This window comes from Mus caroli, unplaced genomic scaffold, assembly GCF_978045245.1.
Source record: "Mus caroli unplaced genomic scaffold, Mus_caroli_1 scaffold_10, whole genome shotgun sequence".
Taxonomy (NCBI): Eukaryota; Metazoa; Chordata; class Mammalia; order Rodentia; family Muridae; genus Mus; species Mus caroli.
The window spans coordinates 100,630,986-100,703,074 of NW_028227265.1; positions in this window are offsets into that span (position 1 = coordinate 100,630,986).

A 72,089-nucleotide genomic window follows, 5' to 3' on the forward strand; every position below is an offset into this window, starting at 1 on the left:
TTGGAATCCTTTCTTATAACTGTTGTCTAGCTTGTTTAGCAGATTAACTGAAGGCCTAACCCAGGAGAACAAATTTGTCACAGACAGCTAAATCACAATCAATCACAGTCATTAGTGTCTGCCAGTCACAGGTGGCCACCTAATCAGACCATGTTCAAATGTAGAACATGCCAAGCCAAGCTCTTTCTGTATAAAACTTGTATCACTGTATCCATAACTAAAATTGGCTTCTGTTTTAAGCATGCTCCCCTACTCTAGGCTTCCAAACACAAACATGGTTGTTTAAAATTTGTAGCAAGTTGGCATTGGAGATATGATATAAGGCTGAAGGCCAGTGAACACCAAGTGACCATCAACAGTACCCTGCCTACCCCAGTGTGCTCACAATCTCTCAGAGAAACTGGGTGAGTCAAATTCCACTTAGATATGAGATCTTTAAGATATTTATGGAGAGGGGTTAAGGTTTATACTAGAGCCAATAATTCATTAGGTTGGACCCAATTACAGGCCATGGGTATCCAAAGGCATCATGAGAAATTGGACTGATTTGGGTAAAGAGAACTGAAGTGTAGCAGGAGGTTTTGTTTCTCCTCTTGATGCTCCCAGCAGATCTCACATGCACACTCCCCCAGGAGCTATTTTTGGATCTGCAAATGAAACACAGACACATATTAGCTTATTTTTAAACTGCCTTGGATACCTCAAAGGTTGAGCATTCCTAAACCTTCCCCTGCTACCCCAGGCCCAATTGGGGAAGTAGCCAGTGGCTACTTACCTGAAATCATACACAGCTGGTTGGCTTTATCTCCTGCCACTTCTGCATACCATCCTTCTACCCTGAGTCATGATAATTCTCCAATTCTTCTCTTCATCCTAGCCTGAGCAACTCTAAGGGTCCCTCCCTGTGCCCCACCATTGACTGTTGGCATCTTTATTGATCTATCAAAAACCAGCTGTGAATAAGGACCTTTACAGTTTAGACACACAGATTTGCAGTTGAATCAAAGCACTAGAAACAATCTCCAAAACTGAAGTTCTGGGGAAGAACCATATCTGAGTTAATTTCTTAGAATAGTTGAATAATTATCACTTTAAAATGGTAGGCAGTTAGAATGTTGCAGATTGACACTCAAGGTTACCTTGGGCTATCTTTAACTGTATCCTTTTACTACACAAGTACCACCCACTTTTGTATGCTCCCCTACACTCTTCTGAATTTAAGGCAAAACTTTTATAGTACATTAGCTTAGTAGACCACTATCTTCCACCAATCTCAAAACTAAGGATATTATGTTTAAAACGTGAATAAGAAAATTTCTTACTTTGGCATTACCAATCTATTCACTATTCCCATCAATGTAATGTGTAAATTTATTGAATTATGGCTCTCATTTTGTTATCTGTCTATAAAAGTTTACGCAAGCTGTGTGGGACAACCCAAGTCTTTTTTTTTTTTTTTTTTTGTGCTCATGGTCACTCATACTTGCCTCAGAATATTTGGCTAATCCTTATGAACTATACAGATAATAGGTAGGTAAATTTACAGAAAGCCAAAGAATCTGGAACTTCTCCATCTCAGACACTGCATTTCTACAGAAATGATTGAACATCAGTAAAAACAGCTTAGAAGAACTTTAGTGACATTAGGCAATAACTAACCTCAACAAAACAACTGCTCATCTGTTAGCAATTTAGGGGAAAATGTATATTTGATGGTGTGTGTGTGTGTGTGTGTGTGTGTGTGTGTACATGAATATGCATGTATATGCTTGTATAACCGCATGCTTGTAGAGAGAGATAGAGTGATCATAAATGTCTCTTAAGCAATAGTATATATTTAAGTGGCTTTTATGTATTTCTAAAACCTTTAAAAAGTTTAGCAAACTAATTATTAAGACAATATGTTTTACATTGACTGATAAATCAGACTGTATTTCTTTAGTCTTCTGCAACCTAAAACAAACAACCTAATATTTTTTTGCTCATGATTTCTCTGGCTTGAATATGAAGAAGCAGGCACTTATAGAATTTCATTTCTCTTACCAATGGGGTCTCTTACTTTAGCTGTCTTTATATCATGGTCAAAAACTTAAACACAGTGCAATTGAGAAAAAAAAAAAAAAAGAATTAGCTCCTAAAAAGGGCTCTTCCCACCCTTCATTATCAGGTTCCACTCAAGACTCAGCAATTTATTTTTTAAAGGAAAAACTTGCAAGTGAAAAGTGAGAAGGTGACTATTTATTTGGGTACTTTTGGTAAAATTAATTTATATTTATTCAGAATATCTCTATTTATAAGACTGTGCCCATGCCCTCAAACCCATGTGACTATAAATGTGTACAGAGAAGAGGCAAACCCACTTGACAAGCCTCAGATATGAGCCTTGTCACATCAGGGCTTCCAACTTACACATTTGTAATGTTATGTAGTCCTTACAACAGAGTCCTGTTCCCTTCAGTTTTAAACTTTCTATTATGTCTTCTCCACCCTGCTTTATCTCTGGAACTACAGCTTTAGGATAAGATACGAAGATATTTGTTGAAAGTATGATAAATCAACTGTCTTTGGTGGAGTTGAACTAACAATGCAAACACTGTACTGGGTCAGGTGGACAGAAGGAATCCCAGCTAGTTCTGGAACATCAGAGGATCTGGAACCACTTTTATTTTTATTTATGTGAATGTACAGAAATGTTTAAAGCCAAATGTAGAGACAAGGAACACCTGAGTGAAAACTCAAATCAATAATTAGATCAATCCAAACAAGGATACGGGTCTTTATTAATTCTACCCACTAGAATAGGGAAAGGGGGAAATGTCCAGCGGCTTAAGATGAGATAACTCAATGTGAAGGATTTGGTTGAAAAATAAATGAGCCTTTCCAGGAACACAGGATAGTTTGTGAGCAGCCCTGTCTCGGTACAGTTGGCTTCAGGCTCTTTTCTGAAATAAAAGTTAATGTTGATTTCTTTCTGTTGGCTCTATGCTATGCTTATGCAGATGGAGAAGTCTAAAAGACTGGCTCTGCATTGTATAGGGTTTTCATGCATGTGCCTTTGGCAGTAATGAAGATGCCATGTTTTAGGGTGGGGTAATTCAAGCATAATTGTTATGAATGAGTAAATAGGAAGAATGTAAATGGCATAAAAGTTTGTTCATGGATAAATCATAGTTCTTAAAAATCCTTTGTCAGTGTTTGGAGATCTACAGTTGTGTTCCACAAAGCAATAGATAATCATGGAAGTTCTGAACAAACTCTAAGTCACGTTACAGAAGAACTAATTGCTGAACATAAGTTTATAGTATACAGACCCTGGCATTTCTTTTTAATACGGTGTGGAGAAGCTAAATATAATTTACTCTGTTAGTAAACACAGAGACAAAAAAACCCTGTACTCCAAGCAAGCATATGTTTCCAGAAATTATAAAATGTATATTCATGAAATCATGGTATATGGCAGACAGCTCAGAATTGCTTATCTCCTGAGTTTTCACTAGAAATCAGATTCTAAGAGCTAAACTCTAATTAAAATGTATTAATTAAAACTTGAAATAAAGTAGTAACAACTCCATATGCAAGACCTGTTCATAGTAAGTGAAGCTACAAATTATGGACGATATATTTCCAAGGGAAATTATAAAGAACATTTTTGTAGTGAAGTTAAATGGCTGTTTATTCTGAATGAAAATGAAGCAAAGTATCACACATATCACAAGAGAGATATGAAAATTGATTTAAACTTGTATAAGAAGAATCTTGTAAAGGAAACATTACATGTGGTCAGGCTGGTTAAAGATTAAATATGAAATATTTATATGTGGTTTTCTAAAAATTGATCACTAATATCAAACTACACTGTAGCAAATCTAGAATTTAGTCTCTTCTGTTAAAACACCAAATTTCTTAGTGTTCACCTGTTCTTAATGAGAATCATTTAGTTTTTCTTCAGCTTATAAAGGGGAAACTGCCCTAGAAAATGAAGACTGTGTACCAGCAAGATGAATCCCTGTGATGTGTGTTCTCTTTTCTGGGTGTTAGCATCTTGCCACTGAGTGACAACTTCATAGCTCTCTATATTCCCCTTTGTTGGCAGACACAAATGGTTCCACTCACCACTTGGAAGCCAATGATATTAAGAAAGAAAATGAAGTATATATATATATATATATATATATATATATATATATATATATATATATGTATATATACTTTATATGCTATATAAATACTATATATACTATATAAAATACTATATATATATGTAGTATATATATAGTATTATAGCCAGTACTTGATGGTTTGTTAGTTTGTTCGTTTGTTTGTTTTCTTTCCTTTAGGTAAAAGGTCAACATTAACCTGGGACACATAAAGGTACTTCTTATAACTCTTTCAACAAGTACATTTCTTTAAGTGAAATACTGTCTTAAATACTATGGTATAATGGGAAGATCAACAGATATTCTAGGATCTGAAAGTGGTGGACAGAGTAGTTAGGAGTTAACATCATAATTGTCACAGTTAAGGTTTTACTGCTGTGAACAGACACCATGATCAAGGCAAGTCTTATAAAGGACAATATTTAATTGGGGCTGGCTTACAGGTTCAGAGGTTCATCCCATTATCATCAAAGTGGGATCATGGCAGCAATCAGACAGGCATGGGGCAGGCCAAGCTGAGAGTTCTAATCTTCATCTGAAGGCTGCTAGGAGAAGACTGGCTTCAAGAAAGCTAGGATGAGTATTTTAAAGTCCAATCCCACAGTGGCACACCTACTCCAACAAGGCCATACCTCCAAATAGTGCCACTCCCCTGGTATAGGCATTCTCAAACCCCTACACTAATCATTTAGGTATTGCTTTTCTTTTGCACTTTGAATGTTGAGGAATGGGAAGTGGGGAGGAATTCCACAAAAGTCAACCCCAACAGCAGGTTCCTCTATTATATTTCTCTGGTTACATGAAGGACTAAGAGCTTAGCTTACCTATGACATATATGGCATATGGTCTCATTTCAATCAAATATTTTAAAGTTTTGAAAAATTTTTGATAAGCTTTCTTAAATCAAATTAAAAATTAAGTCTTTTTTCTTTCTTTCTTTTCTTTTTCTTTGAGATACACCTTTATTATTGGCTTCTCAAACCCATGTTCTTCTTGCTTCTGCCTCCCAAGTTCAGTGACTCTGATATTTATCACCACACAGGTGAAGTCTCTTTTTTTTTTATCTTAAGTGAACTGAGATTTCTAGGAACAATCACAGAAATTTTCATAGATTCATATCTTTATACAACATAGATATTAATAGTTGGTCTTGATATGCTGTTAGAGGGAAGCATTATCAAATAAAAAATCCTAAATCTTCTTTGACTTACAGTTGTATGGATGTGTTATTAAATAGGTGTTCCAGAAGATATGTGAAATTCTTAGAAATCTAATCATACCATTGGAGTAGGTAAGAATTTTTCATAAGAATCTGACTAGTTTCATGAAACATATAAGTGCTATCTGAATAGCAAATGCCAAAAAAACTAACTGAGTGCCAAGGAAAAGCTTTGGCAGGTTTCTGGGCAAAGGCAGGCAGGACTGAAACTGCTGAGATACACAATTTAAATTAGCTCGATAACATGTAGTCAACTCATTCTAACCTATGATGACATTTATAATAAACAGTGTCCTATGCTTCTTAATTAGCATGATGAAATTACCACTTTAAAAAATGTAAGTTTGCTAAAGTGGAGTACGTCTGCTAAAAGTCCTTCATAAGTAATTAATTTGGGTTGACCCATTTCTCTATAGTCCTTTCTGCATCTTTCTGACCCACCATCAATTAAATCATAGTTCTCAGTATTCTCCTTCTATTGATTCATGTCATGTGACTTCCACTATCCACTCTTATTAATTTGTTTCAACGAAGATTGCAAAATCTTCTCTTCATTTCCCTAATCTTTTTACTTCACCAATTGCTTGGCCCATTCTACCTCCATATTCACCTCCTCTACTTTAACTCCACTTACATTTTTTTCCAAGACAACTCAGAAATCTGCCTGCCTCTGCCTCCCGAGTGCTGGGATTAAAGCCACACCTGACTTCCACTTACATTTTGAGGGCTCCCCTCCATAAATGCACTGTTCTATTCCCAAAGCCCTTCCAATGACATGAATCTAGTTTCTTAATATCCATTTATCCTCTAAGTTAAACACACAAAACAAAAGATCCATATATTGAAAAGTATGTGTAGAATTTATCTTTCTAATCCTTAGATGCATCCACTTAGTATAATGGGTTAGGTTCAACCATTCTCCTGTAAATTTCATGGTTTTATTATTTTATATCTGAGTAATATTTCACTGTGTATATGTGTGATAGTTTCATAATCCATTATTCTGTTGATGTATATCTAGATAGATTATATTTCCTAGCTGTTTTTAATAGAGCAACAATGAACATGGATATGGAAGGACTTTTGTTGTAAGATATAAAGTCTGCTAGGTATACACCCAGGAGCGGTATAATTGGATCACAGGGTTGATCTATTTTAAATTGTTTGAGTTCCAAAGTGGCTACACTAGCTTACATTCCCACCAATAGTGTATGAGGCTCCCTTTTCCCCATGCCCACCCCTGCTTTGGTTGACATTTGCATTCCAGATGATGGCTTTTCTGACTAGAGTGACATAGACTCGTAGTGAGTTTTTACTTGAAATCTCCTGATGACTAAGGGTGTTGAGCACTATTTAAGTGTATAAGTCCATGTCTGTTCCTTCTTTTGAGAAATTTTTGTTTTATATTTTTCACTTTTTTTTATTGGGTTGCTTATTTTCTTGGGGATTCTCTTTTATGAATTCTTTGGATATTCTAGACAGTAATTGTTTGTCATAGGTATAACTGGCAAAGATGTTCCTCTTATCCTGAGAAGTTCTTCTATACTAGATGGGCAATTTTCTTCATAATCTAGAGTAGGTCTTGATTGTAGGTCTTCTTTCGTTAGCCACCAGACTCCTGTTTAGAAAGTCTTTACCCATGACTATAAGCTGATGTGCACTACCTACTTTTTCCTTTGCAATTTCAGGGAATCAGGTTGTATGATGAAATGCTTAGAAAAAAATGGAGTTAAATGTTAGTGAATGGTGCAGGTCTAGTTTGATTTTCTGCACATTGAAATTCAGGTTCTCTGTAACATTTATTGTAGACATTGTCCTTTCTCCCATTTATATTTCTGGTGTCTGAGTCAATGAAAGTTGCAGTTGTATGCAGTTATATTTAGTTCCCTAGTCTATTTCATCGATCTACTTGTCTGTACAATGCTGCTTCACTAAGCCAGGGATTATTAAATGAAAATATCAGTGCCAAGCACAGGTCTCATCCTAGCGTAGTTGTGGATTCTCAATGGAACAAACTGATAAGATGAAAATGTATACATCTATTTACTGAATCACTTAATAACAACAGCTAGCTGGGTGGTGGTGGTACACACCTTTAATCCCAGCACTTGGGAGGCAGAGGCAAGCAGATTTCTGAGTTCAAGAAACCAAACCAAACCAAAACAAAACAAAACAAAACCTAGTAGTTACTAAGTAGTTAAGGTGATATACCTCAGGAGTTGGCTGTCTGTCATTGGAGAGGCTGACAGCCCAGTAGGTCCTCAAATCCCCAACCTGGCACAGAAAACCTAGAGGCTCCCTGCAGAACCACTGATCCTTAGTCTACCACAGGAGCATGGAAGTCCTGGTTCTGATATCAACAATGAAAGAAGCAGCATCAGCAACAAGTTAATTAACCCATGACAAGAAGGACAACCAAACAAATAAAGGGAGAAAAATCCTGCTGCTGTTATGCAGTTGTTTATCTGGGATCCTAAAACAGGAGCCATCTGCATGGCACTTCCCACATCATTTAAGGCAATCAGGAAAGTTCTTCAGTTCCCCATTCAACTTAGTCCTAATTTTTAGCAAGAGGATATTAAAACCAATTATATACTTTGAATTGTTGGTCAGAGAAGATCCAAAGACTCCCAAAACAAAACAGGCTATTGCCATTATCCAAGTAAGACACTGCTGTTCAAAATGCCACACACTCTTCTTGTAAGATACAGAGAAATCAGTTGTATTGTATCTAGGAATTTCTCCCTGATAGCTAGCTTTTGTAGTGACAAAGTTTCTACTCAGGCTACTAAAGGAGAAAAAGTACCAATGAGTCTCATCTAGCACTGGTCTTTGCATACTGCTATACTGCCTTGCCGGGTAAGATGTGCCCACTGATGCAACAGTGGAAAGACTATTTTTATAGTAAACAATTGTTCTCAGGTCAAGTATGCTCCACAGGAGGTACTCATGTCTGGTCCTGTAAATATGGTCAAAATTCTGGCTGCAGTAGTCACAGGCATACTGATTTCATACTAAACACTCAAATGATCAAACTGTCATCTAACTAGTTATATGTACAGATTTGTACTGCTGCCAACTTTTGTCAGAGAATTTTTTATTATATTGGAAAGTGGTTAGTGTAGAGATGCTTTGCTGTTCAAAGTGCTAAAGAATAAGCAACAGTCAGCATTCATTTATAGTCAGGAGGGGCATCTATACCACTCAGCCTCTGAAACTTAGGGAGCATTAGGAAAGAGGGGTAAAAGGAGCATAAGAGGAAGAAGATGGGGAGGTTTGCTGTGGAATGCTATCCTCTTACATAGCTGTTGTGCATACAAACTCACAGCAGTACTTACCTACATAAAACCTGCAAAAAGTCTAGCCAGGTATAAAAGCTCAATATGGAGGCAGAAAAGACTCCCTAGATACCACTCCTACTTGAGGAACTATTGACATTTCATGACAGTTTTAGGATAATGCGTGTTTTGGGGGTCACTTTTCTTTATGAGTGTGGCCATTGGAATGTTGTCCTTTCCCCTGTAGATAATCTCATACCCATGTGCATATGGACAATGCTAATTATGATAGATAGATAGATAGATAGATAGATAGATAGATAGATAGATAGATAGATAGATAGATAAACAAATATAAACAACAAAGGAGTACATGAAGTTAAAAGGGAGATATCATCCAGGCATGGTGATGCACTTCTTTTTTTTTTTTTTTTTTTCGAGACAGGGTTTCTCTGTGTAGCCCTGGCTGTCCTGGCACTCACTTTGTAGACCAGGCTGGCCTCGAACTCAGAAATCCACCTGCCTCTGCCTCCCGAGTGCTGGGATTAAAGGCGTGCGCCACCACGCCCGGCTGGTGATGCACTTCTTTAATTGCAGCACTTAGGAGGCACAGGCAAGCTAATCTCTGAATTCTAAGCCAACCTGCTCTACAAAGCAAGTTCCAGGATAGTCAGAAGTACATAGATAAATCCTGCCTCAAACAAACAAACAAACAAACAAACAAACACAATAAAACAAAAGAAGAAAAAGCAGGAGAAAAGGAAGAGGAAGAAGAAGGGAGATTTCATGGGAAGTTTTGGAGGGGAGCTGGAGGGTGAGAAGAAGACTATAAAAATTAAAATAAATTGGGATTTTTAAATAAACAAGGTAAATATTGAAGTATTTTAAAAGATTATATTTTACATGAATATTGACTCCTGGTGTACCTACATAAATGCCTAATCCTTTCTGAGGTCTTAGAACTGAATTTACTGCAGGTTCTGACTTCCACAATTCATCACAGAGAGGACAAAAAGGGTTGACTATGGGAAGTATAGGTATGCTGGGTATTACAAAACTACCAAAATACTTAGCAGTTAAATATTTGGGTTTTCATCCCCATAGTCCAGAGAAGGCAATTAAAATTTCACATGGTATACTTCAGTACCAGAATGTTCCTCTGTCATGTTTATGGAAGGGCTGCATTCAATTTCTGTCCTCGTGGAGATATGAAATATATGAACATGCTATTGCACTAGTATATCTTGCCAGTGCTATAAGAGTATTTCAGCAGGGCTAATACTGCAGCTGTAGGTGAAAGCATATTTAATCATGTTGGTTTTGTTTATTCTCCTGTCTCTGTGTATGGTGTATATAGGTGTTCATTTTGACTGTATACTCAGGTGAATGAAGGTTCTTGTACACAGGGAAGCCACAGACCAATGTCAGATATCTCCCTTGATTGCTCTCCATCTTATTCGTTTGGAACAGTTTCTCACTTAACCCATAACTCATTAATTCTCACAGACTTACTAGCCAATGAACTTCATGGATCGGCTTGTCAGGGACAGAAGATGCGTAGTGTGCTACACCCAGCTATGAATACTATGGCTTCCCCACCTTCATTATTGTTCTTCTGAAAAGGTTGAAAGGCTCACTGCAATTTGAAAAATTAAACTTGGCAAGGGCAATTTAATCAATTTGATTGTTATACCTAACAGCCTCTTCACTGACCTTGACTATGCATAGATGGAAAATTCTCCGTCAACCCTCTGATACACTGATAACTGAATCTATGAAATTAGCAAGAGAAGAGTGTACAGCTAGATTCCATGAGCAGGGACAAAAAGTGAAAGAAAAGTGAATATCTACAGATCCAGTAAACTTTTTCTTATACACCCTTGTAATGGAAGACAGGAAATGAGGTATGATTTCAAGTTAGGAGAGAGTAAGTGATTTGGGGGAAAGATGAATGGGTCCTCAAAGCATAGGCAATAAGCCAGAGTGGTGTCTTCCTCTGGTCTCCTCCCTGTGATCTGAGCTAATCTTTCCTGTTAGATAAAACTCCTAGGGAGATGACTCATGACAACTGAGTTCCTTTGGGAGTAACCTTCTTTCTGCAGCTAACAGGAGTTCAAAGAGAGCCTCTCTGGTTCACACTGTGCTGCGCAAATCTAAGTGTATAGGCCCTCAAATGGACTTGTCTGCTTAGCTATTGCCTCAGCTTTTTGGAGTTTCTGTTCAAGTACACTCCAGTCTTTTAGTAAGGTCCTAAATAATGATCTCTCTAGCATATCACTTCCTCCTGTTTTCAATGTATACGGACAGCCATCATTAAATAAGATGCCCCTCAACAGAGGAATGGATACAGAAAATGTGGTACACAATGGAGTACTACTCAGCTATTAAAAAGAATGAATTTATGAAATACCTAGGCAAATATATGGACCTGGAGGGCATCATCCTGAGTGAGGTAACCCAATCACAAAAGAACTCACATGATTTGTACTCACTGATAAGTGGATATTAGCCCAGAAACTTAGAATACCCAAGATACAAGATACAATTTGCAAAACACATGAAACTCAAGAAGAACAAAGACCAAAGTGTGGACACTTTGCCCCTTCTTAGAATTGGGAACAAAACACCCATGGAAGGAGTTACAGAGACAAAGTTGGGAGCTGAGACGAAAGGATGGACCATCTAGAGACTGCCATATCTGGGGATCCATTCCATAATCAGCTTCCAAACGCTGATACCATTGCATACACTAGCAAGATTTTGCTGAAAGGACCCTGATATAGCTGTCTCTTGTGAGGCTAAGCCGGGGCCTAGCAAACACAGAAGTGGATGCTCACAGTCAGCTATTGGATGGAACACAGGGCCCACAATGTAAGAGCTAGAGAAAGTACCTAAGGAGCTAAAGGTATCTGCAACCCCGTAGGTGGAAAAACAATGTGAACTAACCAGTACCTCTCAGAGCTTGGGTCTCTAGCTGCATATGTATCAGAAGATGGCCTAGTTGGCCATCATTGGAAAGAGAGGCTCCTTGGTCTTGCAAACATTATATGCCTCAGTACAGGGGAATGCCAGGACCAAGAAGTGGGAGTGGGTGGGTAGGGGAGTCAGGGGAGGGTATGGGGGCTTTTGGGATAGCACTGGAAATGTAAATGAAGAAAATACCTAATAAATAAAAAAGTTAAAAAAAGAATATCAAAGCCTCACAGTTTGAAAGGACAAACAAGAACTTGGCACATTGTCTATACTGGCTGTAAAGTGTTGACTTGTTAATCCATCCTGACATGAAGTAAGTTTGTTATGATAGTGACAGAGATTGACAACAGTGTCTAAAGTTTGGGTCAAGTTCAAGCTCAAAAGACCATAGGATAGGTAAAGATTCTTTCCCAATCTGTTGGCCTTTTTGTCTTATTGATGGTATCTTTTGCCTTACAGAAGCTTTGCAATTTTATGAGGTCCCATTTGTCAATTCTCGATCTTACAGCATAAGCCATTGCTGTTCTATTCAGGAATTTTTCCCCTGTGTCCATATCTTCGAGGCTTTACCCCACTTTCTCCTCTATAAGTTTCAGTGTCTCTGGTTTTATGTGGAGTTCCTTGATCCACTTAGGTTTGACCTTAGTACAAGGAGATAGTAATGGATCAATTCACATTCTTCTACACGTAACTGCCAGTTGTGCCAGCACCATTTGTTGAAAATGCCTAGTCAGCCATCAGTGGAAAGAGAGGCCCATTGGTCCTGCAAACTTTATATGCCTCAGTACAGGGGAATGTCAGGGCCAAGAAGTGGGAGTGGATGGGTTGTGGAGTGTGGGGTGGGGGAGGGTAAGGGGGACTTTTGGGATAGCACTGGAAATGTAAATGAAGAAAATACCTAATTTAAAAAAATAAAAAAAAGAACTTTCTAATAAAAAAAAAAGACCACAGGAAGGCAAATGTTGAATAAATCTAAACTTACCTAATCATACATCTGCAATGTCTTTAGGTAATGAAATAAAATGTAGATTAAGATAAAAGCTGCTAGAAGTCTTTTATTTAATTTTTAATATAATATATTTGACCATATTATTTTGCTCAGTCAACTCCTACAAGATCCTCCCCTCTGCACTTTCCTACCCACCCATCTTCATGTTGTTCTCTCCTTTCTCCCTCCCCTTTCCTCCTCTCCAAAAAAAGCATAAATATAATTGGATCTCAGTTAAACACAGCAGTCAGTCACAGGCAGCTGGCCTATCAGTTTACATTTCAGTGCCAAGCCTAACTGATCAAATTGTGTCTGTGCATCACTTCCATTTTCTGTCCAGCAAAGCTCTCTTAGCATCTGCTGCTTTTCAGAGCTGCTTGATACTCTCATCTTTCCTTTATCACTTCGACCTTGTTATGTTTACCTGATCTAATGGTTCACATTTGGCACAGCTATATAACCGTCCATTCTTCCTGATGATTTTGCCACATTGTGGTGCTAAATAGTATAGTTAAATGGGGTAAAGGGAAACGCCACTACAATTCTTAGTTTGTTTTTTCTTACATAAAATATCAGCCTTACAATTAACAACAAAATAATCAAGAAGATAACTGGGAAAGTGATTATTTGAAATAATGAGAATTTTTGGAATTATAGTGCTAAGAGTAACTAATAAAAATAAAGTACTTGTTAAATTATGTATTATTTAAAGATAAATTAGGGAGGATGTATGCCCGTCACTCATAAAGACTAGTGTTTGGAATTACATAAGGGCATAAATAAACCCCACTTTTTAATTCTTTTACATTTTTGGCTATTTATATAAATAAAAAAATACCTGCACCCAATTAGATCATGTCTTTGATTCTATAAAGTTCATGGCAAGAAGCCTGCTTTACCAAAGCTAGGCAAATCAGATCTACCATGTTCCCTGTGGTATGTGCCTTCACATAATTCCCCTCCTAGGCATCTCGAACAACCCAAGTACTGTTCTTTTTTTGGTTTGTTTTGTTCTGAATAACATGTTTATGTTTGAAATTTTATTTGCATCTTCATATTGATTTTATTTTATTTTTATTTATTAGGTATTTTCTTCATTTTTATTTCCAATGCCATCCCAAAAGTCCCCCATACCCTCCCCCGCACTCCTCTACCAACCCACTCCCACTTCTTGGCCCTGGTGTTCCCCTGTACTGAGGCATATAAAGCTTGCAAGACCGAGGGGCCTCTCTTTCCAATGATGGCCGACTAGGCCATCTTCTGATACATATGCAGCTAGAGACACAAAATTTTCTTTTTGAGATATGTAATAGATTTTTGATCATTGATATATTTTATTCCTATTACATGCTGACTTTATCAAACTTCTCACTGTCGGAAGTGGTTCTCTCAGTCACTGATATGCTCTGAGATACAGGTGATGCCAGGCGATGCCAGGGCATCAGTAATCTCTCGATACAGAGTGAGAAAACGAAGAGGCCTAACAATGAGGCACATAAGAAAATATGACACTATAATGATCAGTATTTCACTTTTTCTAATTATAAAAGTCTTCAGTATCCCTGTGAAAGAAAACAGGATTTGAACTATAAATGTTCATATTCCAACTTTGGATGTTGTTTCATAAATAGGTCTGTGATGGGACAAAGGCAAATTAATGAATTCACCAGGTGATTCTGAGTCACAGTACTATATTGTATGGACTTTAAAAAAAATTATTAGGTATTTTCCTCATTTATATTTCCAATGCTATCACAAAGTCCCACATATCCACCCCCAGTCCCCTACACACCCACTCCCACTTCTTGGCCCTGGCGTTTCCCTGTACTGAGGCATATAAAGTTTGCAGGACCAATGGGCCTCTCTTTCCACTGATGGCCGACTAGGCCATCTTCTGATACATATGCAGCTAGAGTCAAGAGCTCCGGGGTACTGGTTAGTTCATATTTCTGTTCCACCTATAGGGTTGCAGATCCCTTAAGCTCCTTGGATACTTTCTCTAGATCCTCCATTGGGGGCCCTGTGATCCATGCAATAGCTGACTGTGAGCATCCACTTCTGTGTTTGCCAGGCCCCGGCATAGTCTCACAGGAGACAACTATCAGGGTGCTTTCAGGAAAATCTTGTTAGTGTATGCAATGATGTCAGTTTTTGGAGGCTGATTATGGGATGGATCCCTGGATATGGCAGTCTCTAGATGGTCCATCCTTTTGTCTCAGCTCCAATCTTTGACTCTGTAACTCCTTCTATGTGTGTTTTGTTCCAAATTCTAAGAAGGGGCAAAGAGTCCACACTTTGGTCTTCATTCTTCTTGAATTTCATGTGTTTCACAAATTGTATCTTATATCTTGGGTATTCTAAGTTTCTGGGCTAATATCCACTTATCAGTGAGTACATATCATTTGAGTTCCTTTGTGATTGGGTTACCTCACTCAGGATGATGCCCTCCAGGTCCATCCATTAGGCTAGGAATTTCATGAATTCATTCTTTTTAATAGATGAGTAGTACTCCATTGTGTAAATGTACCACATTTTCTGTATCCATTTTTCTGTTGAGGGGCATCTGGGTTCTTTCCAGCTTCTGGCTATTATAAATAAGGCTGCTTTGAACATAGTGGAGCATGTGTCTTCCTTACCAATTGGAACATCTTCTGGATATATGCCCAGGAGAGGTATTGCGGGATCCTCCGGTAGTACCATGTCCAATTCTCTGAGGAACCGCCAGACTGATCTCCAGAGTGGCTGTACAAGCTTGCAATCCCACCAACAATGGAGGAGTGTTCCTCTTTCTCCACATCCTCGCCAGCATCTGCTGTCACCTGAATTTTGATCTTAGCCATTCTGACTGGTGTGAGATGGAATCTCAGGGTTGTTTTGATTTGCATTTCCCTGATGATTAAGGATGCTGGACATTTTTTCAGGTGCTTCTCAGCCATTCGGTATCCCTCAGGGGAGAATTCTTTGTTTCATTCTGAGCCCCACTTTTAATGGGGTTATTTGATTTTCTGGAGTCCACCTTCTTGAGTTCTTTATATATATTGGATATTAGTCTGCTATCTGATTTAGGATAGGTAAAGATCCTTTCCCAATCTGTTGGTGGCCTTTTTGTCTTATTGACGCTGTCTTTTGCCTTATAGAAGCTTTGTAATTTTATGAGGTCCCATTTATCAATTCTCGATCTTACAGCATAAACCATTGCTGTTCCAGTCAGGAATTTTTCCCCTGTGCCCATATCTTTGAGGCTTTTCCCCACTTTCTCCTCTATAAGTTTCAGTGTCTCTGGTTTTATGTGTAGTTCCTTGATCCACTTAGATTTGACCTTAGTACAAGGAGGTAAGAATGGATCAATTCATATTCTTCTACATGACAATCACCAGTTGTGCCTGCAACATTTGTTGAAAATGCTGTCTTTTTTCCACTGGATTGTTTATCTCCCTTGTCAAAGATCAAGTGACCATAGGTGTGTGGGTTCATTTCTGGGTCTTCAATTCTATTCCATTGGTCTACTTGTCTGTTGCTTTACCAGTACCATGCAGTTTTTATCACAATTGCTCTGTAGTACAGCTTCAGGTCAGGCATGGTGATTCCACCAAAGGTTCTTTTATCCTTGAGAAGAGTTTTTGCTATCCTAGGTTCGTTGTTATTCCAGATGAATTTGCAGATTGCTCTTTCTAATTAGTTGAAGAATTGAGTTAGAATTTTGATGGTAATTGCATTGAAGATGTAGATTGCTTTTGGCAAGATAGCCATTTTTACTATATTGATCCTGCCAATCCATGAGCATGGGAGATCTTTCCATCTTCTGAGATCTTCTTTAATTTCTTTCTTTAGAGACTTGAAGTTCTTATCATACAGATATTTCACATCCTTATTTAGAGTCATGCCAAGGTATTTTATATTATTTGTGACTATTGAGAAGGGTGTTGTTTCCCTAATTTCTTTCTCAGCCTGTTTATTCTTTGTGTAGAGAAAGGCCATTGACTTGTTTGAGTTAATTTTATATCCAGCTACTTCTTTGAAGCTGTTTATCAGGTTTAGGAGTCCTCTGGTGGAATTTTTAGGGTCATATATATATATATATATATATATATATATATATATACTATCATATAATCTGCAAAAAGTGATATTTTGACTTCTTCCTTTCCAATTTGTATCCCCTTGATCTCCTTTTGTTTTCTAATTGCTCTGGCTAAGACTTCAAGTACAATGTTGAATAAGTAGGGAGAAAGTGGACAGCCTTGTCTAGTCCCTAATTTTGGTGGGATTGCATCCAGCTTCTCACCATTTACTTTGATGTTGGCTACTGGTTTGCTGTAGATTGCTTTTATCATGTTTAGGTATGGGCCTTGAATTCCTGATCTTTCCAAACCTTTTATCATTAATGGCTGTTGGATTTTGTCAAATGCTTTCTCTGCCTCTAAGGAGATGATCATGTGGTTTTTGTCTTTGAGTTTGTTTATATAATGGATTAAATTGATGGATTTCTGTATATTAAACCATACCTGCATCCCTGGAATGAAACCTGCTTGGTCAGGATGGATGATTGTTTTAATGTGTTCTTGGATTCAGTTAGCAAGAATTTTATTGAGTATTTTTGCATCGATATTCATAAGGGAAATTGGTCTGAAGTTCTCTATCTTTGTTGGATCTTTCTGTGGTTTAGGTATCAGAGTAATTGTGGCTTCATAGAATGAGTTGGGTAGAATACATTCTACTTCTATTTTGTGGAATAATTTGTGCAGAACTGGAATTAGATCTTCTTTGAAGGTCTGATAGAACTCTGCACTAAACCCATCTGGTCCTGGGCATTTTATTGGTTGGGAGACTATTAATGACTGCTTCTATTTCTTTAAGGGATATGGGACTATGTAGATCGTTAATTTGATCCTGATTTCACTTTGGTAACTGGTATCTGTCTAGAAATGTGTCCATTTCATCCAGGTTTTCCAGTTTTGTTGAGTATAGCCTTTTGTAGAAGGATCTGATGGTGTTTTGGATTTCTTCAGGATCTGTTGTTATGTTTCCCTTTTTCCCTTTTCATTTCTGATTTTGTTAATTAGGATGCTGTCCCTGTGCCCTCTAGTGAGTCTGGCTAAGGGTTTATCTATCTTGTTGATTTTCTTAAAAAAAAACAGCTCCTCCTTTGGTTGATTTTTTGAATAGTTCTTCTTGTTTCCACTTGGTTGATTTAGTACTTTAGTTTGATTATTTCCTGGTGTCTACTCCTCTTGGGTGAATTTGCTTCCTTTTTTCTAGAGTTTTAAGTGTGTTGTCAAGGTGCTAGTGTGTGCTCTCTTTAGTTTTTTTTTTTTTTTTTTTTTTTTTTTTTTTTTTTTTTTTTTTTTTTTTTTTTTTTGGAGGCACTCAGAGCTATGAGTTTCCTTCTTAGAAATGCTTTCATTGTGTCCCATAAGTTTGGGTATGTTGTGCTTCATTTTCATTAAACTCCAAAAAGTCCTTAATTTCTTTCTTTATTCCTTCCTTGACTGAGGTATCATTGAGAAGAGTGTTGTTCAGTTTCCACGTGAATGTTGACTTTCCATTATTTATGTTGTTATTGAAGATCAGCCTTAGTCCATGGTGATCTGATAGGATGCACGGGACAATTTCAATATTTTTGTATCTGTTGAGGCCTGTTTTGTGACCAATTATGTGGTCAATTTTGGAGAAGGTACCATGAGGTGCTGAGAAAAAGGTATATTCTTTTGTTTTAGGACAAAATGTTCTGTAGATATCTGTTAACTCCATTTGTTTCATAACTTCTGTTAGTTTCACTGTGTCACTGTTTAGTTTCTGTTTCCACGATGTCCATTGATGAAAGTTCTGTGTTGAAGTCTCCCACTATTGTGTGAGGTGCAATGTGTGCTTTGAGCTTTACTAAAGTTTCTTTAGTGAATGTGGCTGCAGTTGTATTTGGAGCATAGATATTCAGAATTGAGAGTTCCTCTTGGAGGATTTTATGTTTGATGAGTATGTCCCTCCTTGTCTTTTATGATAACTTTGGGTTGGAAGTTGATTTTATTTGATATTAGAATGGCTACTCCAGTTTGTTTCTTCAGTCCATTTGCTTGGAAAATTGTTTTCAAGCCTTTCACTCTGAGGAGTGTCTGTCTTTTTCCCTGAGGTGGGTTTCCTGTAAGCAGCAAAATGTTGGGTCCTCTTTGTGTAGCCAGTCTGTTAGTCTATGTCTTTTTATTGGGGAATTGAGTCCCATGATATTAAGAGATATTAAGGAAAAGTAAGTTTTGCTTCCTATTATTTTTGTTGTTAGAGTTGGCATTCTGTTCTTGTGTCTGTCTTCTTTTTGGTTTGTTGAAGGATTACTTTCTTGCTTTTTCTAGGGCGTGGTTTCCGTCCTTGTATTGGTATTTTTCTGTTATTAACCTTTGAAGGGCTGGATTCATGGAAAGATAATGTGTGAATTTGGTTTTGTCATGCAATACTTTAGTTTCTCTATCTATGGTAATTGAGAGTTTGGCTGGGTATAGGAGCCTGGGCTGGCATTTGTGTTCCCTTAGTGTCTGTATAACATCTGTCCAGGATCTTCTGGCTTTCATAGTCTCTGGTGAAAAGTCTGGTGTAATTCTCATAGGCCTGCCTTTATATGGTACTTGACCATTTTCCCTTACTGCTTTTAATATTCTATCTTTATTTAGTGCATTTGTTGTTCTGATTATTATGTGTCAGGAGGAATGTCCTTTCTAGTCCAGTCTATTTGGAGTTCTGTAGTCTTCTTGTATGTTCATGGGCATCTCTTTCTTTAGGTTTGGGAAGTTTTCTTCTATTATTTTGTTGAAAATATTTGCTGGCCCTTTAAGTTTAAAATCTTCATGCTCATTTACTCCTATTATCCATAGGTTTTGTCTTCTCATTGTATCCTGGATTTCCTGGATGTTTTGAGTTAGGATCTTTTTGCATTTTGCATTTTCTTTGATTGTTGTGCCAATGTTCTCTATGCAATCTTCTGCACCTGAGTTTCTCTCTTCCATCTCTTGTATTCTGTTGCTGATGCTTGCATCTATGTTTCCAGATTTCTTTCCTAGGGTTTCTAACTCCAGCATTTCCTCACTTTGGTTTTTTTTTTTTTTTTTTTTTTTTTTTATTGTGTCTACTTCCCTTTTCTGTCTAGTATGGGTTTGTTCATTTCCATTACCTGTTTGGATGTTTTTCTTTAAGGACTTCTACCTGTTTGGTTGTGTTTTCATGTTTTTCTTTAAGGACTTGTAACTCTTTAGCAGTGTTCTCCTGTATTTCTTTAAGTGAGTTATTAATGTCCTTCTTGATGTCCTCTACCATCATCATGAGATATGCTTTTAAATCCGGGTCTAGTTTTTCGGGTGTGTTGGGGTGCCAAGGACTGGGTGGGTTGGGAGTGCTGTGTTCTGATGATGGTGAGTGGTCTTGGTTTCTGTTAGTAAGATTCTTATGTTTGCCTTTTGCCATCTGGTAATCTCTGGAGTTAGTTGTTATAGTTGTCTCTGATCAGATCTTGTTCCTCCGGTGATTCTGTTAGCCTCTATCAGCAGACCTGGGAGACTAGATCTCTCCTGAGTTTCAGTGGTCAGAGTACTCTCTGCAGGCAAGCTCTCCTCTTGCAGGGAAGGTGCCCAGATATCTGGCGCTAGAACCTGACTCCTGGCAGAAGTTGTGTTCCACTCACCAGAGGTCCTAAGATCCCGTGGAGAGTCCTCTAGGGACCTTGGGGGTGTCCGCAGACTCCACACCCAAGGTGCCCCAGTGCTGGTGCCGACAAAAGGGACTTGTGACCTTCGTCGGGTCGGGTTTTCTGCTTCCCTAATTAATGCTGTCTCAGGTCCCTCACAATTGGATTGGAGCAGAAGTTGTGTTCCACTCACCAGACGTCCTAAGATCCCATGGAGAGTCCTCTGGGGACCTTGGGGGGGTGTCCTAAGACTCCACAACCAAGGTGCCTCAGTGCTGGCACCGACCGGAAGGGACCTTGTATGGACTTTTAATAATACATTAAATAGTATGTACTTTCTTATTAAAGGTATTGTAGTAAATAAATAGAGCGAAAATGCATCTCAGTATAAAAGCTATCTAAGTAGTGTAGCCATCATCATATTAAATGAGAGCAAAGACCCAAAGCAGTTCTACTAAAACCAGGAACAAGGTATGAGTACCACTTTTTCTGATCTTAGTCATGATAGTGCTTGAAGTTTTAGCTAGTGCTATAACACCAAAAACATATAAAATGATTCAAATGGGAAAGGAAGAGGTCTGAGCATCCTCATGTGCAGGTGATTTGATTCTATGTAAGTGACATTAAAGAATGTACCAGGATTCTCTTTGAACTGAAGAATGTTTTTAACAAAATAGCAGTGTGCAAAAGTCAATAAGCAAAGGTCAAAAGCCTTTCTATATACCCATCACATAGTATATTGTGTCTATTCATTTCAGACTGGACACAGACACTCAAACAGGATTCTCATCCATGGAGCTTGATGAACCAATGAGTTTACTGGAGCTACTTAAACAACTCAAAGCCAAAAAGTCTCGCCCACAGCATGGATAAGGTATTATGAAAACTGCACATGAAGACTCCTTCCTCTCCCTTCCCAGTTAACATTTTGCTTCTTGTGCATTCCACTGCCAACTTTGACAATGCTTAGATGAGCAGAGTAATAGCAGGAATCTCAGGGGATTGTCTCATGTCTACATCATCACTCTTTCCAGTTGATATTGTTAAAGCATTATTGTCATCACCACAGATCTAGCTGTAAGCTATTTTGCTTTTTATTTCACTGTCCATGGCCTTAGGCCAAGGACTTCTATAGGTTAACACAACAGTTCTGCTTTGGGATATCATACCATGTCATGCCACAAGGTTAGAGTTCCAGCACAAATTAATCTCCAATCCCTTCTCAGACCTCAACATACTTTTACTGACTCTATATTTGAAGGGCTAGTCTCCAACTTCACTAGCAATCTCCCTACCTGACTTCATACAAGCAGCCTGACTCTGCTCATTCTTATCTTACAAACCTTACAACCCAAACAATCTATTAAAACTTTATGTGAATATACCCCTTAATGTAATTGCCCGCTTCCTTACTCAGGTCAAATTCCATTCTATAGCATTGTAGTAGATATTTCCAATGAAGTAAGCTGTGTTGACCCCAGGAAAATTGTACACATTAATATAAATCAATGAAGTTTATTCATCTTACACATCGCATCATTGTATCTGCACTCCCTTGCTAACATACAATCAGCTGTGTTCTCTACACTCACCCACTTTTATACACATTATATTCTAAGTCTTCTAATAACGCATTCTTCCCAACAACTGTCAACTGTTATGAAACCAAGTTTTCACTAAAAATGGAATCATTTATATGATAGTAAAAATAGTGAAATATCTCACTTTTGATTTTATATTTTCTTTTGTTTTGGGGTTTTGTAGATTTAGAGAGCAATCCCAGGCTTATGTCCAAGCTAAGAACATGCCTTTCTCTACAACTATCAACACAGGCTCCCAGATCTCAGCGGATGATAGAGCAGAAACATATAGTGCCCAGAACATCATTTTATGAGTAGAGAACATTAAAAGAAAGCTGTGTCCTACAGAAACAGAAACGCAAGAAACTATTTGCTGGCACCCATGAGACTAGGGGTAGAACTCAAATAAAATAAATGGGAGCTTTTCTTTAGTTCTCCCCAAATTCTTTTCTGTTAACAACTGTGGTCAGCATTTTATTTTCACCATTCAATCAAAATAACCCTTCTAAAAGCAGCCCACAGTATCCAAGATATGAAAAAGTCAAAAGACCAATACCATTTATTCAAAGTACCAGTTATTTTTGTAAAATTTATTCAGACTTTAATAATTGAGGTTACTTCTTTACTTCACTTTTATGGTTCAGAATATGTTGTCCCTATATATATGCCATAGTCTCATATAGATTAATTTAAACATAATTACAAAGCAGAAGATACAAGATCTCTGACCTCTGCCTCTCTACCATGAATACAGGGATGAATCTTAAAAAGTAGAGAAAAATGTAGGTCCTCACCAGTCTTGGGGCCACTCCCTGCCTCTTGTACTCTATGCAACAAGCATTCCTAATTAGTCCCTGCCTTCCATTAGGGTCCATCCATAGGTACTTATCATCCCATATTTGCTGAAGCCAGAGCTCAAACTTGGTTTCCCCTTTCTTATTGCCTCTGTAATTATTACTCTTTGCCGAGACCCTTTGAGATACTCCACACTGAGTATGTGATACATATGTGATATTTATATTTTCCATAAATATGTGATATATATTTTCTCTCTTGTTAACATAGCTTCTGTCATCCTACTTGTAGGGTTCCAGTCAATGAACCTAAAAGAGTACAGAATCCAGGATTTACATTTCTGGTCAACCCTCACTACCCATCCTTTTCGATAGATTCCTGTTCATTCTGCTAGACCACTCTACTGTGAGTGTTTAAGAAGCAGAATTTGTCCTGTTTCCATATTCTAATCTAAAGAATATATAATATGTATTATATAATCTTTTACGACCATAAAAACAATGTAAAATGAAGATATACACTAGAAACTAAAACATTTCTTTCCGTTATTTAAAAATTCACTACAGTGGGCAGCTAAGTGTGAGACACTGGGAGTAAAATGGGACAGAAAAAAATTTTAATTTACATAAAAGTTTAAAATAAAATATTAGAAAGCTAGTAAAATTAAAAGGTTAGGAGTTAAAATTGAAAAGACGAGCGAAATGAGACTTAAAATAAGAGATAAAGTGCATGAAGCCAGTGAGATAAAAGGTTAAGCACATTAAAGATGAGAAAATATAAAATTGTGATAAGAGGCTAAAGCCCATGCAAGACAAAAAAATTAAATATGCAAAAGAAAAAAGTGGATTATAGATTAAAAATAGAATGAGAATGTTAAAATATAAGGATGGAAGATGTTAAACGGGGAAAGTAAAGAACATTAGGAGAAAATTGTCTTTTTCAAATCAAAGCAAAGCTGGAAAGTGAGTGCAAGGGAACCTGATGGCCATCAGTTGAAAGTGACAGTTTGCTGTGATGCCTGCTGCCTGTCCTGTGTGCCTTAGTGCTGTAAGCATCCTGCTCCTCCAATGCTGGTTTTGTTTTGGAGGGATGGCTTCCTAGTGAGTCTCTATGTGGCAAGCTTCTCCACTGGTAGCTTTTGCCTCATGCATTTAGTGTCAAAGCAGAGTTGAGCTGTGTCCCCACAAGCAGCACCCAATGTGGCTTCTGGAACTCTTAACAGGAAAAAAAACCCTAATATATAGAATCGATATTCATCATGTACATTTGCCTCTGTGTTTGTCTGGAAATCACTCCCCCATTTTAACTTTCATTTGACCTTCCTTTATGCTGAAAGAAGACAAAGAGAAGAGCACCATTCCAGAGGACAGAGGCTCCCAGGCCTCAGAGGCTGTTATCCCTGGGAAGTGTAGATTCTACGAAGATCACTGTGCTGTATAAGAACCTTGTCCTTCTAAAGCTGAGACACATGACACCATGTGTTAACATTCCTGAGACAACAGGCAGAACTCAGCGTGGATAAGTGGGAGGGAGGCTTTCCAAGTTTTACAGCAAAGCTCATGTCTGCCCCCTGTGCAGAAAGACTCTGGGAACTGAATTTGCTTAGCAAGAGGAAAGTCTGTGTGGACCTACTTGCCATTTCAATGTAATTCTTTCCCTATTTTCTGCTTGCCCTGCCATATGCAATCTATCCTACAGCCATTTGCGAAGCCACCTGCTGACCTTCCCACTGCAGGTAAGAAATGAGAAATTTGGAGGGCGACTGCCCTCCCTGGATTTTCATGGCCTTGGCGTAAAAATATTTAGTGCAGGTGCTTTGTGAGCGGTGAACTAGTGAGGAGGGTTCACGAGTGCTATGAGCCACAATATCACCCTTCTGCCGACAAGAGGTTGTTCCAGCCTCAGGGCCACTGTGCACTGTAAATACCAAGGCCATCTTTTTTGCTGGGAAATTATGGTTTCCTGTGGCCTCATTAAAGAATTCCCCTTCTAGGCTTTTTCACATCTTTCAATAGAAATTTCCTACTTGCCCATGAAAGGTACATTTTATAACCAGTGATTAATTTGGAAATCCCTTTGGGTTTGAAAGAACAACCACTGGTAATCGTCAAGTGAGTTTTTCATGTTCAAAGGGTTCGGGGGAGGTGGAATGGACATAGTCATGCAAGCTTCAGTCTCTACCTCTACTAATACCAAATTCCCATAATGTGCTGACTTGAGTTTGTTTGCCCTGGAGATGTTCAAAGAGAAAAGCAGCTGAGCACAGTGGAGAAGGAGAACAAGAGCAACAAGAGGGTGAAATTCTATTGGCAAAACAGAAACCCATGAGGCTTCACTACAGAGTCAAAGCCTTCACAGAATAACAGGCAAGACCTGGTCGTCACAGAAGAATCTTGAACTGCCCTTCTTTTGCTCCTATATGATGGACTTTCTGACCTTTCTGACCTCTCCCTTCTTTTTCTATATATTATTTTTCTCTGGCATCTTTACCTTAACGTAGTAGCCATATATGATCCTTTTGAAATTTTCTGTATTATATATGCATGTATATTATTTATGTATGTAAGTATTTATTTATTTGTAATACAGGGGATACAATTTTAAGCCTCATACATGATAGGCAAACACTACCATACCATTGTTCTCTATGGCTAGTCCTGTTTTTATCCTTATTATTTTAAGATCAAAACACACTAAATTATCCAGGTTATACTTGAGCTTTACCTTCAGCATACAGTAGACATTACCTTGGATTCCTCTTGTCTCCTCCTCCCAAGTGGCTGTGTAATTTGTACGTGCCACATGCCAGAGACTGAATGTAGTTTGAATAGGAATGGCCCCTAGGCTCATGGGTTTTAATGTGTTGCCCATAGGCTGTAGCACTCTAGGCAGTGTGACCTTGTTGGATGCTATATGTCCCTAGGGGGTTTAGGCTTTGAACTCTCATATACTCTACCTATGCTTAATATGGCATAGTTTCCTTCTGATGTCTGTCGATTAAGATGTAGAACTCTAAGCTCCTACTCCAACACCATATCTTCTTGCATGCTGCCATGCTTCTTGTCATGATGATAATAGACCACAACTCAGAAACTGCAAGCCGGCCCACATTAAATGCTCACTTTTATAAGAGTTGTGGTAGTCATGTTCTGTCTTCACAGCAATAGAAACTCTAAATCAGAATTCTGAACCAGGCATGGGTTCAAACCCACGCAGACATATGTTTACTTGATATTTGTTGTGTACCAAACTTAAGGGTGATAGGAAATAATTTAGAATCTTTGGTAGTTCATACATTCTGGACTAACATCATGTAGTAAGCCACTTTGGAAGCCTTCACTTTGTGGACAGTGTCTCATATACCACATGTCTGACCTTTGTGGGACCAAAAATGTAGTCAATGATTCTTGCTCATCACTTAGTCAATTTCTTATCCACCTGATTATTAGTTTGTTTGGTAAGAAAGATTCAACTGGCATTTTTCTCATATCCAATATCAATATATAAATAAGCCCATAACAAAAGAACATGACACAGAAAATAGCTACCATAGGGAAGTATATGTGTGTGTGTGTGTGTGTGTGTGTGTGTGTGTGTGTGTATGTGTACATGTGTCTGTGTGTATCTGTGTGTATGTGTGTATGTCTGTGTGTCTGTGTGTGTATGTGTATGTATGTGTGTATATGTTTGTATGTGTGTCTCTGTGTATGTATGTGTGTGCTTTTGTGTGTATGTGTGTATGTGTATGTGTTTGTGTGTGTATGCTTATGTATGTGTTTGCATGTGTATGTGTGTGTATGTGTGTTTGTGTGTGTGTGTATGTGTGTGTATGTGTGTGTATGTGTGTGTGTGTTTCATGGCATTCACTTTCTATTTTATTTCTGAGAGCTGAGAACTGACTTCAGACTTTACACATGCTCGGTGAATAGTCTAGAGCTAAGTTATACCTCAGTGCCTCCTACATTTATGAAACATAAAACCCATCCTATTACTCAATGTTAGTGGAAAGGTTTGGGTTGCAAACTAGATGTCATCAGAGACTTTGATACCAAAACATTTTGATGGATGTCTGATCCTGAAAGAAGCCTCAGAGCTTATGAAGAACCTCAAGGGAAAGAAATAGAATCATCATCTCAGAAGATATCAGCAGAGAGCATTGAGAGGCAGAAACCCTGCAGGACAAAGGCAAAAAAAGAGTATGCGTGGTCATAATAGTCAGAAGACAGTAGACTACTCTCTCCCGTGTCTTCCCCAACATCTGCTTGTCTTGAGGAGCAATTGGAGAAAGACCCGTCTTGGTGGAAAAATCTAAATTCCACTTGTCGATCAAGAACCCTAACTCCTATGTTCCAAATGAGATGAGACCTAGAGACTAGGGAGAATGTTTCAGGGTCTTTTTAGATATAACAGTTACGTTTCAAAGGATTCTGCTGTACGCATGGCCCTATCTGGCTAAATGTGGAATCTATGTTTGAGAAGGTGAGTCAAAAAGAAGAGTGAGCATGATCATCATCCATAGACTCCTGACCTTGTTCTTCAGGAAGATGCACAGCCCCTACGTTGGTGATGAGAACCTGGTTGTTTGGACTACTAAACCTGCATCATGGAAGCCAATATCACAAGATATGGTCTTTTGTTTTTCTATTTAACTAAGAAAAACCGCTATTTAATCAAACATTTTCACATGTCTAATATTCTTTGTCATCTGCTACCAACCTCAGCAAATCAAGCAGTTAAGAACCCATCAAGTAAGCAAATTAGTTCTAATGAGTCTATCACCTCATTTACACCCTGCTTTGATGCAAAAGTAACTGACGTGTCACCTAAAAATTAAGAAAGGAAAGAGAAAAGTTCATAACCATATTTGATTTTGGTTTTAAAAAAAATGTATTTTCTTATGACATTGGAAATATGGGCTGACCTAATCGAGAGACTCTTGTTCTTTCCTGGTCTTTATTTGAGCTTTATGGGGACAGGTTTTAGATGTTTAATTAGATGAAGGACACAGCATGACATATCTATGTCTTAGTTGGATGCAAAATCTCACCTAATTCTCAATATTGTTCAATAATAAATATTTAACAGGAGGCCATGCAGGGATGGAAAGTACTCAACTCAGAGGAAGATGTAAAACACCAGGACAATTGTGAGCCAAATGACTGCATTTTGCATCTGGAAGCAGCATATTTATAAATGAACTGAGAGAAACACTGGAACCACCACACAAAGAACACTGTGGCTTGGAAATATCCATCTGCAGGCTCATTTTCATGCACACAAATGTGCCATATATATTTTCCCTAGTGGTGAAGTTTCATTTAAACAGGCATAAATGTATTTATTTGAGCACATCTCATCCTCAAAGACATATATGAGATTAAAAGAAAGAGTTTCATTCAATGGAGATCAAACCCTCTAATAGGACTGGGAGCTGGAGACTTGGCTCAGTGATTAAGAGCATTTTTGTTCTTGCAGTATACGTGGGTTTGGTTCTTAGCATCCATGTAGTGACTCCTAGTGATCCATAACTACTGTTCCAGTGATACAACTCCTTCTTGTGAACTCTGAGCATATTCTCCTGGCATATATGCATCCTATCAAAACACACATATGCATAAAATAAACAAATATAGAACGCATTTTTTCAAGTAAAATAAAGTCTGTTCCTGTCACACTCTGACACACGAGAAACATCCTGAAATTTGTCCTGGTAATGGTCAGCTCCATCTACATTGTCACAGGAAATTAACCACTGTCAGGGAACTCATATCCTCTTACTATTCATAATCTACTTAACTGTGGGCGTCATCTGTCTTCATCATGTTACCACAGCTCATTCAGAAATGGGAAGATACAGAACCAGCATTCCATAACATTTTCAGCAATTCTACCTACTGTAGACCAAAATATGAATGTGAAAGTGAGTTAATAAATCGTACCAACCTGGCTGTCTCAGCAGGACCTGAAGGACAAACAATAAGACAGAGATGCTAATGTGTACTTAAGAAAGTTCAACCATTTTACAAACACACATACACTGTGTATACATGTGTGCGCTCATGTGTGTGTTTCATCTAGTGAATTCCTCAAAGCAAGGAAATAACAAACAGGAATTATAAGAGCATCATAAGATGTCCCACCCTCTGTGCTATTCCAATTCCCTCCAGTTTTCTTGTTCATCCCCTTGCCATTTCTCTCTTCACCTTTCTCTATAATAGGAGAAGTCAAATCATGTGTATCAATTATTTTTCTAGTAACAAAGGCAAAAGAGTGCTATTAGGTCTCCTTCTCCCTTTCCCCTACCTCCTTGTTGTTTCTCCCACAAGGGGAATAATTGTCTTATGTTGATGGACTGTGCAAATACGAAGAATGATTAAAATCCCTAGGCTTCACACACTTGTTTTCAGAACAGAAAGACTTCAGCTCATAGTAGAATATCTCTCTTGTATTAAAAAGAGGCACATAATGCACATAACTTTTACCTAATAGGCCTTCTAGAATATTTAAATGTTTGTAAGCTATTATCATTATGCTTTGTAGTGGTCACACCAGTATACTGAGAATCATGAACAACCAATTTATCTATTAAATGACAATAATTTTTGAAGCATCTAAATATAGCAGGAGATTGATAATAATAACAATAATAATAGGAGCTAACATTTTTTAAAAGAACATGACATTGGACATTCTCTGAAACCTCCATCTATAATTGACTTTTTCACATCAAACCAATTTCATGATTCACATTAGTCCTACATGACACAGGAGGAAATGCAGAAATATTCAGTCACTTCCCTTGATACCCACAAACTGAATGCAGTGGGCCTAGCATCTGCTTTGAAACCTGGAGAGCCTTTCACAGAAGCTGTTTCCTTAATGACACGAGGAAATGAAGGAAGAGAAAACAATTCTGGGGAAGCGAGAAATTTATCTAGTGGCTGGGAAAGTCATTGAATCATCAGGAAATAACGGTTTCCTGGATTGGATTACTAGAGAAGCCACAGAGTAACATGAACATCACCCGAGATGGAGCTTCCTCCCATTTACAAACTGTGGATGCAGAGAATATTCTTCTGTTAAAATGGGAAACCCCAGCACCAGGGATGTACAAAAGAAAGAGGAGTGCGTGAAGCAAAGAACCTACTTATGGTAGAGTAGAGCTCAAAAAGAAGAGATTGTGACCCCAAGCTGAAAGTCAACTCCATAGGCAGTCTAAAAAAGCAATACAAAATTAAGACTTGGTACTGAGAAGATTCTAGAATACAAAATAGAATAACATATCTGTGTAATATGACATCTTCCATTAAGAATTTGTACATGGACTACAGCATTTGAAAAGGTGAGATGGAAGCGATGGTTCCAGGTATCTTCATAATTACGGCTGAGAATATACCGTAACTATTCCCCAGTGTCTCTATTCTGTAGCACCTCTACTATTCATTCTCAATAAAATTTAGAATAATGATATTCTATAAACCAGTTCATTGCAACCCAATAGTGTCCACTTTGGTCTCCATTCATATGTTCCTGGGTTTTCTAAAAGTCTACTAAGTAAATGGACCTTGGATCCTTTCTGCTCTGTGTCACTTGCCCTGAATTCTTTGCTCTAAAATACCCACAGCACTCATGCCTTCTCCTCTTTATTGTCTGTGCTCCAGTATCTCTAATTTTGATAGCACCCTGCCTCTGCTTCATTTTTTGCTGTGCATAACCATATCACTCCCTGGTATGTTATTCCACTTTCTTCCCAATTGAATACAAACTCCATAATTAGGCAATAGTGAGCTCTACATTGTTGTAGCTCAAACAGATTAGCAATAGACACACAATCAGCACTCTGTCTTAACTGAAGAATGAGCAAACACATCTCAAATTGCTGGGATATTTGAACAGGGGAACAAAAACAACGGAACAGATGGAAGAGACTGAGAGTTCTGGGACTTTTTTCAGCCCTTAAAAAAACAGTGTTTGTTTGCTGTTTAACCTGCACATAAGTTTATCATCAACAAAAATGAATATTTAAATATCAGGGAAATTCACATAAAAATTTAATGCCCAAGCTTCCTTTTGGAAACTTAAAAATATTGGCATCCATTGGGTGCTTATTCCCATGCTTCAACAATTGTCTGAATGTGAGTATCAGCTGTCTGCCCCAGCCAGCCCTGCCATCTCCAGCTGGCACACTCACCCACCGCATCCTTCCAAACTTCAGGGCCAAGTGTCAGTTGCCATGTATCATTGTTATTACATTGTTGTATAAATTAAGGCAGAGAACTCTTCCTCTGTAGTCACTGCTCTGAAAACAAAGACTTGGTGCCACATGATGGAAGAGCAACAAAGGAGAATGTAGTTCTTTGTATAAGAAAAAATGAGCTGTTCATCTGAAATGCCAACATAGGGCCCTTGCATTACATATGTTACCTACCTGGCCCCCTAAATCATTTTAATTTGCCACACGTATATGCCACCCAACCTGAGCAAGGGTGAGTTTAGTCAGGCTGATCACAGGAAGACTGAATCATAGTGGTTTTAATGCAAACATTATGGCTATATCCTTGTGTCTATTATTTTTCTTTGAATTCAATTTTTTAAAAAAAATATTGTCTCCTTTAGTTTTCTGGAAAAAAAAACTTCATAAAGGTCTATGCCTTTCTACACTTTTTTGTAAATTATTATGAAACACTGTGCCAACAAGGTAGGAAAAGCACCCATGACTGTGAGACTTAAGGTTAACTTTGAGACCAACTAAAAAAGAAAATCCATGGACTTCCCTGGACCACTACAAAAATTGTGCAAAGTCTGTTCTACAACCAAAGAAATCAGTTATCTATGGTAGACAGAGAAATGACCACCATTTTAGAGGACTCCCCTCTGCCTTTGTTTAATAATAATTGATAATAAAAACAACCCTTATACACTCCTAATTCTACTTTCCCTTTGTCAACTATCCACCTTTACTGTGGCTTTTCTGTGTCTTCCTCAAGTCTACGTTTGAGACACAGAAGAAGCTAGAGTTAGGCATCAGTTCACAAAAGACCTCTAAGACTTCCTTCAGTCATGGCTAGGGCAAAGCTAAAACATTTACCTTTTATTAGCCGTAGCAAAGCTTTGAAACCCACCTATGCAATGATGATAGTTAGTGTTCTATTTAACAGGTAGGAGTATTGAGACACCAATAGAAAAAAAATACGTCATCAGTACTAGTAAATAGTAGAACCAGATAATGCAAGGATAGTTTAGCTCCATACTGCATACATTTATCCATCTCTTTGAATTGCCATCCATGCAATATTACACCAGTATTCTGGATTCACACCTATGGATGTGGGTGGTGGTCAAGTATTGGATGGATGGTCTGGAGATAGGTCAAATATAGTAAAAATATGAGCCACAACATTGCACCAATTCACTGAATTCCAATGGCCCCTTTCTCATCTCTGAATGTGGCAAGCAAAATTTCATCAGACACAGAGAAAAACTGTCTGGAAGATGAAGTGTATTTTGGAAAAACACATTGAACTAAGGAGAAACTAAGATTTGTTATTCTCTTGTTGAGAGCAATACAATGAATCAGATGTGCTGGAACAAAGATGGCAGCCTCATTTTGTAAAATTTAGGCATTAAAAAAATTCAGAAGAGCAAAATCAGGTTTACGCAACCACAAACTGAAATAGAAAGGTTTTGTAGGACTGCAGAAAATGTCAATATGTACCAAGTGGTAACTCTTTCTGAGCAGGCATAATGTGCCTTTAAGCCCAGGCACTCACAGTACACATCTTGGTAGATCTCAGTATGAACTGCCAGATAATATAATTCTGAAAGTTAATGGAACGATGAAGGAAAATGGTGTGAGTACAAAAATAGTCTAGCAAAGCTCCAGTCACCTCATTGGTCATCAAAATAATAATAATAATAATAATAATAATAATAGTAATAATAATAGTAATAATAATAATAAGTATTAATTGGGAGAACCAGTTAGCTTGGCCTTTAAATAGAATTAAAACATGATTCTGAAAGCTTTACAGCATAAACATATTTTTCTGACTCAAAACACTCATAAGCAAGATAGTACAGAAGCAAAATTGCAGCTGTTCCTTCCTGGCTCCCTTCAGTATTATTGCTACTCTGACTAAGTGCTTCTGCTCACAACCATAATTGTATGATGGCCTGTGCTATGAAGTAAGTGCATCCTGTTTTGGAAGTCTTGGCTCAGTAATACGTCAAGGTAATAAGTGTTATTTCCATTTGATTGATCACCAGCAAGTCCCAGATTTAGGATTAGTCATATGATTTAGATTCAGCAGTGTATTTCATGAAATAAATATTTATTGAAACACCTAAAGGAGATTTCCAGCTATACAACAAGATGCACATGATCCTCAGAACACAGTGAAAACAGCTAGAGAGGCTCATGAGCATATTTGAGAATGCAATGCTTTTACCATAGAAAGAATAATGACATGAAAGTGATTTAGCAAAATAACATTTATTATTTTCCAACTGTTTGACAGGAAGACTGTGTGCAAGAGTGCTAATGGGTGATATGGTGGCTTAGCTAAGACCCTTCCTTGCAAATAACAGACTACATCAAAACTGGCTTAGTGATAAAGGAAATTGATCAGAACTCTTCTTAGGTGCTATACAAAATGCAAGGAAATTATTAATAATCAACCTGCAGGCTTTGGAAGCTCTCAGTTTTCACATTCGTTAACCAGTTGGTACTTTGAATCAGACTCAAATACTGAAGAAATCAAGATCAGGTTCTTTTGGTAGAGCTTAATACTCAATATGAAGAGACACAAGTGTGCATGAATAAAAAACAGCCACAGCTCCCAAAAGTCCCCCAGACCCTCCCCCCACCCCCCTACCCACCCACTACCACTTCTTGGCTCTGACGTTCTTCCATACTGAGGCATATAATGTTTGCAAGACCAAGGGGACTCTCTTCCCAATGATGGCCTACTAGGCCATCTTCTGATACATATGAAGCTAGAGACAAGAGCTCTGGGAGTACTGATTAGCTCATATTGTTGTTCCACCTATAGAGTTGCAGACACCTTTAGCTCCTTGGGTACTTTCTCTAGCTCCTACATTGGGGGCCCTGTGTTCCATCCAATAGCTGACTGTGAGCATCCACTTCTGTGTTTGCCAGGCCCAGGCTTAGCCTCACAAGAGACAGCTATATCAGGATCCTTTCAGCAAAATCTTACTAGTGTATGCAATGGTATCAGCATTTGGAGGCTGATTATGGGATGGATCCACGGGTATGGCAGTCTCTAGATGGTTCATCCTTTTGTCTCAGCTCCAAACTGTGTCTCTGTAACTCCTTCCATGGGTGTTTTGTTCCCAATTCTAAGAAGGGGCAAAGTGTCCATATTTTGGTCTTCGTTCTTGAGTTTCATGTGTTTTGAAAATTTTATCTTATATCTTGGTTATTCTAAGTTTCTGAGCTAATATCAACTTATCAGTGAGTGCATAACATGTGAGTTCTTTTGTGATTTGGGTTACCTCACTCAGGATGATGCCCTCCAGGTCCATCCATTTGACTAAGAATTTCATAAATTCATTCCTTTTAATACGTGAGTAGTACTCCATTGTGTAAATGTACCACATTTTCTGAATCCATTCCTCTGTTGAGGGGCATCTGGGTTCTTTCCAGCTTCTGGCTGTTATGAGGCTGCTTTGAACATAGTGGAGCATGTGTTCTTCCTACCAGTTGGAACGTCTTCTGGATGTATGCCCAGGAGAGGGATTGTGGGATCCTCCAATGATACTCTGTTCAATTTTCTGAGGAACTGCCAGACTGATTTCCAGAGTGGGTGTACAATCTTGCAATCCCACCAACAATGGAGGAGTGTTCCTCTTTCTCCACATCCTTGCCAGCACCTGCTGTCACCTGAATTTTTGATCTTAGCCATTCTGGCTGGTGTGAGGTAGAATCTCAGGGTTGTTTTGATTTGCATTTCCCTGATATTAAGGATGCTGAACATTTTTTCAGGTGCTTCTTAGACATTCAGTATTCTTTGTTTAGCTCTGAGCCCAATTTAATAATGGGGTTATTTGATTTTCTGGAGTCCACCTTCTTGAGTTCTTTAAATATATTGGCTTTTAGTCCCTTATCTGATTTAGGATTGGTAAAGATCCGTTCCCATTCTGTTGGTGGCCTTTTTGTCTTATTGACCGTGTCTTTTGCCTTACAGAAGCATTGTAATTTTATGAGGTTGCATTTATTGATTCTCAATCTTACAGCACAAGCCATTGCTGTTCTATTCAGGAATTTTTGCCCTGTCCCCATATCTTCAAGATTTGTTCCCACTTTATCCTCTATAAGTTTCACTGTATCTGGTTTTATGTGGTGTTTCCTTATCCACTTAGATTAGACCTTAGTACAAGGAGATAGGAATGGATCAATTTGCATTCTTCTACATGAAAACCACCAGTTGTGCCAGTACCATTTGATGAAAATGCTATCTTTTTTCCAATGGATGGTTTTAGCTCCCTTTTCAATGATCAAGTGGCCATAGGTGTGTGGGTTCATTTCTGGGTCTTCAATTCTATTCAATTGGTCTACTTGTCTGTTGCTATACCAGTACCATGCAGTTTTTGTCACCATTGCTCTGTAGTACAGCTTTACATCAGCATGGTGATTCCACCAGAGGTTCTTTTATCATTGAGAAGTTTTGGTATCCTAGGTTTGTTGTTGTTGTTGTTGTTATTCCAGATAAATTTGTCAATTGCCCTTTCTAATCCATTGAAGAATTCAGTTGGGATTTTGATGGGATTGCATTGAATCTGTAGTTTGCTTTTGGCAAGATAGCCATGTTTACTGTATTGATCCTGCCAATCCATGAGCATGGGAGATCTTTCCATCTTCTGAGATCTACTTTAATTTCTTTCTTCAGAGACTTGAAGTTCTTATCATACAGATCTTTCACTTCCTTAGTTAGAGTCACGCCAAGGTATTTTATAGTACATGTGACTATTGTGAAGGGTGTTGTTTCACTAATTTCTTTCTCAGCCTGTTTATACTTTATGTAGAGAAAGGCCACTGACTTGTTTGAGTTAATTTTATATCCAGCTACTGTGTTGAAGCTGTTTCTCAGGTTTAGGAGTTTTCTGGTTCAATTTTTAGGGTCACACACACACACACACACACACACACACACACACATATATATATATATATATATATATATATTATCATATCATCTGCAAAAAGTGATATTTTGACTTCTTCCTTTCCAATTTGTATCCCCTCGATCTCCCTTTGTTGTCGAATTGCTCTGGCTAGGACATCAAGTACTATGTTGAATAGGTAGGGAGAGAGAGGGCAGCCTTGTCTAGTCCCTGATTTTAGTGGGATTGCTTCAAACTTCTCACCATTTATTTTGATGTTGGCTACTGGTTTGAAGTAGATTGCTTTTATCATGTTTAGGTATGGGCCTTGAATTCCTGATCTTTCCAAGACTTTTATCATGAATGGGTGTTGGATTTTGTCAAATGCTTTCTCTGCATCTAAGGAGATGACCATGTGGTTTTTGTCTTTGAGTTTGTTTATATAATGGTTTAAGTTGAAAGATTTCCATATAATAAACCATCCCTGCATGCCTGGGATGAAACTACTTGGTCAGGATGGATGATTGTTTTGATGTGTTCTTGGATTCAGTTAGTGAGAAATTTATTGAGTATTTTTGCATCGATATTCATAAGGGAAATTGGTCTGAAGATCTCTATCTTTGTTGGGTCTTTCTGTGGTTTAGGTATCAGAGTAATTGTGGATTCATAGAAAGAGTTGTGTAGAGTACCTTCTATTTCTATTTTGTGGAATAGTTTGTGCAGACCTGGAATTAGATCTTCTTTGAATGTCTGATAAAACTCTGCACTAAACCCTTATGGTTCTGAGCTTTTTATTGGTTGGGAGACTATTAATGACTGCTTCTCTTTCTTTAGGGGATATAGGACTGTTTAGATCATTAATCTGATCCTGATTTAACTTTGGTACCTGGTATCTGTCTACAAATTTGTCCATTTCATTCAGGTCCTGCAGTTTTGTTGAGTATAGCCTTTTGTAGTAGGATCTGATGGTGTTTTGAATTTCTTCAGGATCTGTTGTTATGTTTCCCTTTTCATTTCTGATTTTGTTAATTAGGATGCTGTCCCTGTGCCCTCTAGTGAGTCTGGCTAAGGGTTTATCTATCTTGTTGATTTTCTCAAAGAACCAGCTCCTCCTTTGGTTGATTCTTTGAACAGTTCTTCTTGTTTCCATTTGGTTGATTTAGTACCTGAATTTGATTATTTCCTGCTGTCTACTCCTCTTGTGTGAATTTGCTTCCCTTTGTTCTAGAGCTTTTAGGCGTGTTGTCAATCTGCTAGTGTGTGCTCTCTCTAGTTTCTTTTTGGAGGCACTCAGAGCTATGAGTTTTCCTCTTAGAAATGCTTTCATTGTGTTCCATAAGTTTGGGTATGTTGTGGCTTCATTTTCATTAAACTCTAAAAAGTCTTCAATTTCTTTCTTTATTCCTTCCTTAACCAATTTATCATTGAGTAGAGTGTTGTTCAGTTTCCATGTGAATGTTGGCTTTCTATTATTTATATTGTAATTGAAGATCAGCCTTAGTCCATGGTGATCTGATAAGAAGCATGGGACAATTTCAATATTTTTGTATCTGTTGAGGCCTGTTTTGTGACCAATTATGTGGCCAATTTTGGAGAAGGTAGCATGAGGTGCTGAGAAGAAGGTATATCCCTTTGTTTTAGGATAAAATGTTCTGTAGATATCTGTTAAATCCATTTGTTTCATAACTTCTGTTAGTTTCACTGTGTCCCTATTTACTTTCTGTTTCCATGATCTGTCCATTGATGAAAGTTCTGTGTTGAAGTCTCCCACTATTATTGTGTGAGGTGCAATGTGTGCTTTGTGCTTTACTAAACTGTCTTTAATGAATGTGGCTGCCCTTGGATTTGGAGCATAGATATTTAAAATTGAGAGTTCCTCTTGGACGATTTTTGATGCGTATGAAGAGCCCCTCCTTGTCCTCTTTGAAAACTTTGGGTTGGAATTCGATTTTATTTGACATTAGAATGGCTACTCCAACATGTTTCTTCAGACCATTTCCTTGGAAAATTGTTTTCTAGCCTTTTACTCTGAGGTAGTGTCTGTAAGATCCCTGACCAGAGATGGCTCCCTCAGGTGCTTAGGGAAAGTCCTTCTGGGTGAGGCGTACACATCTCCTCTGGCAGGGAAGGTGCCCAGATATTTGGAGCCCAAAACGGGGTCTGCCCCAGAAGCCCTGTGGCCTCAGCCTGTCCCAGAAGCTGTCAGCTTCTGTAGTCCACACTCTCACCTGCACAGACCAGTCTGTGAGGGATCTGGGAACCAAGAACGCTCCCACAGGTGCTCCAGCAAAGCCCTCCCAGGTGGGGCAGACACCCCTCCTCTGGCAGGAAAGGTGCCCTGATGTCTGGAGCCCGAAATGGGGTCTGCCCCAGAAGCTGTGTGGCCTCTTCCTGTCCCAGAAGCTATTAGCTTCTGCAGTCCACACTCTCACCTGCACAGACTAGTCTCTGAGGGATCTGGGAACCAACGCATAGGATTTCAAGAACCATGAAAGTACAGCCCTTACATTAGCCCAGAATTGTTCCTGTCTAAAGGAAAGGCAAGAACAAAAATGGAGCAGAGACTGAAGGAAAGGAAACCCAGTGCCTGGCCCAGCTTGGGATTCATCCCATGCACACACACAAAATCCTGACACTGAGGCCATATTGTGCCTGCAGACAGGGGCCTGGCATGGCTATCCTCAGAGAGGCTTTACCAGCAACTGATTGAGACAACTACAGACACCATTGTAATGAGGTTGGTACCAATATGGAAGAATTAGAGGACAAACTAAAGGAGCTAAAGGGGATTGCAATGTCATAGGAAAAACAACAGTGACAACTAACCCAGACCTGTCAGATATCCCAGAGATTAAGCCAAAAAACAAGAAGCATACCTGGCTGGTTCATGGTCCTAGGCAGGTATATAACAGAGGTATTGTCTGGCCTCAGTAGGAGAGGAGGCATGCTCTTAAACCTGTGTAAACTTGATGCCTTAGGGAAGAGGGATATTGGTGGGTGTGAGGAGGGGGGTGGGGAGGTGGGAGAGTACCTTTTCAAAGGTAAGGGAGTGAAAACTTTTTAAGGATGGGGGACAACTTTTGGAATGTAAATAAATAAAATAAGTTAATATAGATCTTTTAAAAAGATGACTACCTCCAAAATAAACCTGTTGCATTTATTTATTTAGAGTAAATCCTAGTCCTGCCCCACTTGCAAAAGTGAGTCATGTCTATGGCCATCCTATTCAAGAATATCTTACTTGCTGGTCCAGTAACAGTCCTTAGGCTGTTAGTATGTCAAAATCACATGTGTGTGTGTGTTTGCTTAACCATATTGGTTTAGTGTTAGTTTTCGTTGAGAAAACCCTGTTGTAGCTTCTCAAATGGCCTAGTTTGCCTTCTGTTGTGATAAAAAAAAAAACAACCAACCAACCAACCAAACAAACAAACAAACAAACCCTTTGGTGACTAAACCACTTGGAAAGAGAGGATTTATTTAGCTGACACTTCCTCTCATCAGTCTAACACTCATGGAACTTAGGGCATAAACACAAGCAGGAACCTGGAGTTAGGAACTGAGATATAGGCTATACAGGAGTGCTGATACCTGTCTGGCTTCTCATCGCATCCTCAATTTGATTTTTTTATAAAACCTAGACCACCTGCCCAAGACTGATACCATCCAGAGTGATTGATCTCTTACACATCAGTCAGTAATTGAGAAAGTCCCCCATAGGCTAATCTAATATTGTGAATTCTTCAATCAAGATTCCCTCTTCCCAGGTGACCCTAGTTTGTATTAAAGTGACAAAGCTAACCAGTAAACATCATCTACATCTGAGTTTGGATCTTGACCCTTGCCCAACCTTATCTCATATTGGTTCCAGATTTTGATGATTGACAGATAGACAGATTGATAGATTGATAGATAGATAGATAGATACATACATACATACATACATACATACATACATTGACTGACAAGTGATAAGTAATCTTTTCATAGAAAGAAAAAATAAAAATGTGTGTGAACACATGTGTGAGTATATGTATGTGTGTGTTTGTGTGTGTGCACATGTGTGGTAACATCTCTCTCTCTCTCTCTCTCTCTCTCTCTCTCTCTCTCTGTGTGTGTGTGTGTGTGTGTGTGTGTGTGTGTGTGTGTGTGTGTGTGTGTGTGTGTAGAAAACTATCTCTTACTTTCCCCAATTTCTTACAGGTAAACATGTATTCTTCTTTTCTTATCAGCTTTGAAACCCTCTCTAATGGATCTAGCACTTCAAGTTGATTCCAAGTTTTCTCTTTGCTAAGAGGCTTAAAAAAAAAAAAAAGGGTCAGCTAGACAAAGTCATACCCACCCCACCCCAGGGTCTGTGCTAGTATCCTGACATCAATAAAATGGGTTCTAGTATTGTGCTGGGCACAAAAAAAAGAGAAACAAACAAACAAACAAAAAACAACAACAAAAACAAAACAAAACAAAACAAAAACATGAAAATGGGCACAAGACAGGGACAGGGTGGTAGAGAAAAGAAGTTTTTCTTTAGATTTAGAGATCAACATTTCAGCTATAATATTTTATTTGGGTGACCATATAAAACTTTGTGAAGAGAAACTTAGTGATTTGTTTGAGAATCTGTTAGTATTAGGATGAGGGGTAATGTTAAAAGGGCCTGCTATGACATGGCCCCCGGTGCTGACTGAAAGGAAGGATCAAAAAGATTACTCGCTCCCTTTAAACTCCAGTTTCATCTGTAGAGCCTAGATAATGCACACCCCATAGCAAGGCTTCAGACACTAAATAATGCTATGTGTAGTGATTTAAAAATTTGTACACATCTGAAAACAAGCCATTATTACAATAATTATGGTCTATTACAATTATGTTCACTGAAATTAGGATGTGTGCAAAACCATACAACCAGATCTGGTTTCTGCCGAACTTGGAGTGAAGGCATGTTAAAATTCTAAAACAGTCTAAGCAGTGGACTTTTCTACCCGCTGTTGACAGTCATTAAATTGTAAGCCTGTATATAGTTTCTTGTGATTTCAATAAGCTGTAACAACATAATTTTCTTATCCTAATGAAATAGATACTAGTCCTATGACTATGCTTAAAGCATGGCCCCAGCACTTTTCCTCCCTAGTAAACTCACAGTGTTGAAACTCAGAGCCTCAAATTCTGTTCACAAATCTGTTTGAGATATCTGAGACGGGGAATCATAAGTTAAAACAATTCATAATGTTCCAAAAAGCCTCTGACTTCACCTTCATCATCATTATTCCCCACAAACAATTCAGTCTTCGATGTATGCTGAACATTATGTGGCATATTGGTTCAACAAAAGCCGAGGCTTGGGCTGGCATTTTCCCTTCTCAGTCCTCTGAGGGATGTGTGACTGTCGACATTTACATCCAAGTGAACTGAATCCCCAAGAGACACTGTGATCATGCAAAACCAATCAAGTAACAAAATCACAATTTGAATTCTTACCCTTGCTTCATCATAAAATCTTGTAATATGTTTGGGAAAAAAACATACTCAACACAGAATATTATCTATTCTTCTCTTAAAGCCTTATTTAATTATAAAATGAAATATATGAACTCTTTGTACCCTTAAGCTTCCTTAAGAAAAGTCAGTCTTACACATTTCTGTAGTGGTTATGACATATCGTTCCTGCAGCCTCTAAAACTTCTGAGTAGAGGGACAGTCAGTTCCTATTGATAGCAAGAACAAGCACAAATCATTTTCTGAGGCTATCTAGTAGAAGAATGAAATGTACTTCTGAATACCCAGTCAGGACACGGTGCTGCCTGAAATACAGTCATGGGTTTGAGGATGTGCTTTAGAAGCATGACATGGACCTGGGAGTCTCTGGGGGCCTATCAGTTCGCAATAGGAAATGGTAGATAGCAACTGTTAAATAAGATGTAAACAAAACCAGAAACATAAATCACCAAGACTGTGCCTGTTGCTATCCATGGTACTGACTGAAATTAAAGGTTTAATGAGATGGGGGGGGGGGAGGCGGGGGGAAAGAAATGCTAAATTACAGTCATTCCCTACAAAGCATTTGGGAAAATGGAACCTGGATTACTCAGTCACATATATTTACATCTTTATGGACAATATATGTGAACAGCTATTTCTTTTGATTCTTCAACTCACTTTCCTTCTGAAATAACTTATAGTCACTACAGATAACTCTATTATAGCTCAGATTTAAATCAAAGGATATAAAAAGATAGCAACTTGTAAAGAACAAACATACAAATATCAGTCAAAGATAATACAAAACATACACAACTTGATGTCTCCCCTTTAGAGAAAATGTGTGTGATTATAGTCTCTAGAGCTGACACTTATCAGATATACATTGTTTTGGTCTTTAATAAAGGTAAATTATGGTATAGTTGGTGAAAGTGGACTGTGGTATATGGGAAGTTACAAATAACATGTTGATTGTTGATGCAAATCTGTAACTATTCTGTGACTGTGAGAATGTACCATCGAAACCTACTAGCACAGAGTGGCTCTAGTAGCTTTGCTGTGTGATCTGAAATTTACTTCCACAATGACAGAAGTCACAGTTCCTGTGAGTTGTCTTCAGCCACTGTCCAAAGAAAAACATGAAGCAGAGATCATTCTGAGCCACCCTGGATTCTTCCAATCACCAGCTTTGCCTTGAATAGTCCTGGAAACAGTGTTACACTTTCTCTGGATGGAAGGTTGAGTTACTTTGTTTCCTCCAGTCTCATTTCATTCTTCTTATAAATTGGTTAAAATAGCAAGTGTTTGCCAGTTCTCTCAATTTTCTAAGATCACCCTCTATTTTCTCTAGTTAAAAAAAAGTGCATTGAATTCTATCTTAATATTCATTCCTTAGGAGACCTAAACTAGTTTATTCCCATTGCAAGGTCTTGCAATGATGGATGAAAGTCATTGGGTGCATACCCAATATGTGACATATTCTCTTTGGTCCTGGCTTTAAGTTTAGTTATCAAGGAAATTTGGTTTGCATTCAGGTAGCTGCAAGAACAAGAAATCGTTGCACACTGGAGGTCATAATGAGTGAATGCAATAATGTCATAGATTTTTCTGTGAACTGATTAATAAACTTAAAAGTGGTGAATTATTACTCAAACATTTAAAAGCCGCTGGTAAAGATTATCTTAAAAACCAACTGATTCAGAGAACTAAAGCGCATGAATGTAGAAAGATTGGAGAGGATGATTTTGAATCCCTCATTTTCATTATTTCCAGGAAACTCAGTAACTTACATCAGCTTTCAGAGATCATGTGTTGTGTTACCGGAGGTAATCATAAGGGGAAAAAAAAGCCATAGTCAGAGTCTTAACTGATTTAAACTCATGTTATATAAAAAATAAAATAAAAGTACATGCATGAAAGCAAATAAAGTTTACCTATTAAGGATTAAAGCCTGTAGTCTGATTATAAGTAGTCACAGAATGTCAGAAACACTATGTGCATCCGGATGGAGGAATTGACCCAGATCTGAGTTTTGGAGCAGCAGTAGGGCCATCCGCTGAAGACAGGTGCCTCTCTCCAGATGGTTCTTAATGTGCTTCACTACCTCTTTTCAAAGACTTATAAGTTAAGGCCTGCATGCCCATCCTTTAAGCAAAATTCTTCTACTTAACATTTTGAAATGAATCATTGTATTCAACACCGAAGAAAAGGGCAATGCCTACTCCATAACTATTTTCAGAAGTAGACCATTGCTTAATAAAAGAACAATACTTTCATCTGTGCTAAAACCCAGCACAAGCAAAATGTCACCTTTGGAAACCTTTATTGCTTGGAAGTTGACTGTATTCATGTTTCATGATTCATTGCTTTTCTCACAGGTAAAACTTGTTAAAAATCTCCAAAATATTCTCGCCCATTTGTCTAGCACTCCAATACTTTATATACCATTATTTGGACATTGATTTCTGATAAATCTTTTCTTTTACTTTCTTCAACTTTTTCCTTCAAAATGTACAAATATCACCATGAACAGCATCACTCAAACTTTAAAATTTGACATTCAAGAAATATGGTCAATCATGTTATATACATTATTGAGCATATACAGCTATTGGATAATATACGTGCAAACTAAGAAGCCTAGACACTTAGAATCTACCCTGTATGCTCCCTCTGTTGTGGTAAACACAAAGGCCCATTCTCTGTGTAAATGTTGCAGAGTTTATTGCCAGCAGTAAAGACTGAGAAAGTACATGTGTATATTGTTTCTAACTCATTTAAATCATCTGCTTTTCTTGCACAAAGTCTATATTGCTTAAAAGACAAATTCAGAGTGTTTCAAGTTGAACCAGGTAGCTGTGCCTCATGAGGCTGAAGTTCCAAGAGTGGGGGCTACTGTTACTTACTAAACGGTACATTTCCAATACTAAACATAGAATTAGGGATTGGATATGAGGAGAGATTTTCTTGTTTTCACCATTGAAACTTAGGGATTGATATTCTGTATTTCATTGTCTGGAGTACTTTGAAAACTCTAGGTTTCTTGTTGGAGATGAATTCATAGCTACTGTGTCCTGAATGAAATCCAGAGATGGATCTGACTTGGGCAGTGAAAGGATGAAGAAAAGACAAACACACAGACACATAAAAACATCTGGAATGGGGCAGATTGGGCTCTCTGGTGCAGAAAGGCTGCACCCTAAAAGCTCAAAGAATTTATCATATACAACTGAACAAGGATCCTGGTTATGAGAAGTCACTCTAGAGAAGCAGTCTTCAGGTGGTAATGATGCAGGAGGAATAAAGAATTGTGGACATCTTCTGCCAACATGTAAACATTTACAATCAGAACCGGAGGACAGCATTATCAACCCTCTGAGCCTCACATGGCATTGCCACTCCAATGGGTCTGAAGCACTGTCTCATGTCAATATCACACTGTCACTCAAGACTATATTCACTCAGGGCTTCTTTCACTCTCAACACACTAATTTAGGGACACTTTTTTCTGGCTCATACATTGATTTCTTGCTGTTAAAGTAATTGCCTGTACAATGTATATTCATGGCAGATGATGAGAGAGACCTAATTAAATCCCAGAACCTACTTCATATCTAAAGTTTCTCATGGCACACTGGTAATGGGCATGACAGAAATGCCTTCTTGCTTTGGGAAACAAACCTGTACATGTGCTGTTTATCTAAGGAAACAAAGTTTAGTGATCTTTGAAATCTGAAAGATAAGCCACAGTTGAAACTACCATTCTGAAAAATGTTGCAGATAATCTGTAATTGTTTGTTTCAAAGAAGCTATAGAATAAAACACTCACAATAAACCTGTTGCAGAGAAAGCTAAATAACTTAGATTTCTACCTTGCATTTTGCTTAGGATGGCTAGCCTACTCTTTGCCCTTGACTGTGCTCAACTAGTTATAGATTACATGACACCACCCTGGATAATATTCTCTCAGGCTAGATAGAGATTGGTTTAAGATGCACTCATTAAGGAAGGGCCACATCTTCTCCAAAACAGCCCTATCTCCTTATTATAAGCTTCCTCAAGTTTTGATAAACGTACCTTCTCTGTCTACCACATAAGTTGTACAACCTGAATGAGCATCAAATTCCTCATCAGTGTCTATGATGTCAGTCAATACTTTCAGCATCTTGAAAATAGTTGTCCTCTACAGTTGAATGTGCTGGATATTTTTTCTCTTGTGATTCCACAAAATAGAATAAATCCCATATTTTATGCATTCTGGGATTTTTCAGTTCTTTCCCTTATCTATCAAGTTTACTAATGCATTTTGTTACCCTAAAAAATTACCTCTCAAGCAAGAGGATGGATACAAGCACCCAGCAATTGTGTATTCAATCGGGAACTTTCGACTTTATGTGCAAAGCAAGTAACATATCTATCTTGTCTCTCCTCATACTTGCAGCATCTTCCACAGTGCTTGGTGCAAAAGAAGCAGTCAATCAATATTCAAAATGAATATTTCCCTCCTTTGACGCTTCATCTAGGAGATGTTACCTTGTGACATTTTAAATAAAAGGTACTTAATAAGAAAAAAATGTGTTGACAATTTGTTACACAAAATGCTCTGCTTTTAGGAGATTATCAGTTCAGTAGAGTTTTACTTCATTTCCACCTGATGTAAATGCTGTTTTAAGTAACTGATGTAAATAGAGTCTGTGGTTATGCATCCCATACAAATCAAGACTCCATAGAGAGGGAAAATAACTTCTGGTTTCAGCTCTGATATAAAGAGCAAGACAGTTGTCACTAACATCTGTCAAAATTAAAAATGGAGAAAACTAAAAAAAAATAGTTTTCAAAGAAATAAACTTGCCTGACAAATTTATGGTTCCAAATCTGGATAAAGAAGTAGAGAAAAAGGTTCCCAATTAATCTCTACTTGTCTAAAGAATAGGTCTGCAGAGTCCAAGGAAGTGTAAAGTATGAAACTCCTGGGAACTATATTTCTTGCGGAGTTCCAAGAACTTCACAGGGTTTAGATTCAGATGTCCGTTAATTTCTCAGAGCAAAGATGCAATACAATTTTTCTTATGATGGTAAAAGCAACTATTTGAAGTCAGTCCAAGAATGTTCTCCACAACCATTCTCCAGGGCAAAAGACTTCATCACAGTTTTCAACTCTATAAAAAGACATCATTTTCACTGGCTGTCCCCTAGTTTTTGTTTTTTTATTTCAAATCACCAAAATAGAGAACTAACCTATAACAATAGAGAAATGTTTGTGAAGGTGACAGCCCAGAGATTAAAGCCCACTGAAAGACAGATTACATTGTAAAATTATAGAATACTTTTTTCCTATCACTCAACAACACATAATTAATAACAAAAGCTCTTGGGGCTAGAGAGCTGGCTCAGCCACTGACTACTTTTTCCTGAGATCCAATCCCAGCTACTAAGTGGTGGCTCACAACCATTCTTAATGAGATCTGATGCCCTTTTCTGGAGTGTCTCAAGACAGCTACAGTGTACTTACATATAATAAGTAAATAAATCTTTTTAAAAAATAACAAAAGTTCTCAGATACAATAATAGTCATTGCCAGAAGAAACGGGGCTGGGAAGGAAGAACAAAATTTAAAAACCTAAAAAGTTGAATTATATCTAATTTCAATGTTTATTTTCAGATAGCATCACCTATAGAAGGAAAACACTGAAGCTCCAGGCTATCCTACAGGCCTGGCCTCTTCAAGACACACAGAAACACAAAAGTACTAAATAATGACTGATAATTTTAGATACAATACAATCTTACTTATACCACCTGAATAAAAATGACCTCAAAGTAAATTTAACCAAGAGAATGCAAATTTCTATGCAGATAAAGCACTTTTTTTTTTAAAAAAAGGGGGGGGTATTAATAGAACTTCATTGTGGATATACACCACATTTCCATTCCCATACACCCATCCATGTTCTACGCCCCCCCCCCCCCCAGTGTCCTAACTGTAATGAGTAGAGCAGCAATGAACATGTCTGAGAGTGTATATCTGTAATAGGATATTGGCTATTGATTTCTTTGAGTATTAGCCAAGCAGTGGTATTTCTGGGTCATATGATGGATGTGCTTTTAACTTTTTGGAACTTCTTCATTCTGATTTTCTGAGAGAGGGACTAAATTTGCAATCCTACCAACAATGAGTGAAGGTTCCTTTCCCCTCACAGTCTCACTGCCATTCACTGTCAGGTGATCTTTGGAACACAACCATCTGGCTGGAGTAAGATAAAATCTCAAGGTGCTTGCAATTGACACGTCATAAATACAAAGGATATTGGCCTAGTTTAAAGGTATTTCTTAGCCGTTATTACTCCTATGTTGGAGAGCTCTCTGTTCAGAGCCGTAGCCCACATTTTGACTAAGACATTTGCTTGTGCTGGGCATGGTGGCACTTGCCTTTAATCCCAGCACTCGGGAGGCAGAGGCAGGTGGGTTTCTGAGTTCGAGGCCAGCCTGGTCTACAAAGTGAGTTCCAGGACAGCCAGGGCTATACCGAAAACCCTGTCTCGAAAAACAAAAACAAAAAACAAAACAAAACAAAAAAACCAACAACAACTTTGCTTTCTTTCTTTCTTGATGTTTTAGTTCTTATCCTTTGAATATTAGTCCTTTATCAGATGTTCAACTGGAAAAGATCATCTCCTACCCCTTCAAATTCCTTTTCCCTTTGATTGAATGTTTGTTTTTTGTTGTTTGTTTGTTTTTTTTGTTTGTTTGTTTGTTTGTTTGTTTTTTGTTTTTGTTTTTTGTTTGTTTGTTTGTTTTTGGGTTTTTTTTGTTTGTCTGTTTGTTCTATACAGAGGTTTTTAGTTTTATGAGGCTTTACTTGTCAATGCTTTGCCTTACTCCCTAAGCAACTGGATTGCTACGGAGAAATGCCTTTCTTGAACCTCCATCTTACAGAGCATTGCCTATCTTTTCTTCCAGAATTTTTAGCATTTCAGATTTTATGTTTGTTCTGAAACACATTTTGTACAGGGTGATGGGCTTGAGACTAATTTCATTATTGTGTCAACTTTCAGATTTCCCAGGACTGTCTTTGACGACTCTTCCCTCTAGTGTATGCTTATGACCTTTTTCAGAAATATCAGATGACTATATTAAAAAAGCTATTTGAATCTTCTATTTTGTTCTATTAGTATACATGTCTATTTTGTGTTATTACCATACTGTTTTTTACCATTATATCTCTGTAATATAGCTTAAAGTCTGGTATGGTAATCCTTCCAGAAGTGTTCTTTTATCCAGCATTCCTATCAGCATGTGGAAATTTTTCTGCTTCCATATGAATTATAAGACATTTTATTATTTTCCATTTCTAGGAAGAATGTCATGGGGGATTTGATTGGGGAATTTGACTGAATATATAAATTGCTTTTAGTAGGATGATAACTTTCAAAATATAAATTCTTCCAATCCACATGCATAGAAGTTCTTCTAGTTTTTTCCTCAATCTCTCTGTTTATTGATTTAAATTTTACTAAAATGGTCTTTGCACTCATTGATTATGTTTATTCTAGCTTTTTATTTTTAGACTTTTATGAGTAGTGGTATTTCCATAATCTTTTTTCAGTATGCTTTCTATTAATGTATCAAAGGCCTATATATTTTTTATATTGTACTCTTATTTATTGGTTTTCTATCTTGACATTGTGTTGAAATTATTGTTCATTTCTAGAAGCTTTCTAGTTATATTTTTGATATCTCTTGTGTATAATATATCTTTAAAGGGTATAATTTGCCTCCTTTCTCTATTTATATCCCATTAATTTCTGTCCTTTGTCTTATTGCTCTACCTTAGACTTCAAACACTACATTTAAAAGGAGTGGGGATAGTGGACATCCTTGTTTTTCTCCTGAATTTTAATGAGGATGCTTCAATATATTTTCTACTTTAAAGATGACATCAGCTGTGGGTATTTTATATATTGTGTTTGTCATGCTTAAGTAGGTTCCCTCCAATTCTACTTTCTCTGGGATTTTTTTTTATCATGAAGACATGATGGATTTTGTTATAGCCCTTTTCTACATTTATTAAAATGACCATGTGATTTTTTGTCTTTTTGTTAATGAATAAGGTTTATTACATTTAGTGTCTTATACATGTTGAATCCTTTGTCTCCTGGATTAAAGCCATCCTAGTATCTTAGAGATAAAGCAGTGTTGACTGTGGTGAATGATCATTTTGACCTCTGTTTGTATTTAATTTGCAAGTATTTACCTGAGAATTTTGGTGTATGTTCATCAAGGATTCTGTCCTATGGTTCTTTTTTGTTTCTTTACCTGACTTTGATATGGGGCTGATGCTGCCTTCACAGAATAAGTTTGGAAATATTTTCTTCTATATCTATTTTTTGAACAATTTAAGATGTATTGGTTGTAGTTCATTTTTGAAAGTCTGGTAGAATTCTGCTGTGAATTTATCAGACCAAGATTTTTATCTTTTAGGTCAAAGGACTTTGTGTTATCATTTCAAGCTCCTTGCATGTTACGGATCTGTTTATATTATTGATTTCTTCTTGGCTTAAATTTTGTTGTTCTGAAGTTTCTAGAAGTATCACCATTTCTTTCAGGCTTTCGGGAGAATTTTTTAATATGCCCATGTAGTATTGTGACTTACTCTGGTATCTGTGGAGCAGTTTCCCTAATAATCTCTGGTTTTACTAATTTAAATTTTTTGCTATTTTCACTCATTCTGCTAAGTTCTGTCAAACTTATTATATTTTCAAAGGACCAGCTTTATATCCATTGATTTTTTGTGTTTTTATTTGTCCTATTTTGTCATTATTTTCTACACTCATTTTATTTATTCCATTCTATGGGACTAAGAGTTGTTTTGTTCTTATTTTTCTAAACTCAAAGTTGCATAACTAAGTTATTTATTATGCTCCTTCTCGTTTGTTACTATAGACACATAGATTTCCCATGCAGGACAGGTTTTAATTGTTCCAGAGGTTTTCTTGTACATTGTCTTCATTTTCATTTAATTATAAGTTTTCTTCAATCTCTTGATATTTTTCTTTAACCCATTAATCATTCAGTAATGCACTGTTGAATCTCAATGAGTTTGTTCAATTCCCAGAGATCTTTTCTATTGAGTTCAAGCTTTATTGTCTTGCTTCCAGGTAGAATGCACAGAGCAGTTTCAGATTTTCTGTAATTTTTGAGATTTATTTTCTGTCCCAAAATATGGTCTATTTTAGACAAACTTCTAAAACTGGACTGCTGATTAGCATATATGTTTTTCTGAAATTTGGGTAAAATATTCTGTAGCTAGCTATAAACCAATTTGATGTATGATAATCTTTAATCACAAAAATTCTCTATTTGCTATCCAGATGGGTCAGAAATGATACAAACAGTGACTGGGACACCAACACAGCTATACTGGTTCACTAGCTGCATGATGTAATGTGGTCAGGTGTCTCACACTCATGCCTGTTTACCTGCCATGCTTTCGTGAACTATATCTCTTTTTGACCTGGAAGACAAAATAAAACTTTAATTTCTCAAGTTGCTTCTTTTTGAATATCTATCACAGAAAGGAGAAAAATTAATAATTCAATGTCCATTAATAGAAGAGTAAATAATAAAAATACATGGGAAAGAATGAAATCTTCATATTTGTGGCAACCAAGATGGAACCACAACATATATCAAATAGATGAAGTCAGGTACAGAAAGACAAATACTGCATTTTCCTAATTGGAAAGTCTAAAAGGCCAGACTGTCAGAAATGTAGTATAGAATAAAATACATAATCTATTGTGAAAAGGGGCTAGAGTTTGAATAAGGAGTTGCAAAACAGAAAAAAATCATGATGTTGATAGAAAATTCTAATGTGCTGCAGCATCATGGATAACTACAGTAGGCAACATGAAAACCATAGTTTGCTTCCATCTACAACAAAGAATTTTGGATGTTCCCAAGGTAGAGAACTAGTAAATATAATACATGTTGAATATACCAATCACCTTTATTTGATTATGATACATAGTATATATACACTGAGATATCACACTATGCCCTATAAATATATAATAAATATGAAAAGTTATCAAGTGTAAATTAAAAACTCTAAAAATAATCTCCAGAAGACTCCCACCAAACTAAAAACGGATAGGTATTCTCACCCTGACAAAAAACAAAATTCTTCTGGAAATATAACAGTAGATATTGGTGAAGTATAAAATGGTTTTACCTCCAACATTAGTACTAAAATAATGACCTATCATTTTTCCAATAAAACACAGTTCTCTTTTTTTAGATTGTAATATAATTACCACATTTCTCTTTTTTCCCCCTCCAAGCCTTCCCATATACCTCTCCCCAACTCTTTCAAATTCATGGGCTCTTCTTTTGCTAATTTTTATGGAATGCATGTGTGTATATACATATATTTGCTAAATATAAAGTCTTCGGTCTGTATAATTTTACTTGTATTATTATTTCAGAGCTGCCCATTTTGCAATTACCAACAACAATAAAACTTTTTCTACTCTTCTCTGGAGAAGACTTCTTCTCCAAAGCTTTTCTCAGTTGCCTACAGTTCTTCATGAGGACCCAGGTCTCATGAGCTTTTCCATGTCCGCTTTGGCATATCCACAGGTCTCATCCTTCATCATTTCACATTTAGGGAGTACTGTTGGTGAGACATTATAGATGTGGCTTCTGATGTTTCTAGGAAACAAAATCTCTCAATACTCCCTAATTATCTGACTCTTACAATCACCCCATCTCTCTTCAACAATGTTCCCTAAGCCTTAGGTACAGGAGTGTTTTGTAGATATATCTACTGGAACTGGTCTCTGTAACTCGGCATTGTGTTTTGTACAACACAGTTCTTAAAAATACAGTTATCTTAAAAAATAATTAAATAAGAAAAGACCCATATAGTAGCAAGTAAGAAATAAATTGTTATCAATTTCCAGTAACAAAATGACAAATATAGAAAGTAATAATTGTCAAATAAATATAGTAAAGTTACAGGGGATGATACTCATTTATTAAGCTATTGGTTTAATAATATGCCAATAATAACAATTAGAATTGGAAATAAAACTGTCATTTCAAAAGCACAAGGCTAGCCTGGTCTACAAAGTGAATTCCAGGACAGCCAGGGCTATACAGAGAAACCCTGTCTTGAAAAACCAAAAAACAAGCAAACAAACAAACAAACAAACAAACAATTTTTAGGAAAAATCTAATACAATATGTAGGTCTTGTATGAATAAAACTACAAAAGTCAATGAAAAATGTCAAAGACCATCTGAGTAAGGACAAACATTTTCTGTTCATGAGGTAGAGTTGTCAGTATTATAAAGATGCCATTTTTCTCATAAAATGATTAGATATCTAATGCAATTCAAGTCAAATTCTTACAAGATATTTTGTACATATTGACAGAATATGATTTTAAAGTTTACTTGGGAGGACAAATCGTCAAAATAATGCTACCAAAGAAGAACAGGATAATTATGGGGCAAGGGGACAAGGAAGAGAGTAAGAGTAAACAGGAAGAGATGAGAAAGGGGGATAGAAATAAGATAGAAAGAAAGAAATGGGTTTAAAGAAGGATCTAGCATTATTCATACATTCAAAATAATTAAGTTCAAAGGGAACATAAGCTTAATAGTGACACTCAATACCATATTTAAAATATTATTGTAAATTATAATTCAGAAAAGCAAGAGGACAATGAAACTAATAAAATGTTTGAGGTTTTATGCACAACACTAAAATCAAGGTCTAAAATTTGTCATTGTACTTTATTAAGGAAACTACTGTATAAAATACAACAGTAAGTACTGTTGGAGAGTAGAGATATACAGTCATGAAACACATAGCTAATGATTGACTTGTATCCAATATCCAGAAATTTACAAGTCTCAAGTAAAAAAACCCAAACAACCCAATTTAAAAAAAATGGGACAAACTAATAAGTAGACATAGCCACAAAGAAGTAGGGGGCACATAAACATGAAAAGATATTGGTCATCCTTTTTAGATTATGAATTATAATAAACAAAAATAGTGAGGCAACACTTAAGCCTACTAGAGTTGTTAAAATTCAAAACACAGAAGTAGACAGTGTGCACTACTGGTTAAACTCACAAAAAAATATTAATGTTCATTGTCTATTTGTAGGAGTGGGTGTGTAAATGTGTGCAAACACTTTGGGACATTACTTTAATTTATTACAATTATAAATGTGGTCTTATGCATAAGACCAAGAAGTCGTGCTCTGAGACATGCTCTCCTGATGTGAGAATGCATCCATCAGTGCAAACTGCATTGAAGTGCTTCTATCAGCTTTATTAATGCCCATTATGAACTTCTGGCATCCAAAATCTGCTTCAATAGACAAGTAAATGAGAAATTGGTAATATAGCTATGCATCAGCATACTATTCAGTTGTATGAGAACCACAACAAAACAATCATACAGTCAAAAAAACAAAGAGCCCTGAACAAACTATAAAAAGCAAACAAATCCCATCTGAATGACAACCATTGTGATGCTCATTTATAAAACACTGTAGAAAAAATAAAGTAATAGAATGGGCAAAACATCTAGAAGTTGGTCAATTCAGGAATATCAGGAAAATAGGTAAGGTAGAATTGGTAAATTAAGGAAGAACTTTTAGGGTAGTGAAACATTTCTATGACACTGTGATGTGATGAAAATGACTGTATGCATTTGTCAACACCCATGGGACTGCACAAGAGTTGATGTATGCAGATTAAGTAAAGAACCACTTAGAAGCCTGGAAGAACTCCAGAATGAAATACACACTGTGACAAAAATGTAAATAAATAAAAGTAGGGATGGAAATCTAGCTTTTGCAAATGCATGAAACAACCTCACTATGTAAGGTTGAAAACATTGATGAGTAAGTAACTTTGGAACATAAACCTATAAAATGAAATCAAATGAAAGTACACATAAAATGTGGCTTTATTTGATTAATCTGTCTCATGGTGATTTGGATTAAGTAATTCAATACTTTTTGGTGTCTACTAGAATAGGACAGCTAAACATTTGTGGAATATTGGCAGCCATGGTTTTGTTGGTTTGTTTGTTTGTCTGTTTGGCTTTTTGTTTGTTTGTTTTTGTTTGTTTAACTATTTCATTGGGAAGGTGGGGATAAATAAGCGAAGAGTAGAGACTAAAATGTTCACTTTGGGGGCAGGTTAGTATTGGACAAACCATTGTGTAATTCTGATTAGTCTTATCTAAGCATAGATGGCCACAGATCTGTAGATGTTAACTCAATAATGTTCCTTTTGTCTATTAACTGAGATGACGTCCAAGCAAGGATAGCAGCTTGGATGAGCATGCATATTATAAACCTAAGTTTTTTAGCCTTCTATAATACATGAAACAGTCAACTGTAGCAAGTAAGAGAATCCAGAACTATGTCTGGGAAGAGAGCACATGACCCAGGAGCACCTTGTTGTACCCATTAATAAGGGTTATTTAGAAAGAAAAGCATATCAAAAGAGCATCTAAAAAACAAACAAGGACCAAGCAATCTAAACAACACATAAAGTCACATTTGTTTATAGCCCAAACAAGAAAAGTAAAATCCATGTACATGCATTGATTTTAAATATATATATACCAACTAAATCAGTGAACAGAGGAATCTAAGTAATTTATGTAGAAATTCTGCCCCTGTGGAAATGAACTGTGCGTTCTTCTCTTTCAGTTCAGGTTGTCCACTGTGATTTCTTTCAAAGAAATGTGATATAGTAGGGAGTAGCCATGAGCCATTGATACAGAAACTTGTGAGACCTACCTGAAGCAACTGGTCCAGGCCCGAATTGGGTCAAAGGCCATTCTATTTAAACACGGCTTCACACAAGGTAAAAGAAACTGCACTTTATCCGGATGTCTTCTCCTCAAGAACATAAATCCTGGACTGAACTTGAAAGAAACTTCTGAAATCTCCCAAATAAGAAAAAAATTATACAAAATACCTGATACATACCTAACACTATCAAAACCAAAGAACTCTAAAGAATTCTTACAACCAAAAGACATAAATATATAACAGGTACTTAATGCCATTTTCCTGGGTAGAACTCTAGGACAGAAAAGACATGGTCTCAGAAATATGAATAAAGTAGGAACTTTGTACAAAAAAGGTTAAAAATATTAACAACTGTTATTATATTAATAAATATTAATTCTTAATAATTGTATATGATAAATATATACTGCTATGATGAATTTAATATTGTTATAATACTGTTAATATTATTAATTATTGTTATTTAATATTAAAATAATTAAAGACAAAAATTATAATGAATTTACATTTGAGTATTCAAACTCAAGATGAAATTACTGCAGCCCTCGACAACTTAAGTGGAGTAGTTAAGTGGAATAGATATAGTTAAGTTTGAGAGTCATCTTGCTTGGTTTACCAATTCTGGCCACATTATCAAAAATATTAGTGACTTTTTTGGCATAGGAAGTAATGTTAGATTCAGTATCATATTGTTTAGTTTTCATTTATACAGCTTTCTTCTCCCATCTCTTTGTACTGGTGATGTGGTTCTCTGAAATAACTTCAAGGAAATGTGCCATGACTCCATAACCTTATTTACAAAGCAACTCTCTCTTCATATAATTCCAGGCTCAGGTTTTAAACTGATTTAAATTTGCAGAGTAGCATAAACATCATAAATGGTGTGTACAGGGATACCTTTGGAGGCTCAGTGATATGTCTATCAAAGGAAGCTGTTTCTTTGGGGTAGAGCCTATGCGGTTTGGGGATTTGAAGAATGAGCAAAGATTAGCTGATCTTCTTTTTCGAAGGATCACAAAACTCCCGTAAGACTCAAATATAAAAGGGAAATTCGATGTGTACATGATCAAATTCTTTCAATCATTTCAGTGTTATCACCTGATAGCCTTGCATGTTGACAGTGAGCTCTAAACACAGGAAAGGAGTTTGCTCGGGATGTGGAGAGAGGATAAATGTTCATTCTGTTCTCTTTGTCATTTTGTTGTGAACATTACTTTTTGCAAGACACTGTTTACTCAGTTAGGCCATGCCTAATTCTTTAGTCTTCCATTTTATCAGGATCATATACTTTGAATCATTTCCTGTTCTAATGTTCGGTAGCATGTTATTATAAAGAAACGAAATAATGCTTCTTATGTGGGTGCATTTGTGTTTCGTTATGCATCTTTTCAACAACATTGAGAGTCTCCATTGCAAAGAATGTATTTATTTTGCCTTTATATTCCCAGTAATCACACTGTAGTTACCACATAATGCATCGTTAAACAATTTGTTTATGGAGTAAATGAGCTAACAAATACAAATACAGCATGTGAAGAAAGCAATATATTTGCACAGGTATTATTGCTGCTGACCTATATCCCATAGAATGTGACAATATTGACACTTAGCCACAATATTCTAGGAATAAGAAAAGATTTCACAAGTATCTACTTGCCTTTCCCAGTGAGATCAACAAAACTTTAAAACACATAGTCCATGGATAGTATATTAGTTACTTTTATTGCTATGACAGAACTCCCGTCAGAAGCCACTTAAGGAAAGAAACTTTTATTTTGGTTCAGAGTTCATGGGGGGGTATAGTTTATTATAGCATCTTAGCTGTAGTACTTTCATCCAAAGGAAAAAAGGCTTATAGTGGAGCTTGTTCTGGTATTCATGCAATAAGAAGCAGAAATGGTAACTGGGTAAATTTTGCCACAATGGTTTCTTGGCATGCATGAGGCCATATGTTCAATCCCTAGTATTGCATAAGCAGGTGTGTTGATGAATTCTGTGATGCCAGAACTCCTAAGGTAGAATCAGACGATCAAGATTTCAAGGACAGCCTTGGCTACAAAGAGAGTTTGAGGCATCTCTGCACTACATGAGGTCAAGGATCCAAACAAACATGATATAAGGAAAGGAAATAGGACCAGACAGATGTTCTCAAGGACCATTCGTAGGGATCTATCTCAATCTGGTGATCCCTAGCTCTTGAAAGCTCTACCGCTTCTCAATCAGTACCAGCTGCTTGTGGGAACCAAATTTCCAAACACATAAGCTATAGGATTCCTTTCATACTCAAACTGTGACAAATAACAATATGTAGATATCACCACTCTCTGACTTTTATGTTGATTATTCCTTTCCATTTTGTCTTTGTATAGCAACTTTATAGTCTATCATTCATTAACACTGGGTATCATCACATTGACTTGCTTACTATAGGAAGCCTGAGCAAATCGTAAGTATGAAGCAAATGTTATTCCTTTATACCAACATCTCTTTGGTAGTACTCTACAATTTTTATAATCCTTTGAACTAACATAGCAAGAGTGATTCAATCTTCCATTAGCTTCTGACTCAGCACACAGAATTTTCAGATTTGTTACCTGAACGTACAGTCCAAACCTCTAAAGACACAAGCTGATGGTGGTTTTCCAAAAGTGCCTTAGAATCAGAGAACTGTAAATATCTAGTTACCCCATACATAGAGTGGACAACTAAGAGCAGGCACAGTGCCAGCCTCTGGGACCTGATATCACCAGATCAGCAGTTGACTTTATAGAAAGGAAGAAGACGGAGATCTAAATGGGTAAGCTGACTAGGCTTAATCAATATTCTAGTGGACTGGTAGAGGAAAGACTAGACATGAGGCTTCCAAATTCTTTCATTAATGTTTTCATTGTAAAGATTTTGATAATGCTTCAAAAGAAAAAGTTAAAATAAAAAATATGACACTTGTTCTTTCCAGAATGCCCATAATACTAAAATCTCACTGTCCTATCCTTAGGTTAAACATTCTGCTCTTTGTAGTTCTTCTATGAGAAGTAAGACACTGAACAATGCTAATATTTAGATTATACTAATCCATTTATTTGAGAGAAATCCTATGGTAATACTATCGTGGAGGTGTGTGGACATCAGAGAATAACTTACAGAAATTAATTCTCTCCATCCATCACATGGATCCCCAAAATCTAACTCAGCACATCAGGATAGGCAGAAAGTGTTTTGCTGTTGTTGTTGTTTTGTTTTCTTTTCTTTGCTTTTCTTTTCTTGCTGAGCTATCTCACTGTGGGAGAATCTAAAAGTATATAACTTAAATTAATTGCTATATATGAGAACAATTGGGACAGGGCACATGTCAAGGACACATGACCAAAAGTGAGAAGTCAGAAAGAAAGAAATCTATGAGATGTACAGACTGATGCTAGCCACCTCACAGCTTTATGTGGGGCCAGCCTGACTTCATACAGAGTACCACATTCGCCAGCTGAAGCCTGAGCCTTTAGTTACTCTCTGAGAAGATTGCCCTAAAGTTTAGCAAATTCCTTCTGTCTTTGAGGAAGTGTACTTGGAAAACTCACTTGGGACACCAGATTTGCAGTTTACTGATAAACCCATTTTAGAAACATTGTTGGGGTGTCCAAAGATCAAAAGAGTGTCAAATGCTGAGGACAGGAAGAGGAGGAGGAGGAAGAGGAGGAATGTGAAGAGAAGAAGGAGGAGAGGGAGGGGAGGAAGAGAAGGAAGAAGGGGTGAAGGAGGATGAAGATGAAGAAATAAATGAGCAAGCTATTGTTAAGAGACAGACAGAAGCTCTAGTCAGATCCTAGGTGAATGTAATATGCAGCTATCATGGACAACTCCAAGGTCACACATAACAGGGTGGTATTTGAGCATGGGCTGAGGCAGCTGAACACATGATTTTAAAAAGACTGAGGCAAAGGAATTTCCAAAGGCTCATATAGTGAAAGTCATTTTTCTCTCAGCCACAAAGAAACATTAGCTACTAAAACCTAGGGACACAGTTGACAAGAATGGATTGTGTAGGTTGCCCTGCCTTCAGAAGGTTTGGTGTGTCTCAGTGTGTGGCTATCACTGCTAAGGACTCCTGCTGAAAATATTCAACCTCAGACTTTGGGCAGTAAAGGACCCTTGGTGCAAGGACTTTGACAAATGGATCCTGTGTGAACTGCCACACTCCCTCAGAGCCTCTTCTCTGGTACTGAAAACGACTTTTCCAAAAGAGTCAGAAGTTAGAAACTCAGTTTTGAAGGGAACAAGAAAGATGGATTGGATAGTCTTTGGTGCCATTGTATTTAGAAATGCCAGTTTGCCTTTCAAGGCAGAACTGTCAGAAAAAGAAGAGATGGGATTGACTTTAAAAAACAAACAAAAAAACTGGAGTCTATGAACTTACTGGAGTTTTCACTGTAGCTACAACACTAGATTATTCTGAGATCCAAACAACATATCAAGATATGTTGACATGCTGCTCAAGTCTGAGTTTCTCTTCTTTCATCTGCTCTTTCTCTAACTGTGGAAGAATTCAAGCATGAAAGACAAAAAAATACCAAAAAACAAAAAACAAAGAAAAACAAACAAACAAAAAAAACCAACAACAACCATAATACACATGGAAGCATTCATGTTCCCATTGTGGATAGTCAAATAATTATTGTCACCCAATGATATCGTTTCATGTCTTTTTCTCCATCCCCCTCCTTACCCCTCCTGGGCTGCTTGAATGAAACCTCTGGCATGTCATCATGTAGTCATAAGGGACTTGTCTTGGAAAGTCTTCAACTCTTGACATTAAGGTGTACAGGCTAATTAGAGTTAACTTGCCTGGTGCTCAATGGAAACAGATGCTGTGTGCTCAGACAAAGCACTCTTTTCTCTGTGTGCAGAATTCTTCTGTTCATGAAAACATGTCTAAAGGCTTGGGTTTAAAAGTTCAAGAAACATAGTTATATAAAAGAAGAGAGATCAAATGACACCCCCAAATCCTCAGTCCCTGAGCTGAGCTGGTATCTTTTTGGTTTTAGTAAGAGAAGCAAGTTGTTGTGACAGTTTTCATATCATACCCTGTCAATAATTGGGGTTAAGACTAATGATCAGAGCAGTTGTTCTGGGCATGGGACAAACACTTGTCAAGAGCAGTACAGTCCACCCATGACATTATTGGAGATGACTTCTCATAGGGTCTCCATCAGATACTCAATATCTTTTCTATAAAATAAAAAGCATTTTATAAAACAAATACACATTCTTGAATACACCAGAAACAATCCCTACCTGATTTATAATAAAATTACTTGAATATCATATAGTTATTATAATGTTCTGTTAAGAAATTGTGATAAGAATGTGTGTTTATCACAAACAATATTTCTAATATTTTCAAATCTGTGATTGGTTGACTCTATAGACAGAGGACTCACAAATACAGAGAAGCTGACTTTACTATAGGTTACTATAGGATAATGATGCTAGGTAAAATGTCATGCTTTGGAATTCTTCATAGAATTAAAAACAAAAAAAAAGACATTCATTTATATATTACCAAGAAATAATTTTAGTGGCAGGTTTTAGGAACTTCACAGGGATACTTTCAGCCCAGGTAAGCGCAAATGTCTTCCATTTATTAACTGACATTTTAAATCTATAAAAAAACTTGATTATGCCTTTACTATGTGCCATATCCTACTCCGGTTATTGATATCACTGCAGACATGATATCCTTTACACATAGGGAGAATACTACATTTGTGGATGATGCCGACTACGTTAACTGCTGCAAACTTCCATTAATTCCTTTTTCTGTTTCTTTAGCAGCATCAACTTATCCCTTTGTACTCCCCTTTCCTATGAGTTATCAAATGTGCAGTGCTATTTCCCATGTAATATCTTCTTCAGATGTATCTTTTCCTTGCATCTCCAGGGCTCTAGAGGGTCAAGCTCCTCCAAGCTGTCTTCTCTGGGCTCTCACATTAGCTAGATTTCTCTCTGTGAAAATGAGGGTGGCCACAAGCCTAAAACAGAGGAAGAAGAACACTTAAATTCCCTCCTAATCCTTCCATTTTAGGTGACATCTCTAGAAGAAACAAGGACTGAGAACAGCTCTTTTGGCCTGTTTCCCTGCAGGGTGGATAGATGAGACTACAAAGACTGACTCAGAGAGAAAAAAAAAGAACTCATAATTTCAAAAGAATACATTATTCATAAGCACAAGGTACAAAGCCTTTCAAAGAGGAGGAATGGTTAACAATGTCAAACAAAACAAAAACAAAAAACAAAAAACAATGAGCAATCGAGTAAAAAAGTCTGAATCAGGTCTCTATAAAGAATAGCTTAGTTGAGTTTGTGACAATGAAAGCTTGAGCAGAAAGGATTAAGGAAAATGTGAGAAGGAAATAAAGCATTGGTAACATTTTAGGAAAACAAGAAGGTTACATAATTTGAAAGCAAAGTACCATTCAGAAAAATAAGAATCTCTAAAATGTTCTCAACATTTTGACAAAAATACTAGGACTTTCTCTGGGTGATAGAAGAGCTGGGGCAACAACAAGAGTATCTGGAGAAGGCCATATCTCAGCATGTTTAGGAAGCTACTTCCTTTTTCCTTCTATCTAAAGACAAAGGAATGGGAAATGTTAATAGCATCCAAAGTCTAAACTCAATTTTAGAATCCTTGGATCTGTAGTAGTCATGTCTAGTTGAAGTGGAAGGCTAACAGACCCAAACACTGTCAAATGATCGATTGACATTCTTCGAGCTAACAGCTAAACAATGACTTGGGGAATATTACACCTCTGGACACTGATTTTTAATATCTACATATGTATGTGACAGTCTGAGTACTTAGTATTCCCCAGAGGTTCTATTTGTTAGAAAATTTATTCCCTGGGGCGACGGTATTGATAGATGGCTGAACCTGTAAGGAGCATAGACTTCAAGGTAGATCATTGGAGGTATGCCATTGAATGGGATTGTAAAACCCTAGACTCTTCTTTCTTCTCTTTTTATTTCTAGCCATGATGTGAGGATTTGCTCCACATTGCTCCTGCCATTGTCATTCAGTTTTTCCACCACAGGATCAAAGAAGTGAGCCTCCTTGGCTCTTAAGTTCAACCTTTAAAGGTTACAATAAACCTTCATCCCCTATATGTTAATTGTCTCAAAGGTTTCATTATGGTGATGAAGCACTGATTTAGTACAAAATGAATCATCTCATGAGCTTTCAAAATGGTGGTATGGTCCTCTGATGACTCTATCTGCTGATTAATTCATGGTTTTTTAAAATGAGAAGTAAAATAATTTTAAATATAAGCAAAATATATAGGCAGGCTTGAAAAGAATGTATCAAAAATATGTACTGCAAAACAACAGTAAATTCTTCCTCTCCCACAATGTCCTGGATTGCTTGAACCCAGAACCAAGATATCTATCAATAACAGTGGTGAAAGAAAGCCAAGCCTGCCAATCCTTTTTGGATTAATTTTCTTAATGAATCAGACTTCCTGCAAGCTCTTTCACTTTAATACTCTTTTGAGGCTATGAAAGCAAAAGAGGAAAAGCTTGGACGCAAGACACTGTTTCTCCTTTCCCTGTAAGTAGAGTAATTAAGTGGTACAATTCCTCACATGGCACTGAGAGCGTGTTTTCCAGAATGTTGTAATCATGACTGACCAAAGCAGAGAGGTTGCATGTTGTATACTAGGGTGACTGATTGCATCTAGTCACTTTACAAGCCACTGAAATATCTGTCCCGGTAACTCCTGCTCACTCTCCTCTAGTTGGGATTGAACTATGTACCTCATAATTAAAGAGTGTCCCTTTCTTCAAGCCTGAAACATTTGTCACTTTTAGGGAATCAAACTCCTGAGTCTGTGGATCAGAAATAAGCCTCTGGTCTCTTACTGACAATCCTGCATTTCAGTTAAGTAATTTCCCAAAGCAGCTGGGATTTAGTCAGTGTTCTTAGTTATAATTAAATGATAAATCTTCATGTGGAAGGCATCCAACACCAAATATGTCAGTTCCACTGAAGTAGAATAGGGCACAAGGTACATTTACCTAGGAAAATGATTCCACGTTGGAAAACTATATTCTCCTGTCAGTAGCCAGCTGTAAGACTTTCCCAAACAACAGTCAATGAATAAAATAGCAAAGCTTTTTAGTAGCTTATCATGCATCTTCACATGCCAAATCCATGCATTTCTCTAGATATGACAAGTGTTTACATCTATGTCTGGGATTTCTTACTGACTTCACTGTTTCCAGTGTCCAAGTAGGCTGAGCCCTCAACACTCATTTAGGAAGAGCCTTTCCACACTACTCAGCAGAAGGGTAACATCCTTGTTATGTCACCCAGGGTATTCTCCCAGTCATGGCTAACACTTCTGATGGTACCAATCATTTATTAAATATTTAGAATGAGATGTCTAATGTGGGAATTACAACAGTGACTGTGACTTTTTCGTTCATGTGTCTCATTGGGTGCTGAATGTCAATAGATTGCCTTATCAATACCTTTAATATACCCCTAGACAAAAATCATGTCTCATCCTTAATGAAAGAAGCCTCTCTTCAGTGAACCAGGCTGAGAGATTGTAACTGCCCAAGGTGCAGAACAATAAGTAACATGGTTTTGGCCCAACTCTATAACAATCTTTTATACCATCTCTTCCAAGTTTGAAGAAACACTAGGGAAGAGAGGTTGGAAAGTATGTAAGAGTCAGGATACAAGGTTAAAGGCTGCAAAATGTCATTCCCTAGATGCACTGCTTCTACTGTAATCAATGGCTCCTGTGGGCTGTAATAAACTGCACTGGGCTCACCCAAAACCCTCCATATTATTCTATCAAGAAATAGGAAGGAAATCATGAGACATACCCTTTGTTTCTTTACTTTCAGCTCTTCATAGATTTTGGAAGAAGACAGATCATTGTCTTTAATAGTGCACCTATTGCTGAGCCAACAAGCCTACAACAGATAGCTTGAAGCACAGAATCATGCAGCTGGCCCTAGTCAATCCTTCTGGGTCACAAAACAAAAAGATTAGACACACATGGGCAAGAGAGTTTTGGGTGACAAGAGAGAATAGATAGAAGTAGTAGAACCTTACAAGGTGTGAGCCCTTACAGTGGGAAGTACACATATGTGAAATTGAAAACTAAAAGTGTATTTTCTCTTTCATTTTTGAGACTGTAATATAATTACATCAATGTTTCATCCATTTCTTCTTTCAAATTCTCTCATATACACCTCATTTTTTAGTGACAGGGGAGTACAAATGTTAGATTAATGATTTAAAGGTTCTTTCTAGTTGAAAAATGATATGATGGTACACTTTCATGATATTCTGTTTGGTTTACTTCTATATCTCATGTGTATAAAAGATATACTGAAATTATATATGCCCCTTAATATATCATAGAATCACAACATTCAAAACCCATTAGACAGTGAAAATTCAACATACTTAAAATACATTTTTTTCTGGGGGTCTGCTCCAGCCTTTAGAAGGAACGGTATGGGGCAGAACACAGGATCAGATGAAGGCATTATAATCTCACTATGTGTGCTTTAATAAGCACTGAGTTCTCTCTCACTCAAAAATCTTTCCCTGGCCAAACAAGAGGCTTGGAACTTATTAACACTTTTTGACCAGAAAGAAAAGGAAAGAAAGAAAATAATTATAGTTCTTTACAGGAGGCAATATGCACAGGAACACATACATTCACACAAGCACTCTGGACAGACCCAATTACCCATCTCATCAACTCCACAACTGTTTGTGAACACTTACATATACACACCTACATGTACATATGCATATATACATTTGAAGGACAGAGCAAAAGCTCTCACAAGCAAGCTTCAATGAGCAAGTGCCAATGCAGAAAAAGTCACTTGTTCTGAATGAAAAAGATGTTATAGCCTTTATTACTAAAAGAGAAAGCTTCTAACTTTTTATTTCTGAAAGTAAGGGAAAGTCCCTCAACCTTTTTTATTGTTCCAAGCACAGAAAAACCTTCCCCTTATTGCCATTATTAGTTATTGTATTTTCTCAGGAGAATTGATCACATGGTCTTTCAAACATCTTTCTATTCCATAAGTTTATAGCAAGTTTAAGATCCTAATTCAATTCATAAATTGATAAGAAGCCAGAGCAGAAAGGTTTGCATGTGTTTCCATTAAGACAAGTACCTAGATAAGCATGTATATCTGTTGCTAGCTCCATAAGTTTATTAAAAGTTTAAGACAATAATTCTTGTGTTATAAGTTAGCATGGTTTTACCAAGAAACAAATCATCTGCCAGTGTCCATTATTATTGAAGTTTTGAATAGTAAAGCAGTCAATATTTTATTTTCTTTCCTTGCAACTATACCAGTTTATGACCTTTAGGTACCAGATAGTAGCCTCATAGCTAACCTAGAAGAAATGTTTTCCCTGGTAGTAAATTTGTTCTAAACCTACTTTCTTATCTTAGTGCAATTAGCCTAAGACACGTGGGTTACTGATCCCCATTTGTAGCTTTTTAGAGGGCTGGAAAATCCTTATATAAATTAGGAAATCTGTAAATTGTTATCAGAAATTATGAAAATATAAATTTGTCAAAACAGCTTTGCTACATGAGAATATATCCTTGTTGATCTGCAAATATTGGCCCAACAGGATGGGCTAATGCCTAGGAATCATTAGACTATGAAATACTGATGGGAAAGGCATATCAATAGCAAGAAGCAATCCTGGGATGAAATTGCTGAAATTCCTGCAATTTAGAGTGTAGCCATCACAGCCATACAAAGCAGCGAGCTAACTCCAGAAAACTTATTTTCATTCCTTTAGCCTTTCCTATATGGCACATTTTACATACCTAACCTGTGAAACACCATAGCTTACCAACATAGTTCATTCTTAAATCTGAGTAAGAGGATTCCTGGAGACTATACTTTCTGCTGGTACCCAGCATAATGGGGGTGGCTTGTAATATAATATTGAACTTGGAAAAGATCAAAGTTCAGAATTTGAACTTTTTTTTAACACTTCGACTATTGTAAGTTAGGGAGGTTTCAAACTAAGCTGCAAAAAAGAGGAAATGTTTGTAAGAAGACTGAATGGTCTTCTGGAAATGCATTATATCAAAGGAACAAATACTGAATTATAACCATTAGAAACTCATGACGAAAAGATTTTTTTAAAAAATGTTAACACATGATATTTTTACCATGCTCAGGGTATGATGACATCTAATTCAATGTCCCCAAATAACTGGAAGTAGTCTTATTTACATGTTTCAAATAAAAAATTAAGGACACGTAGGTATCAAGAAGCTCACTGGTGCAGAGCTAATAAGAAACAAACCTCAATCCAGTATTATTCTAAAGATAACCCTTATCCTGGACAGGTCTAATAAGCTATGTTTTGATATGTTCTGGTGTTGTTATTATAGATAAGGAAACAAAGTCCCTGAAAGGCCTTTGTATCTGTGGTGAAAGATTTTGTTTCATTGGTTTCGTTTGGTTTTGTCTTATTTCATAATTTTACTTATATGGAGAATGTGATACATGAACACTGAATTTACATCCAATTAGATAGTAGTTTCTCCTGAGCAAAAAGTGCCACTATTATACCATTATGGATATCTTGCCAATCCAGTTATTGTTGTAGTCCATACAATTTGCAGCTGAATATGACTATTGGCAACTTTCTCTTTTGGCAACTTTCATAGGACTTTCTAATATCATAAGCATCTCTTTCCAGAGAGGAGATTCAAAATCAGTTACAGCTTGATGTCTCGAAATCCTATGTCCAAAGTGAGTTGTCTTCAGCAATAGAGTCTTAATGTCATGTTCTTGGAGGAAACCAAAGGCAACAGCAATAACTTATATTGTTTGGAGAGTTTCTTGAATTCCCCCAACTAGGAGCTTGAAGGGAGGTTTCCCATTCCTGGTTTCAGATTTTTTTGTTTTGTTTTCTTTGTTTTGTTTTGCTTTGTTTGTTTTGTTTTTTGTTATTGTTGATGATGATGTTGTTGCTGTTGTTACTATTTTAGTCCATGACTCTTGTTGGACATGTTATCACCCAGTTGTCTTAATTTTATTGTATGTATGTGTGTGTGTATATAGATATAGATATAGATATAGATATAGAGATAGAGATAGAGATAGAGATAGAGATAGAGGTAGAGGTAGAGGTAGAGGTAGAGGTAGAGGTAGAGGTAGAGGTAGAGGTAGAGAGAGAGAGAGAGAGAGAGAGAGAGAGAGAGAGAGAGATAGATAGATAGATAGATAGATAGATAGATGTGTGTGTGTATACACATGAAATATATTTTAAGTAAATATAACAGGATGCTTCTTTGTGACTTTCTTGCATATCTTTGATGGTATTTTTTAAACTTCCCTTCCTCTTCCTCAGCGTTTCCTACACATCCTGACTGATGTAACATGCAATCTCAGAAAGTTTTACTTTGCATTTCCCTATTTGCTAATTATGATAAATGTAGTTTAAGGGATATAAAAAACTACTTATTGAACACTGTTCACTATTATGAACATATTTGAGACATTTTTATCCACTTTTAACTTTTCTTTTGAAAGCTCTCTGTTCAGATATGTAGCTCAATTTTTAATTGACACATTTTTAAAAGAAATTCAGCATATTAATTCTCTGTCTAATATGAATGCTGGAAAATATCCTCATTACATGGTCTTTCTCTTCACTCAATTAGTTATTTTCCATTGTTATTAGGAGCATTTTAGTTTTAAGAGGTCCATTTGTCTACTGTTGGCCTTAATTCCTGAGCAAATGAAGTCTTATTTCAAAAGTCCTTTTGAACGCCTAAATCTAGTAGGATACTACATGTGTTTTCTTCTAGAAGTTTGAGGTCTCTGCCCTATTTGAACTTGAGTTTTATATAGGCTGATGAATACGGTTCTACATTGTTTTACCTATGCGCATCCAGTTTTCTCAGCATTATTTGTTGGTGATATTTTATTTTCTCCAGTGTGTATTATTATAAAATATATTTTAATGAAAACACTTTTGTGACAACAGGTAAATTCATGAATCTATCAGAGCCTCAGTTTCCTAATCTGAATAGTGAGTAAGCATGTAGAAACAGGCTGCATTAATGGAGGAATCTATTAACTCTATAGACTTAGGTTTGATTTTTTTGTTTGTTTGTTTGTTTATAAAAGTTGCCTATACATGAAGGAAACTCAAATGTCCATGTGTATTTGTATCTGTGAATATGCATGTATTTATACTATTTATCTATTACATTGCATACACTTTGAAATATTAACAGCATCCAGTAACTGCTATATTGAAGTTGGTTATTATACTATGCAGTTTCTGCTGTGTGATACTTTTAGGATTTTCTATGTTGATATTATTGACATGCAGGGTCAACCCCTTCTAGTTTACCTTGCAGGAAGCTGCACACTCTATTGTCTCCTTGAGAGTTTTTTCCTGTTTTGTTTGCTTTGAGAGTTTTGTTCACTCTTTTGTCCTGTAAGTACCTTTCTATTAGATCATTTCAATAAATATAATCATCATTTCATCCACATTAAAGAACCAAATGTTTGTAATTTCAGTCCAATTGTCAGCTTTTTCTTCCTGTTTCTGATACAGCAATATTCCATTTAAAAATTGTCCCTATTTCTTTTTTTTTTTTTTTTTTGGCACCATAATGAGGTTTATTGGAGTAAACCAATTTCTATTACATTCACGTTCCTTTAGTATATATTTTTGCTTCCAGGCTACCTAAATTGTGAATATAACACAAGTACAAATAATAAATTTTATACCACAGAACTTTTATAGCATTACTCCAGTGGAGAGAATTATATCACTCCCATTTGTGAATGGCATTTGGTTTCTTTTTTTTTTTTTAATTAGGTATTTTCCTCAATTACATTTCCAATGCTATCCAAAAAGTCCCCAATACACTCCCCCCCAGTCCCTCACCCACCCACCCCCACCCCTTGGCCCTGGCATTCCCCTGTACTGGGGCATATAAAGTTGGCAAGTCCGATGGGCTTCTCTTTCCAGTGATGGCCGACTAGGCCATCTTTTGATACAAATGCAGCTAGAGTCAAGAGCTCTGGGATACTGGTTAGTTCATAATAATGATCCACCTATGGGGTTGCAGTTCCCTTTAGCTCCTTGGGTACTTTCTCTAGCTCCTCCATTGGGGGCCCTGAGATCCATCAAATAGCTGACTGTGAGCATCCACTTATGTGTTTGCTAGGCCCCGGCATTGTCTCACAAGAGACAGCTATATCTGGGTCCTTTCAGCAAAATCTTGCTAGTGTATGCAATGGTGTCAGCATTTGGAAGCTGATTATGGGATGGATCCCTAACTTTTCTCCTGTATTCTATTTTAATTTTTTTAATAAGGAAAATATGTATAACACAAAATTTACTATGTATGTATTATTAAATAGTATGTGTATTCATGTCTATTTAATGATCACCACTCCCTAAATTACTTTTCCTGTTTCAATTTTAAAAATACCCTGATAAGAGAAATTTAAGAGAAAAATGCTAATATCTTTTCACAGTTCCTGAGTACAGTCTATCACAGTAAGGAAGAGATTGTAGCAGTGGAACTTGGGGTACCTGGGCACATTGCATTCTGGGTCATGGAAAGCAGAGGGAGATGATTTTTTATGCTTAGCTACATTTCTCCATTTTTTTTTCTGTCTAGTACCCAAACTGAGAAAATAGTGCTCTCCAGTTTCCTTCCAAGAATAAAAATTTCCCAACCTCAAACAGCCTAATCTAGATAAATCCGTCAATTCATACCCAAAGACTGCCCTAATCTAAATTCTTCATGGGTAGGAGCAGGCAATTGTCTCTTATGTACTCCAGATGTGAAGCAGACAATCCACACTAATCCTTCACCACTGCCACCCATCTGCAGAACTCTTTTTTTGGGTATCAAAACTGAGACTTTATTTCTTTTAACAAATATTCCTGATATCCTTCTAGCCCAAGACTAAGTCAACTCCATTGTCTCAGCACTACAATTTACTGCCTCATCTGGCTAGGATCATGTAGTATTTGTCTAGGTGCGATAGGCTTTTTTACTTAGAAAAATATATTTGGTGTTTGTTCATGTTGGATCATGTCAGGTTTATATATTTGATAGTTTATTATTAGGTGTATAAATATTTATAACTTCTATACATTCTTGTAACCGTAAAATATATTAGTTTATAAGGAATGGCCTGTTTGGCATGAACTTTACTTGTTAACCATATGGAACCTGATACTAGCATAGCCAGATTGATTCGGTTTTGGTTACTATTTTCATGGAATATGCATTAACATCGTTGGACTTTGAGTCTGTGGTATTGGGTCAAAAGAAACTCTCTTACAGACTACAGATGTTAGATGTGTATCACTGCTATAATCATATTTGATAAACAGCTTAAAAGGAAAAATAGATAATCTAGGTCATGATTCCAGACATCACCATTGACTTTGTGTTCACAGTGAGGCAGAACATCCAGGCAGCATAAAGGAATGTGCAATGGAGGACAACCATCTCAGGACAGGAAGGGAGCAGAAAGAAGGGAACAGAAATTAAGCATAACGTTCAAATGTGCTTTCCAAATCTTCCACTTTCCTGGTCTTTCCTCCAACTCCAAAAATAGCACCATCACATGGGAACCAAGCACATAATACAGGAACCTGTGGAGGACATTTAGATTCAAAGAACAGCACATCATCTTACTATACCATGGTTCTGTTTGTGGTTTGAGGTCTTGCTATGTGGCCTGGAATGGTTTAAAGTACCCGATTATTTTTACTCAGCCACTGGATTGCTGAGATTGCAGATATGTGCCATCATACACATGTGTATGGATTTGTGTATTTGTGTGTACTTTGATTTTACCCTATAATAGCAATGTTTGTCATTTGGTTGGAGAACCTAACACATTTTTATGTAGTTACTATTAAGGTGATATCTATTTGACTAGCCATGTATTTTCTGTTTATTTTACATACATTTGATGCTCTTTTCCTTTGTTATAGTCTTCTTTTGTATTTTGCCAGTTTTTAAATGAAATGGTGTGGTGGTGTGATTATATTTTGGTTATATATATATATATATATATATATATATATATATATATATATTCTGTAACCTTTTGGTCACCATCAAGGTTATATTTAAAAATTAAAACTTAGAATGCTATGGATGTTATTTTTTTAATTTTTAATATTTTTATTGCATATTTTCCTCAATTACATTTCCAATGCTATCCCAAAAGTCCCCCATACCGCCCCCCACTTCCCTACCCACCCATTCCCATTCTTTTGGACCTGGCATTCCCCTATATTGGGGCATATAAAGTTTGCAAGTCCAATGGGCCTCTCTTTCCAGTGATGGCAGACTAGGCCATCTTTCGATACATATGCAGCTAGAGACAAGAGCTCCGGGGTACTGGTTAGTTCATCATGTTGTTCCAACTATAGGGTTGCAGATCCCTTTAGCTCCTTGGGTACTTTCTCTAGCTTCTCCATTGGGAGCCCTGTGATCGATCCAATAGCTGACTGTGAGCATCCACTCCTGTGTTTGCTAGGCCCCGGCATAGTCTCACGAGAGACAGCTATATTTGGGTCCTTTCAGCAAAATCTTGCTAGTGTATGCAATGGTGTCAGCGTTTGGAAGCTGATTATGGGATGGATCCCTGGATATGGCAGTCTCTAGATGGTCCACCCTTTCATCACACCTCGAAACTTTGTCTCTGTAACTCATTCCATGGGTGTTTTGTTCCCAATTCTAAGAAGGGGTATATTGTCCACACTTTGGTCTTCATTCTTCTTGAGTTTCATGCGTTTAGCAAATTGTATCTTATATCTTGGATATCCTAAGTTTTGGGCTAATATCCACTTATCAGTGAATACATATTGTGTGAGTTCCTTTGTGATTGTGTTACCTCACTCAAGATGATGCCCTCCAGGTCCATCCAT